Source organism: Uranotaenia lowii, chromosome 2, assembly GCF_029784155.1.
Source record: "Uranotaenia lowii strain MFRU-FL chromosome 2, ASM2978415v1, whole genome shotgun sequence".
Taxonomy (NCBI): Eukaryota; Metazoa; Arthropoda; class Insecta; order Diptera; family Culicidae; genus Uranotaenia; species Uranotaenia lowii.
Genome location: NC_073692.1, coordinates 328852434 through 328924522, shown reverse-complemented (window position 1 = coordinate 328924522; position 72089 = coordinate 328852434). Strand labels below are relative to the sequence as shown.

Sequence of the window (72089 nt, the reverse complement as noted above, 5' to 3'; positions counted from 1 at the left end):
GGCCGAGCCCGAACGTTACATTAAATTTTTTTAAAAACATCAAAAATTCTAAGAATGCAGACACAATGAAAAAAATACGAATATGTAATCTACGTTGCCGAGTCTGAACAACAGTAGAAAAATTTGGTTCTCATTTCTATATTACCATCGCTTTATTGCTAGAAACCCTAAGATCCTAGCCTAGTCCAACCAGCAATTCGAGCACTGATGATAGGGCGAGCGTTTTTCCATCAGAATCCTCGGAGATGTTGATTGGCATGGTCTGCAGTCGCCCTGAAGTTGTGAAGAGAGGAGTTGGTCTCGAAGTTTGCCACGCCAAACTTTTCCATCAGCGGAGCTCTACCTCGACGATGACGACGGTTCCGGATCCGGCGCACCATTTTGATACAGGACACACTCACTTCTGATAGCCGACACAACCGGCAGCGGCTAAGGGGGAACTTTTTAATATGAATATCTTTTTACGAGTTTAGATATTATGAAATTTTCTCCTTTTTTCCTCGAACACTTGTCGGTTTGAAGCAGCTTTGCAGAGTTCCACACGCTAGCGCCATAGCAAATAAGTATGAATGTGGCCAATGCAGTGCGCTTCATTCGTTCTATTTTTATGATGGCCAAGAAAGTGCACTTAGATTTTATTGGTCCGTCCATTTGTGCTAATTGGTTCGTTCGAGGAGAGAGGTGGATGCGACTTTTTTTGGTCTTTCACCAAGCCCCTGGACGCGCTGGCTAGTCCAGGCGAAATTATATTTTTATCGTTGGCAATTTTGACTAAATATTTTAGAGAAATGGATTCATAATTCGCTTTGCTGAATATTTTATGAACCATTTTTAATTTAATAATAATGTCAGTTACGTGCAGTTGGAATCGAAATTTTTTTCAAGGCTGCCTAAAAGTTAACAGAAACAAAAGCAATGCATTGGGAACGTTAACCGATAGCAAATATTTGTTTTCGATGTTAAAGCACCATTTTTAAATGTATAGTAGTTTTAAAAGACCGATTCAAATAAAATGTTAACTACTTCACTCTCAACAAATTTAAAATATTAGAATACAGCTAAGAGAAACTTATAAACGTGAAAAAACTGGAAATAGACCTATTTTTCGAAAAATCGATTTGTTGGTTTCAGAAATTCTTGAGCCATGTGTTTTTCTATTTAAAAATCTGATTTGCAGTTAGGTCAAAGAGTCACCACCGTTATGGATTGATTTTATGAGAAAAAAAATCATAAGTATTATAAATATCGATTGCGCCATACAGGAGGAAATGATATGTGAATATGGATTAAAAAAAAGGAAAAGCGTATATCTTACTGATTATACTAGTCCAGAAAACTTTATATAATTTAAATGATAAAACTCAATAAAAAAAATAATTTCACATGTATTTTATCCTATCTCTTGGATTAAGCATTCTACTTCCTCAATTGTCAATGCAATCCGCAAACAGCGTATCTCTTACAACTTGTTCAAGCCTTCGTTTGGCACCCTACTTATTCATTGAAGCGCACTGAAGCTGAATATTCAAAGTAGCAAGGTACATCGTGTGTGGGCTCTCGAAAGACTGCCCAGATTGCACCCGGGTGCTGCTCGAGATTATTTGCTTCGCTGTTATTCTATTTTTTTTCCTCCTTCTCACAGTTGCGCCTTGCACTCTTCAGGTTCTTTCTCAAGTTTTCATTTATTTATTTTTTTTTGCTGCCTCTTTCCGAACACAGAGATCAGCTAATTTAAATGCAAATGTTCACAGCCTCGACAGGCATTGTATCACTTTTCTTCTGTCATTCGGGAGAAAAATTGTATTCCAACGAAAGGGCGTCACAAGCCAAGCCAATTCGTTGCACATTTTACATTTCCAGGGAGAAAGAACAAGGTCACCAAGAAATTCTCGTTGCAGTTTTTTTTGTCTGTAGCTGTTGTAGCTCAAATCAAACTAAGAAAGAAGTGAGTTGCAATGCTAACTACATTCTGTTTCAGCCTCTTTGGTCAATGAAGTGGTGCTAAATGAAACTGATCCGGAGTCCAGACTCGTGAGATTGCAAATGTGGCGCTGGGAACAGTTTACTCGACTAGGGTTTAACGTACCGTTTTTAAAGTGATTATAGAGTGTTGTTGTTGGTAACACTAATTATTTTTCCTTCAGATATGCAACTTGTTTTTAAGCAGAAAGTTTTCAAACCTCCGGTATTTTAAACCTTCACTGAAACTGTCCAGCATTTCCGTGGGCAGAGGCAGACACAAAAAATGGGCAAAGCAAATTTGTAATTCCGATGGTTTGTTCCGCCAGTAATGGGATTACATCAGGCAGTTGTCGTCAGGGATTTGCAAATGCGCATTTCGTAACCATTACATTGTGCAGCAGTGTCATTTTGTAGCCCCGGAGTAGAAACGGCATGCAAAAAAAACCGCTTAATGAAAAGAATTTAATAACATTCCATTCAAGTGCCGATTATTCAATTTTATCGTTCGCTTTGTGGAGGATTTATTTATTTATTTTTTCCTCGACAGCATCTATACATCGAAAGCATATCAATATGATTCATCGGTAAAATTTTACTCAAAAAAGCGAACTGATGAGAAACATTCAAATAATCCACGAATCCATATTTTACGATTATGGTCTTCCCAGAACCCGCAGAACCGAAAAGCCTTTGGCTCTGCTAATCTTTCATGTTACCAAAGACAGATATTAATCGGTGGCAATAAAATTCGGGAAATTATTTGCCCGAATTCATCCGCCAAAGTCTCTCGGGTCTATGCTTGTTTATGGCCCAACAGGTATTAGTTTTTTTTTACTTTCATCACATGCAATATCACCGCATGGGCAGCAGTCGATTCGAGTCGAAAACCCCAAAGGGGAATTCAAATTTCGGTTATGAGTTTGGTGTTATTAATTGTTATTGCTCGAGTTCAGGCTTTCGGCTGTTTGCTCGCAACTTCTTCTAAGATACCGTGGCTAATTTAGTGATACCGCAATAAATGAGTTGTTGTTTTTTTTTCGCTTATGGGTCTATTCGAAGAATCATGGAGGGTCCGGAAATCCTAACGATGTTAGTCATGCAAAGTTATGTCAATCGATTCTGACAACATGTTGAGTGTCGCATTTAACAGCCCTCGAATCAGGTTTTCTAGCTGGAATCGCTGTGAATTCATGTAAGTACAATTTCAATGATTAATTATACCAACAACCGTGTTTTAACAGCTAATTTCAACAACAAGTTCCATAATTCAATCCTCCAAAATGACCAACACTAGAATATTTTAATTTCTAGCCCTCCAATCCACCCTCAGGGAACATTATTATTCTCCATTAAAATTGAATAAACGAAACTGTCACTCATCGCCCGAGAGCGGGGACTCGCTTCAATGACCGGAATGAATCGATTCAATGAAATACCCCAGCAATCACCGCATCAAAATGCGAAGAGGGATTGCAGGATTGTTTTGCCGCTGATGCTGCTCCCTTTCTCGGCTTTTCCCAACGATGGACAAGGGGAACGTCCAAAAATGATAAATAAGGTTAGTCGACCTTTTCAGGATAGAATATTTTAAATCAAAATGTATTTAGGACAATAGCTGATCCAAAAGAATATTATTTCTATCTTAAAATGATTTAATAAGTTTTTTTTTAAATAAATTAAATCTTTTTGAAATTTTTTAATGTCAATCGGGACTTTCATTCACAATTGTATTACCGAACTGATGATTAAAACATATCCGGTACAACTTTTTCGGTACTCTAGAGCTTAAATATTAAACCGATTTATCATCACAAGGAATCACCAATTTGTTTAAATTTTCATATCAATTGCATGTGTTTACCTACCATATCCCAAAAACAGCGAATTGACGATAAGAACGACCCTTATTTCTTGGCCCTATGTTCAAAAATCACTTACGAATTACGACAATAACGCAAAAACTGTGAATGAGTGATATGGGCAAATGCCTTCAAAAGAAGTCGTTTATGATTTCAAAAACAATTTTTAGCTATTCCTACTCCATATAAGAACTTCCGAGGTTTTTTCTTCTATATATAAAAACACCTAAATTTTGCCCGGTTTTTGGATTTGAAAAATTGAAATCGATGCCCGGATTTTGCCAGGTTTTTTTTTGAAAAAATGCCCTGAATTGCTAGGTCCGGATGGGAGTGGAAAAAATTCTGCCAACCTTATTTTATATGTATAGGGTAACGGACTTATTTTCGACCGGGTACATATTTTGGACCACCTTGCAGCTTTTTTCCAATCTTTCTCTCATAAATCATGTTAATAATAAATTTTGAACAAATATAGTAAAAGCTTCTTCTTATGATTCTAATCATATCTAAGAGTTCATTCAAATAAGCTGGTAAGGGATAGAAAATTCGAAATAAAGTTTTGATTTTTAACAGTTGGGCTAAATCAAGCCCATTTCAGGAGGACGTGCCATTATTGGTGTTAACTTCCAAGAAGTTTTCTGGCTAGCTGTGATGAATTTAACAACTACAAACATGTTCACAGCTATGGAAAAACACTCGAAAACTAGTTTGCAAGCTCGAGGAACAGAAAAAACTTGTTTTAATCGCAATTCGACCCATGTCGAAAATAGGTCCTACTCAATTTCTTAGGGACTTATTTTGGGCCACCCAACATAACTTGAGTATTAAACTTGCTGTAGAAAGTTCATGAAGGTAATAAAACGTTGTACGGCGATATGAAAAGAATTATGCACACTATTTCAATCGATTATTATAAATAAAATTGGGAATTTTGACATTATATTATTTAATTAAATCGCTAAAGCCCAAACCTGCCTCTAGACGGGGTTCACTTCAATCGGTATAAAATCAATTAGCAGGGGCTTCCTTTCGGTTTTTTTAAAAAAAAGGTACAACTTTCTTGCTACTGAGGAATAGCCAATCATTGTTTTAACTTACTTGTTGTGCACTATGCTTTAAACCACGTTAATTTTACAATCCACATTAATGGCAACTGTTTAATAATCAATAGTAATTGATAATAATAACTGGACATGCGACAATTTTATAGGTCATTATTTTTAATGCTTCATGAAAAATTATTGACAGTTTGGTGTAAAAGCTACAACCATACAGGGTTGATTTTCGAGAGAAAAAAATAAATTTGGCTAGGTAGAAGAGACGAGATATAAAACCCGTCTAAAGGAGGGGTTGAAAAAAAAAACAACTACAAATCGACAAATATGTAACTGATTTTAATATTTGAAATAGTTGAAATATCCCAGTGAATAGTAGGGGAGATGAGGGCATAACGAGCACCCAGGGCATAATGAGCACTCCTTTTTTTCTACATAAGTACGTATTTCCTTAAACAAATTTTCATGAGGATTTGTTGCGTACTATCCATAGTATTAATTTTTCACCAAAAAGAAATATCATTTTATTTTATTTACATAGTATTCCGTCTTACGACATAACTTGACGAACATAATTCCTAAAATTCATGGGTCCATGGCAACCGTTCTCCAATTCCCCGGGCACCCCACGTTCGCCAGATCACGCTCCACTTGGTCTAACCACCTCGCTCGTTGCGCCCCCGCTCGTCTTGTTCCTACCGGATTCGTGGCGAACACCTGTTTTGCAGGACAGTCATCCGGCATTCTCGCAACATGTCCCGCCCAGCGTATCCGGCCAGCCTTCACCACCTTCTGGATACTGGGTTCGCCGTAGAGTCGCGCGAGCTCGTGGTTCATCCTTCGCCTCCACATTCCGTTCTCCTGTACGCCGCCAAAGATGGTTCTTAACACTCGTCGCTCGAATACTCCGAGTGTACGCAGGTCCTCCTCGAGCAATATCCATGTCTCGTGCCCGTAGAGAACAACCGGTCTAGTGAGCGTCATATACAGGTTACACTTCGTGCGAGGGCTAAGTCTTCTCGACCGCAGTTGCTTGTGGAGTCCATAGAAGGCACGACTTCCGCTGATAATTCGCCTCCGGATCTCACGGCTGGTGTCATTGTCTGCGGTCACCAGTGAGCCGAGATAGACAAAGTCTTCGACTATCTCCAGCTCGTCGCCGTCGATCGTGACCTTGTTATTACTGGACAAGCGGGTTCGGTCGGTCTCGGATCCGCAGGCCAGCATGTACTTCGTCTTGGACGTATTAATCATCAACCCAATCCTTCCTTCCTTGAAAAAAGAAATATCCTTCTCATCTTTACAGAAATATTAAATAATAACCAGCTAGGTTCTCAAGTGACGAAAATATTATAATTTTTGAGCACCACCAAATAAGCTTTTATGACCTTTAAATCATCTTGATCTGAAATGTACGCACTGCAACATGATCTACACATTGTTTCTCAATTTTCAACATCATAAAATTTTTGATTTTTCACTTTAATCAATTCTAAAACGCGTTTTTACTTTAATTTGTTCACTAGAGGCGAACAGAGCACTTTCAATGAAGGCATATTGAGCATTTTCTGCCGGGGAATCTAGCAGCGAATTCAACTCGATAAAATCAACTGAATAATAGAGCTACAGCTTGGCTTGTTTCGTCTGTCGATTTGTCCTATTGGTAAGGTGTCGGAGAGGTAATCAGTAGATTGGAGTTCGATTCCTGTTCGAGGGGATTTTTTTTGCACATACCATTCATGATTTATTTTATTTATTGTTACATTATACTGCTAATAGCATCAAAGCATCATCCGTCAAACAAAACACCAGAAACATAATGTATGTATGTGTTAATGTGTTAATTCTTTGAATTCTACAAACAGACCTAGATTATTTTGTTATTGCTTTGTTTGATGAATCTACGCCTCACCGTTTAGTGCAATCATGATCATGAATGATAAATGAAAAAAAAATCACCTCGACCAGGAATCGAACTCGAGCCTACTGATTACCTCTCCGACACCTTACCAATAGGCCAAATCGTCAGACGATACAAGTCAAGCTGTAGCTCTACTACTCAGTTGACTTCATCGAGTCGAATTTGCTGCTAGAATTCCCGGCAGAAAACGCTTTTTATGCCTTCATTAATGGTGCTCATACTGCCTCGGGGGGTTTCTCATTATGCCTCTACAGTGACTGGTTTTCAGCTTTCTGCAAAAATTTTTAAAATGCATTTTTAAACGTTTTTATCTACTTTTTCAAGTTTCATCCAATTAGGCAATAGACTATTTGACTGTCTGAACACGAAACAATGATGTAATTCACATATTACAGCTGTTCTCTATGGTTAAATAAGCGTTTTCCTTAAGGTGGCCATTATGCCCCCATCTCCCCTAGAACAATTTGAACAAATAATATATTTAACTACATCTATGAGATAGTCTTAACGTAATTCAAAACTTAGAAAAAACATGAAGGAGATTTGCGTTCTAAAAATTTATCCTAAAAATAAGCTAACTGGCCAGTATTTAATATTGCAGAACAAATTTCGTTGAGCTATTGGAATTATCAAAACATTTGAAACACACTATATAACGGGGGAGTTTTTCTGTTCTTACTCTATTCTTATCGAAATGACTGAAGCAAAAGAAGTTGTAGAAAAAAAACAGATGGTTGTAGTAGCAAATATTCATCAATCATGTGTACCTTAATTAAGGCTGGGGAAGAATTGGAGAAAGTTAGTTCAGAAGAATTAACGTGAACAAACAAAACTTGACTACAAGAACCAGAAAGGAAAAGATTAACTGAATCATTCGCATAATTGCGCATTAATCGCTGTCGTAAATATAGCAAAATTTAGAATAAAAACTAATTTAGTTTAAGGGTGGTCCAAAATAGGTCCAGAGGGTGGTCCAAAATAGAAACCTGGTGGTCCAAAATACCGACCAGAGAAATTATCGAAGAAACGAGTTTTTAGGCTTAAATCTTGTTTTATTGCAACAAACGACGATATGTTTCGATAGAAAAAGCCTTGATCTTCGCGATGAACGAAGAAAGCAGTCCAAAATTGTAACAAGTACTTATTTATTTCAGAAAAGAGCATAGCCACTTCCCAAAGCGGTCCAAAATTGGTCCGTTACCCTATGTACTCTTTTTCGATCTAGAAACGGGCGAACTCTTCATTTTGTGAAATTTTATGTTATGTAAGCTATTTGTTCGGAAAATGAACTTTGAACTTCTTGAAATCAAGTGTTATATCTTGTTTGGTGTGGTAACAATATTTTTTCAAATAATTCAAAAAGTTAAATTCAGCCCCTGACTTTTTCTTTTTTTAATAGGAATTAACTCAGGTTCCCATTTCAATCTTTGAACAATATTTTAAGAGAAAATTGATAATTATCATGTACGTCATACCTAAGCTTTCGAAGAAATTTTCTCAGTCTATTCGGGTCAGGCGAATCCGAGAATTATTACTTAAAAACCTGGTACAATCTGGGCATTGGATTTTTAAATTATCAATTCAAAAACCGAGCAATATCCGGGCAAATCTGACCAAAATCCAGGTGTTTTTTCAAGAGTTCAGAAAAAATCAACACATGAAAATATTTTTTTTTATTAAGTCACTTCAGCGGTGCTCTAATCAAATTTTTAATTTCCAAAAAATGTTTGCGTGGTATCTCGATGAAACAATCTAAAAAATCATACATGATGTAAAAAATTAAGTTTTGGTATAGATTTCGCTTGGGTATTTGGTAAACGGGCATTTTTCTTCGATATTTGCCGATATCTGCAACCAGGCAAGACGGGAATTTTCTTTATTTTTTCTTCGAAAACCGGGTAAGCCCAGATAAAATAAGGCAATCTGAAATGTTTAGTCATATCTACTACTTCTCACAGATTGATAGCATTGTAAGGAATTTAAACAACATCTTTTATTTTTATTTTTATTTATGAAGTTTTCTTTACTCTTTTCCTTTTTTTTCATTGTCCTTTTTTCAGCATTGCGGGATATGGTAACCCTAGTGTGGATATGTGTTTGAAAATTTGAATTCTAATTCTTATTTTCTTTATTTTGAGAGGATTTTTATCATCGCAGTCATTCGTCCTCTGTGATTTTGTTTTACATATTACGGTTTACTTAAAATTTTCGTAGTAAGTTTCAACTATGTAATTAAAAATTTCAACAGTTTTTCTTCGTTCGCTGGATTGAGAGCTGCTCCCGCGTTGTGGTGTTTGAAAATACCGTGGTGACCGAAAACAAATAAGAATAGACGGAGGCCAGTAAAATTGTTTACTGAAGAGGAGCGAATGCCATAGTAGCTCGAAACGTATGGACCAGCCTTGCCAGATCTACGGATTTCTCCGTAGTTCTACGGATTTTTAGCATTTCTACGGAGCTACGGATCGATGCTCGAAATCTACGGATTTTCAGCATTTCCTACGGATTTTCTACGGATAATCGAATAAATTCAAGGGATTCTGCGGATAAATGAAAATTCTACCTGACGACCAAAAAAAAAAAAAAAAGGTCACCAAGTTTTATTTTGCCGACATCAGTACGTTTTTCCATTTTCGTAAAATCTACGGACTTGAGCGGTTTTCAATCTGGCAACGCTGGTATGGACAACTGGTAAAAAAGTTTTAATCATTCGATAACCCGCCGAAAAAAGTCGATTATTCAATTCACAATCTATTGCGGCGATAAACAAAATATATCCGTAAAATACAAAATAGTGAGGCGAGTATGAACGCAACTCCGACAGATGAAATGTGGTGGTGTTTGAAAAATTAATTCCAAACCAATGTTAAACCAAAGTTTCACACCGCTATCGGTAACTGAAGTTTGTTTTTATATATTTTGATAAAAAAAAATCGATCGAACTAGCCAGATGTTATAAATTCTAAATGGATCTTCATAAAAAGTCTCTTTACTGTTTGGGATTTTTTTTGCGTAAGGGTCGATATTTTACCAAAAAAATCTTACGTTACAGCAAATATGAAGATTAGAGTGGCCTACCTGGTATTTACCGACCGGGTATTCCCGGGAATTGATGGGAGAAAATCGGTAATTCTCGGGTTCCGGGAAAAATCCCGGAAATTCCCAAAACCAAAAAAAAGTGCTTAATAACATAAAATTTACAAGATCTTGATCGGAACATTTATTGAATTGAGCAAGAAAATGATAGTTCTACCTTGACCAAAATATTTTTTTCTTTTCTAAAAACTGGTAAATACATTGAAATTGATAGACAATGATTTTTATTCTGCGACGACTTAGTTAAAAATGAAAAACGAGAATTTTTTTTTTTATAAAATCAACAATTTTAATAAAGAAACGCTAAGAAAAGTACCAGTAAAATCCAGCAAAGAAATAGAATATCTAGAACAAAAGGATACTTATCTAAAAATTGACGAAAACTGATGAATAACCAGAAGTCTAGCTAACCAACATCTATCGATAGTGTAAAATCTTTCTCAATAATATTCCAAAATTTATGCAGAAAGTATCAGTCAAGTTTGTCGGTTAGAGTATCTACTTTGTTTTTGGGTCTTGGGTTATATAACTGCTGTTTGAATTTATGAGACATTAGAGCAAGTTCATTGGTGTTGAAGAAAAGTGGTAGTAATTTTGACATTTTGAAAATTTTACCATGCAAAATTGTTTTCAAGATCTTTGGGCATTATATTTTTTTACAGCACTGTTTCTATTTCAGCCGTATGTGAAAGAAATATAGCTATTTTGCATCACAGCATGCGAAAATACAACACGTGTTGTAGAAAAACTTGAAGGCCAAAGATCTTGAAAATGTTTTTGCATGGCAAAATTTTCAAAATGTGCAAAAAGTGACAAAATTTCTACCACTTTTTCCCAACATCAGTAAACTTGTTTTTACAAAGTTTGAAATATTTTGCGATACTACAAAAAACATTTAAAAAAAAAACTAGTTTTATAAGGTTTTGTATACAGCAGATTGTTAAACTCTTCATTTAAAATTTTCCCGTTAATTCTCGGGAAAAGGATCATCAAATTTCCTGATTTCCGGGAAAACTAAAATAACCAGAAAATTGATACTGAAGATCATGCAAATGCGGTTCTTCAAAAATGCTTATATCGCTTGCATCTAAATGCTTGCCGTTTGCTACCATGAACAAAATTCATCAAATTTTGATTGCGCATCACAAATATAACAAAATCCATCATCATTATTTTCTTTTAATCAAATCATGTTATTCAAGAGCTAAAACTATTGTAAATAATAATGAGACAGATACTAACGCTCTCAAAGATCCAAATTGACTGAATGAAAATATTCCAAGTAATCCGATATAAAAATTGTGTTTTGCGAAAAGCCAAAGGTTCCTCATGGAATTTGTATTTCAACTAATCTGTGTAAGAAATAACTATTTTAGTTGATAATACTAAGGTTGCCAGGTTGCCCGGTTTTCAGTGTAAAATCTCGGACTTTGCTCGGATCTATTCACTTTATTTGATAAACCATGCAAAAAAATGTGTTTAAATTTTTTTTCTAAATTCATGAATCCAAAACGAAATTTTTCAAGCAAGTTCAATATAAATAATCATAGAGAATTTTTGGAAGCCTGAAACCTGCTTATATATTTGGTGAAAAAAAAATGTTTTCAAGTTGTTTTTTCTTAATTGGAGAGGGTGGACTGTATCTCGGTGGGTGGCATGAAAAACAACCACTGGCTGCCCGCTCCCCTTGTGGGATTGGGCCTCACTTGACAACCCCTGTGGTTGCCAAACCAGTGGAGGCAGGTCGGTGGACAGGCTGCCTGGAATGCCAAACAAATCGGTGGTTGCCACAGAAACTAAACTCTTTCGGCTCTGAAAAGAGCCCTTTGGGGTGTGGCAACAGAGAACCGGAAGCAAGGAACTGGAGCAGCGAGCACGAAGAAAAACACTTCACTTAGCACTTCATATCGATTTATTTTTCTCTACTTTCATTTATTCACACTCTGGAACTTTCTCGGATGTTCTCTGGATGAGCGAACGTTTCGCTCTCGCGATGCTATCGGCTCCGTCCGAGCACGACGACGATGATGCGAGCAGCTATTTCCTGATGGCTGCTTTTTGCTCTTCGGCTGGTTCTCTCTCGCTGCTCTCTCTTCGCTGCTCTCTCGGGATGTTTTCGGTTTAACGGTTGAAAATTAACTGAACTTGCGCGACCGACGGGACCGCGCTTTTTATAATCTCGGCTACTCGCGCGCTGCTCGCTGATTGGCTGATGTTGTTACTCCCCGCTCTCTTTCTTCTCGTCGCGTCCTTACTTCAGACCGCTCTGCGGACTGAACATTAATTTTCGTTGAGTTATTCAAGGGTTTTTAAAAAAATTTGCCTGAATATTCCAAGGATTTTTGGACGACAATTTCGAAACCAAATGCCAGGTTTGCCAGGTTTTTAGATAAAAAAAAACCGGATTCGTCCGGCCAAGATGTCTGCTGAAGAATTTCTGGCAACATTATAATACTCATACGAAAAAGACTAATTTACATTGTCATTTCTTTCATTAATAATGAAATATGACATTTTCAGCCTCTGAAATTCGATGTTTGCTTCCAAAGCTTGTGAAAGACCTATAAATTTGCATCCGAAGAATTTAACACTTTTTTTTGAAAAATTAATTGTTGGACAAGTGATACTTTTTTTTAAATGAATGAACAATCTATTTCTTAGTTTGCTGTGCATGATGTGAAATTTCAGATGTTTACAATATGTGTGTTCAATGAAAGTTGGTCGAAATAGGTTGGAATAGGTCGAAACAAGTAGGAATGCATTTTGAAAGTTGATAATCTGTCTCTTTCCAATTGACTTCGATCGATTTCAACCAGGTTGTCCGTTGAACATACTTACACCAATACTAATGCGTGTTTTGTGCGTTTTGCACACGAGTTTCTAGACAGACCGAAACAGATCACGGGAAAATTTCGACGAACTGAATGAATTTTCAAGTGATATATTCGAACTGTTGACGAGTAAAGTAGATTAACAAATTTTAATACCATGTTCCTGCTTATTCTTAAATCAAGCCCTTTACTGTGGGTTATTTGGACAAAAATGTTATTTTCAAGTTTTTTTTAATTAGTCTGGTGAATTGACTTTTCCACTTGTGTTGGTAATTTTAAACAGGATAAAACAGTCATTTATTCTTCAATATTTATAATAAAAAACGAAGGCGACAGTTTTAGTATAAATGGCATAGTTTCCCTTCAAAGCGTCAGCTTCCTACAGCTATTCAAACGCTACAAAAATATAAACAGTAAGATTTTTTTTTTTAAAGCACATTTTGGAAGTTTTTTTTTCCATTCAAATAAATCTATAAGGCACCCCGAGGCAGGTGCAAACGTCTTCTACCGCACAGCACCGGAATAATTGCAAGAAGAGTTATCGCCCACCTCACCGGATTTTTGGTCGATTTAAATCAAATGCATGGACTTTGTCAAGTTTTTAAATACGGCCCGGCTTATATATTGAAATTTCTGAACTTTAAAATTCTTTATTTTATCTCAATCTAATTAAGATGACAAAAAGTTTAAAAAAAAAATAGTAAATAAGGTTAACAAATCGAGTTACAAAATGAATACTCTGGTATTTCAAAGGGAGAAACAATATACCGTCAAACGGGGCATCATGCAACAGCGGGGTTGGATGCAACATTTATATAACACCACACTGAATCAATTTTTAATTAAATGTATTGTAATAAAGTTATCTTTTAATGATAGCGAAATGATGATGACATAGTTTCTCGCATCTTAGACTAGATTTTTAAAGTTTTTTATTTTTATATAAAATTTGAAAAATCGAGCAATAAATGTACAAATTTTAACATTTTTCGATGCCGAAAAAAACTTTACCCAGTATGACGGATTGGCTTGATAATATTTCCTACAAACTTTTTACTGGTTTGCTGATGCTATACCAACACTGTTGGTGTAAAAATATTTTTCGAACAATCACTCAATTTTTTTAAATAAATATTTTTATAATTCATAAATATTTTTATAGTTCAGCAACAAAATGCGAATCAAAGAAATACCTTGTAGATCTCATTTCAATGTGCTGGAATATGTACGTTTTGCATCACGCGTTTGTAAACATTAAAATTTCATTCATACAAACATTTATTTTTATGATTTCAGCTTTTAGAATTTTTCGTAGTATTATTTACCCCTAAATGTATGCAGCATCCTTATTTTCAGAAAAAAATGTGAAAATTTGTTTTTACAGAACAAAAAATTACTGCAATTGGTGTTTTCATGCGTAATGGTATTTAAGGCATCGCAAATGTATTAAAAACTATAAATTTTCATACGTGTTCATAAGAATTTTCATTAAAAACAAAGTTTGTTGCAAGTTACCCCATTTTCTAAGGAGGGTGAAAATCGCATGTTTTTAGAAAATTAAAAATAACTAAAGATACCAATAATTTTTCTAACTACGCCAATGTCATGTCCCATCATCCTTAAAACTTTTGATATACTATGGGTAGGATTAACTGTGAACATAAGTTTTTTAGAAGCCATTGAAGTTGAAAATTGTTGCATGTTGCCCCAGTTGACGGTATTGCTTACTGGTTAAATTGTTACTGTCTACCTCAACTCGAAACTGCATCCTGCTTTTTAAAGAAATCATCATGGAAAATGCAATTTTATAAGAGTATTTTTATCAATTTTCTTAAGTGTTGTCAGTTATTTTCACGGGCTAGTTCATGAAAGTATTTTTTGATAACTTTTATACTTCCTTAGAAATTTATACTTTTTTGCCTTAATTTTCGATTGAAAATCTTATCTATCCCCCTGATATTTTTCCTGAGTATTCCTGATTGATTTTTTTTCCTGAGTAGTGAGTTGGATTGAGGAGAACCTGCTTCATAATGTGCCAAATTTTTCTTTTTGAAGGGCCAAAAAAACTGTATGTTTTATCAAAATAAAGGTAAATTTTTTCAAAAAAGATAAATCATTTCTTGAAAATTGAAAAATTTTCAGTTAAGGATGCTGTTCAACAGTAGGTTTTTAAGATCCCAAAAAATTTGTGATTCAGTCATTATACCCGTACAATCGATTTGTGAAAAAAAAAACATATGAAATAAATAAAAACTAGATTGTTCTATATTAACTTCAAAAATTTGTTCTATACTTTTATTTAAATATTCTTATTAATAAAGCTTTAAATCAAAGCCGGGTTTTCTTGATAATTATTGTAAAGTGTACAATTTAACAGAATCTCTAAAATACTTATGAAATATGGGACAGTTTGGCACAATACTAGGACGAAAGTTATGCGGGCTTCAGAACAAATTTCAATACATTTTTTTTTTCGTTGGATTTTGAGTAACATTGTCAAGGAATGACTTTCATTCCCATACTCAAGAGGTCAGTAACCAGTGATTCTACCTTACCCAGCATAATTTTGGCAAACTGACCGAGAAATGCGAACGAAGGGCGATTCCGGTCCCTTTGTTGTTCCGAAAACGCACAAATATGCATTTTAGCAACATTGTTTTCATTCATTTACGTTGGCTAGGGTGCAAAGCGAGCGAGGGGTACAGAGCAAAAGTGATGGCAAGACAAAAAAGAGGCTGATGCTAAATGGATTGTTTGACATAATCCACTCCAAATGGTCGATCGATGCTGGCACAGCAATTCGGTTCTGCGATTATCCGGTAACGAGATGCAGTCCATTTTCAGGAATTTATGGACAAGCTTATGTGGGTAATAATTGCAATTCTTGAGCATAAGCTGGGTTTTTCACTAATACTGTGACTATACATTGAAAAGAATCGTATGAAATCACTGATTCAATAAAATATGACGATACAGTTTTTGGCAATTCTTGTTGATTTTTCTTTCCTGCCAAAAATTTACTATTTCATATAAAAACTTTCTCCCTTGAACTATCAAAAGCTGCTTAATATTAATTAAAATTTGGTTCTAATCAGTTGAACTGCACCGGCCACCGAATTATTCCTTAAAATAACATCATTAACTGGGAATAATCCCACTTGAAACGACTTGTCACTTTCCATTCATCTCACTAATGATCTACTGTGTTGACCGCAAAATGCCAAAGAATCACGTCTGCTTCTGACAATGTGTCTGAATAGAAGTCGTCGTTGTCGTCCCCCAGGCTTCTTCCATTTCATAATTTCAACCGCAAACCATCGCAGGAGTTTGTTTCCAATTTATCATTTTCGTAAATTAAATGGTAAAATAATTATCCCACGGGTAGGAACTAAAGCTCCAACTTCCCGACCCCAACCCACTCAATGTTATATTTTACCACTACAAACGGGGACAATTTATGTAAGCCAGTGAGTTTGATATCAATGGGATGCAGTTGCAAGCTGCATGCGATGCAGGGCATACATATTTCAGTCTCACATTTTGGCCATCATTTCTAACAAAACTCCCTATGATATCTGGACTTTACCCCTTATATACAATCAAAAGTCAAAACATGCAGTTTTCGATGGTGGTTGTGATGCTGCTAGAGAGCTATCACTACAAATGGTAAGATGGAACAACATAAATACCTACCAGCAGCCAACAACCGCAGCCAGCAATTTGCCTTTTAAGAGGACAATCAAAGTTACCAGAATTATGATCCACTATGAAGTAATTTGTGAAGAGCCTTACATAGACTTAGATATTAGAAAACGTAAGTACACTCCCGGATTTTTAAACACCACTATCTTTAAAAATCAAAATAATTGTATGTAAGAGGTTTATCATACAAAATAATGGGAATAGTTATTATTTTACTCAGAAGCAGGGTCTATTAGTTGTCCTCCAACTTTTTTTGAAATTATATTCTAGAATAACTATCGACCAAAATTTTGGAATTTTTTCGAAGCCCCAATACTCAAACATAAACAAGCTCAAATGAAAATGAGAGTGTGTATGTGTTAGTTTTTATTCTCCTCTTTTCTTCAGTATTTTTTGTTTTGTTTATGTTGCCCAGTTTCGCTCAAAATGCCATAGAAATAAGAAGCGTTTCGCTAGTGCGAGGGACAGTTCTACGAACTGCACAAAAATTTCGGCAAAAGTTATACAGTACAAAATTTTAAAAGTGAAAATGTGGCGGCTTCCACTGTTTACCAAATCGTATTTAAAATCCACAACAACTACTCGCAAGCAAGGTAGTGGTAGACCAGCGAAAATTATGAAGAGTACACCGAGGATATGATTTCGACTCTTAAATCCAAATACCGCTGGATGATAAAATATTATTCCGGAAGTGTTTTGTTTTAGACGACGAAAGTTACTTCTCTCTTTCGAAGATGTACATCCCCGGAAACAATCGATACTATTCCATAAATAGTTCTACTACATCTCCGAATATCAAATACAAGTTCAAACATAAGTTTTAACAGAAAGTGATGTTGTACATCGCCATTTCTAAAAGAGGTATTTCTAAGCCGTCTGGTTTGGCTTTAAATCAAGATGTGTACCAGAATGAATGTTTGTAGAAAATTCTGACGCCGTTTTTGCACATACCGAACCACATACCTTCCTGAATGCCGAATCCATCCCATTTGTGCCCAAGAACCACAATCCGACAAATCTGTCTCAGTGTTGCTCAATGGAAGATATTTGTCGGAGTTTTGAGCTTATTGGTGTACAAAAATTAATGGAGAGTCAAACCATTGATTGGTAAAATCAAGAGCAGGGAATCCAAAAATCGTTATCCTCCGATAGAATTTACCAACCAAAACAACCGTGAGAAAGTTTTTGTCCGCAAGAACACTATACTAGCGCTTATCAACTTCAATTTTGCTCTCGATAAGTTGTGTTTTTCGATTCAAATTTATCATCTCTTTTTACGTTAAGGATAAGTTCTCGCTTCCGGACGAAAAAAAAATTCTCACTATTTTGCCTAGAGTTAAGTGCGCGGATAGTCAGAAATGAACGTGAAAAGCTAGAAAAAGCACTCTATGCGCGTTTGCTCTTTCGATCGCTTCCAATTTTGTCGGAGAATATTCTCAGAACTAGACATGACCGAGAGAAAATAATTTCGGACGAGTTATCTTGATCGGCATTGGAAAGAGATCAGAAATCATCGCGTTCTCAAATTTATCGCTAAGTGTTACACAAGCGATAAACCAGTTATCATTATCAGATCTGCTCGATTTGCTTCTCTGATCAAGAGATGTATTCACAAAGTTGACATGAAGGCCTTACAACGCTCCATTTCCGACATCAAATGGAAGCTTCGTCGAACAGCTGATTTTGGACTGTTTTCAACCGTTCACTTTATTTTCAACAATGGACAGTGTACCTTCAATAGATCAAATCTTCAAGTACATTTAACTTTTTTCCACAACTTGATAGAAAAATTCCAAAATTTGTTTCGCTACTCGTTAATCGAGGTCTCCGAGTAAAATTTACCCCTCCAAAAAATTAAAAAATGGTCTTAAACATACCATTTCAAAATTTTAAACAAACTCAAATCTATAAATAATGCGACCACTTCCTGTGGTTGAATTTGGCCTAAGCTTACCAGAAGCTCAACATGATATTCAAAATGATATAGGATGATGAACTTACTCTGGAGTAGATCAAATGTAATCCTAAGGTTAAAGCGACCAAATAAGAACTTGAAGGCTACGTAGAGAAGCAGAAGAAGACGATAGTTAGCAAAGTTTCGAAGGTGATGGAATGTTTTAGAGGAACACGAGATATCGAAGAAAGAAAGAACATTAGCCGTAAATATTATACATTTTACAAATAAGAAACAACAGCTCACCGACAGCTCAGTGAAAGCCGAAGGCTGTAAGCATGCAGGAGACAATGCCCACGAAGCTGGTGTCTTGGACGGCCTGGCATACAAAAAGGCAAAGGCAAGCCAGCTAAATTGGATGTAATCCAGCTAAATCTGAACCATATCGAGATTGCACAGCTTCTGCTTGATCAAAAGGTAGACGAAAATATACGCGATGTAGTGCTATTGGCGGAACCATAAAGAATTCCGTTTGGAAATGGTAACTGGGCAGCAAACAGGTTTGGCTCAGCTGCTGTCTACGTCACGGGACGTTCTCCCATTCAGGAGATAGTTACAGATTCTAGAAACGGATAAGTGATTGAAAAATAACCGACATCTTCTCCGGCAGCTGCTACGCTCCACCAAGATGCACGATCGGGGAGTTTAACACAATGTTGGATGAATTTGCAAATGAATTGACAGGGAAGGCACCTGCAGTGACAGACGGAGACTTCAACATTTTAACGATTAACTGGAGTAGCAGATGCAACGACTCTAGGGGCTACAGTCCACTAGAGTCCTTCGCGAGGCTGGAGGTTGAGTTGTGTAGCATAAGATCTATCAGCACCTTTCGCAAGCATGAAATACCAGACAAAACATCAGTGAATGATATCTCCTTTGCGAGCCCATCATTTAAAACTGACATAAACAGGAGAGAGAGTGTGATGATTGCACGCATAGCGTTTACCAGGCGATATGCTTTAGCGTAGGAGACCGAAATTCGATGGCTGTAAGGCAACTGCCAGTCTATGAGCGGAGATGGAAGAGCAAAGTTTTCGATGAGGAAGTGTGTACCGAAGATATAAACATGCAGGGAATATTGCAGGTCCATAATGCTGAACAGGGTGTGCAATACGACCATGGCCAGAAGGAATACATCCGAGTGGTGGCGACGACCTGAGTTTCATACAAGCTGCCTGAAAGTCAGACGCCGAGCTCAACGGACGAGAAACAAAGCCGATAGAGAAACGAGAGGTGCCATTTATCAAGCAGCCAGGGTAGCACTCTAGCGAGATATTCGGTGGCCAAAGGTCTCCGACCGAAAAGTGTCCGGAAATATTGAAATAGATTCTTGCACATCTTTTCCCGCAGCATGGCCTGAAGCAGAGGCCACAAACCCCGTACGACTTGGTAGTCCAAGACAACGAGCTATTAACGAACGAGGAACTTGTGGCTATCGCTAAAAAACTTATGGTAAATAAGGCCCCTCCTGGTCTGGATGGAATCCCAAATGTCGTGTTGAAGGTGGCGGTACAGACCTTTCCGGATACTTTCTGAGTGGGGCTACAAAAATGTCCCGATGAGGGACTTTCCCCAATCTTTGGAAAACGGCGAAAATGATGCTATTTTTTATTTACATGGTGTTCCTTCTCACGACATAACCTGTTATACAATATTCCTCCAATTCACTCTGATTATGGCATCCTACAAACGCCAGATCACACTCCATTTGGTCTATCCACCTCGCTCGTTTCTCTCTTGCTCGTCTCGTTCCTACCGAGTTCGTAGCAAACACCAGCGTATCCGATCAGTTTTAACCACCTTCTGGATTCTGGGTTCACCGTAGTGTCGCACGAGCTCGTGGTTCATCCTTCGCCTCCACACTCCGTTCTCATGCACACCGTCAAATCAAGGCTGGTGTCATTGTCTGTGGTCACCAGTGAGCCTAGATAGACAAAGTTTTCAACTATCTCCAGCTTGTCACCGACAAGCGGTTTCGGTTGGTCTCGGATCCTAAGTCTTGGACGTGTTAATCATTAACCCAATACATCCTGCTTCACAATTTAGTTTGTGGTAGATCTCCTCCACCGTCACAGATGGTCTGCCGAATATATAAATGTCGTCAGCAAAGCAGATTACTTGACTGGACCTGTGGAAAACCGTGCCTCGCATTTCTCTTACCGCTCGTCGAATAACATCTTCTAGCGCCACGTTGAACATCATGCAGGATAGACCATCGCCTTGTCGAAGGCCCCTCTGCGATTCAAACGAACTCGACAATTTACCAGAAATCCGCATACAGCACTTGATCAGCCTGGTCAGCATCCCGGAAAAGCCGTTCTCGTCCATGATTTTTCATAGCTCGTAACGGTCGTTTGTGTCGTTTGCGGCTTTGAAGTCGATGAATAAAGGGTGCATAGGAACTTGGTGTTCACGGCATTTTTGGAGGTTTTGCCGTAATGTGAAGATCTGGTCCGTCGTTGACTGTGCCTCCATGAAGTCGGCCTGAACACTTTCCAGCAGCAGCACTGAGGTCAGTACGGTGCTCACACTGCTCGGTAGTTCTTCTAGTCCCATTTGCCACCTTCTTAAAAGTGGTGGATATTACCCCCTACATAAACTAATCCGGTAGCTTTTCTGTGTTCCAGAACCGGACCATCAACTGGTGTAGGTTATCATCCAACTTGTCCGGACCCATTTTGGTGAGTTCAGCTGCGATGCCATCCTTCCCCAGCCGATTTGTTGCTACTCAGCTGGCGAATGTCTTCCTTAACTTTACTCATCGTTGGTAGTGGCTCCTCTGCGTCGTTGGCTACGCCAGCGATGTATCTTCCCCCACCGTCTTTGTCGTCAGCATGTGCGTCGATCAGGTGTTCATTGAAATGCTGCTTCCACCTCTTGATCACCTCACGATTTTCCATCAGGATGCCTCCCTCCTTATCCCGGCACATTTCGACTTGCGACACGAAGCGTTTCCGGGATGTGTTGAGCTTCTGATAGAACTTTCATGTTTTCTTGGAACAAGCTTCTCTAGCTCCTCGAGCTCTCCCTCCTCCAGGTGGCGCTTTTTCTCCTGGAAAATTCGACATCGCTGTTTCTTCCGTTGTCAGTGATTTTCCACGTTTCAACGAGGGCTTCTTTGCTCTACTGCCACCCACACGACATTCTATTCTTCCATCACTCTCCCACACCCCTCGTCAAACCATTTGTTCCATCGTGTTAGTTTCACGTGCCTTATGACGTTCTCCACAACGCTGTTGATGGTTGTCATGACGGTATCCCAACAGACGTCGAGAGGGGCTTCGTCAAGCTCGCCCTCTATCAGCAGCGCGGCTTCGAGCGACTTCGCGTAGTCTACTGCGACCTCAAGTTGCTGCAGTCGTGTGATATTAAACCGAGGTGGGCGCTGATTTCGTATGTTGTTCACTACGGAAAGTTCTGGGGGCATCTTCATCATCACCAGATAGTGGTCTGACTCGATGTTGGCACCTCGACAGGATCTGACGTCGATGACGACCGAGAAGTGCCAGCTGTCTATCAAAACGTAGTCTATCTGTGAAGAATGCGTTTGATATGGTGATCTCCAGGTGTACTTGTGTGGGAGACGGTGCTGGAAAAGATACTACGTAGGGCCATTCTTTTTAAGGTGGTGAAATCTATGAATCTTAGGCTGTTTTCGTTTGTCAGCTGGTGTGCTCTGAACCTTCAAATTGTCGGTTTGAATTCCTCCTCCTAGCCGACCTGAACGATAAAATCCCTAATTGACGATTCCACTGCGCCACTGTGACGATCAACGTTAAGAATGCCTTCAGCAATGCCAGCTGAGAAGCAAAATTACCAAAGCGCTTCACAGGATGCGTGTTCCAAATACTCTCTGAAGGATAATAGGAAGCTTCTTCGAAAATCGAGTCCTGACGTAAGAAAACCGAAACTGGGTAACGATCTCCTGCTCTAAAAGCGAGTATTCCAGAAGACTCCATACTCGGACCTGCGCTTTGGAATGTCGTGTATATTGAGATGTTAACGCTGAAACTACCAGCAAGTGCACATATAGTGAGATTTTCTGATGATATCGTGCTCATAATCACCAGCCGAACAATCGAGTTGCTCGAAGACCTTGCAACCAAGTTCAAAAATATTTTAAGGACGTTTACCTTCCAGCCACTTAAAAGGCTGTGTTCTTATTAGACCACCTCCAACAGTTGATGTTGGGTTTTCTCCCACATCTCGTGTCCCCAGCAAACATGAAATTGCATTAAAAATGATGACTCAAGTCATTAAAAACGTTACTGCGAATCGTAATTCCAACTAACGCAAGTAAAAGGTCGTAAAAATCGTTACTCGAAGTCGGATTAAATGGTTTGAATCGTATATGATAAATAGTCTACCATGTTTGCAGATTCTGAAGACGATTTCGTTCCTTTGCTTTCTCCCGCGTGGATCAAGTGAGAAAACAGCTTTGTTGTTTTCTCTGCGACCAGCAGTGCAACCAGATAGCTAAAAATCAGATGGTGTATTTGCAAGAATTGCCCAATGAATGACAGAAGCAGCAAATATTGTCGATGGCAACGGGCCACATGCGTTGAGAAAAAAAACGTGTGCTCTCTTGCATTCTTTCAGTATGTATGAATATGGTGTCGAATATCGTCTTATCACTTTAGCCAGAAATTGAAAATATGTATGTATATTGCCTCCACTTTGGTGGGTAAATGTTTTTCGAGTTTCGTACGATCATTCCATAATGTATATGAGACGTATAACAAAGTTGTTGAGAAATACATGTACCTACAAAAATGTTTGCTGGGTCATCATCATGCATCGTGAGGGGAAAACCTCTAAATCACAAGGAGCTAGAACTGACGCCTAAGTCATGGTCTGAGACATCTTTTCTAGGTAAACTTGTGAACTTACTGCCGGTACTGAACTTTTTTGGTTCACGATACCCATGTTTTTTTTAAACTCGTGAAAGCGAAACATAGCAGCAAATATAAAATGACAATGTAACTCTTGTCTGGCATCAAATGAAGGTGTGACTTCGGCGCTATACGTGAAACATAAAGTTACATGAGTGAATGAGTGACTATGGATAGACGAAAGGACTCAAAACACTTTTTTTTGTGAAACCCTACCGATCCACTTCACAAAGCAATTTAAATCCTCATTTCAATGTGTTTATATAACCCACTTAAACATAGAGCTAAGCTATTGGTAACTCTATCGGCATATAATTTAATTCCAGACGAGTTCCCAGCATGAATCTTCTTCCCGTTAAATAATAGCACAAAATGGAGCAGCTCTCCTCCTTCGGCGTTCGCCTATGTGGCTTGTCTCCCGAACATCATCATCATCATCGCCGGTTTCCAGTAGTTGGCAGTCTAGTGGCAAAGTTTTATCGTAATAAATTTCGTTTAATTTATTGCACCGAAAAATTCAACACACTCATAAATTACACATCGTCCTGCGGTGAAAGATGGAGAAGCCACGCACAGAAGCTAGGTCCAGAACAGGAACATCATATAATTCACCTCTCTGATGGGATGCATGGATCCAATTTGACCGAAGCGCCGCCCTAAGATGAGAGCGGCTATGGAGGGTAGGATTTACTCAGGCACTCAGCAGCAGCCATAGCATCAACATATGATGATTGGACAGTAGTACCTTTACTGTTTTCGTGGTACTAAGTCATGGTTGGACCATTAATGAGCATGGTATAAAATAACAATCCTTTCCCTTAAAGGAAATAAACAAATGAATGGGCTAGAATCCCACCATCTTCTTTGATGAACTATTGGACTCAGAGAAACGTAATATTAAAAGTGTTGCCGTTTAAACCAAAAACTGCGTTGAACCAGGGCACTAACGAGATATATTTTAGAGTTTTCAGATACCTTGGAGTTTAAAATGTCTTAGCGATACAAATTTGTACTTCATTTTCTTTATAAGAGGTACCTGCACTTTCGATAATCCTGACAACACTGTCGGAAAAAATAGTTACAAAACTTTGTTGGTAACAACAATCTGTGGTTTCTGGGGAAAGTGGTAGAAATTCAACCACACCAACTATCTGGCTTTTCACAGAATCCATTGCAAGGCAACCGACCGAGCCGAAACCTACCATGGCCGGCGATGATGATGCTGATGGTGGTACACCATACCAGGATCTGATGACTACGACTCCAAGTGCACGGCTTGAGGACCTTCTCTCGGAAAACCACATTAGAAATAATGTTCCGCTGCGTTTCGTTTGGTTTGCAACTCCGGGTGTCTACAAACTACATCTAGATGCATCCACCGACCGCCACAACTTCATTCATACCAAACCAATGGCGATGGTTGTAGTCCTTCCTTGGCTCGGTGGAGCATAATCATAAAACATGGTCATTGCTGGTAGTTTGAAGCCAACATGCAAAACACCAGGAGCTACCTACTGTTCCTGTCTGACTGGACTGGATTCGTCCGGCAGGTCCTGGCGCCAAATGTTCGACATTCAACAGCCCATAAACACATCATCCATCTTACGCACCCTTTTCTGGTGCCAGTCACGAGCCGGGCAACAAATGTGCATGCAGAATCAGTAATGAATGCTGCCTGTGATTTAGAAGTTCAAAAAATCTACCCCAACTCGTCACCGGGACAGAACGGTCTAGCACCCCCTTCCTATCGCAGCATCCGGTGGTAGACTTTTGCAACGTCATCGGAAGACTGCATTTAAAATTAATGCCACCTCTCTCTCCATTCACAACAACCTGTACTTTTTGCCGAACGAGACGAAGGTCCGATGCAAACTGCAACATGGTGCATCCTGCTGGTGAAAATCTATGTAACTTGTAATATCTCCGGTTACCGGAAGGAGAGCATGATGGATGTCTAAATATCAACCCCTCCGATCCGATCTCTCCCATTTTCTCATTCTGGATAGACCAGTTGGGGCTGGTGTTTGGCATCAGTAGGTACTACGTTCAAATGATGGTCACCATAAATAAGTTAACACTTGGCCATGATTGAAAACCCGGGTGCACCTTTTTGGCTTTGGACAATTACAACTGTAAAATTGATGAGGAAATTGCCGGTATCGATTGTTCAGAAAGAAGTCAAAAGAAAAATGACTACTTGCCTTACGTTGTTGAATACATACTTTAGCTCGACAACGAAAGTTTTTTTTGAATCAAAATTGTAAAGATGATGGATATTTCTAGTAGGTATTCAATTTCATGAAATTGAACTTTGGGTGAATATGCAAAAGATAAACAATTTCATACCGGTTCTAGTTATGTAACTACATTGGCGGCGCAATGCTTGACAAAAATATGATTGTATTTTGTTGGTAGGATTTGTTTTTTTTTTAATAGTGGTACGTTTTTGAAACATTCCAAAAAGTACCAGATTTTTATTGTAACTCTGTATAGGCAAGACCCATGAATTCTGACACAGTACATTGTTTATTTGTCCTTACTGATCCGCTTTAGTTGGTGCCTTAAGCTATATAATTTTTAAAAGCTTTCAGAAGGCTGTATTTGGTGCAGTTTCTGTCGGAGTAGGTGATTGCATGCATTATTCAGATAATTTAGTTCGTCATGCAGCGTACACTAAACCCGAACCCTATGGCTTCGTATGAACTGTAATGAAGTGAATGTATTGCGAGTATTGATGTACGTTTATTTTGGAAGAACGAGTCAATCAGGGGGGCTAGTTTACAACAGGTATTCCGGCATACGTGTATATACCTGGCTCATTGAACATTCTTACTATATAGTCAGTTACAGAGGGAAACACATTGTACCTGTCTGCCACATATAGGATTTGATTGAACTCAAAAGTTTTATTGCCGAAACCGGGAATCAAACCCAGTACGGCTGTATGCCAAAACCAGATCCGCTTGACCAACTTAGCGCTCTGACTCTTCCGGTTGCTGCGGACACTCCGATAAAATAATCCATACGATGAAGAGCACCTCAGCAACCACGAACGAAGCCTTCAAGGACACGGCGGAATATCTCAAAAAACCCCAGCAAAAAATTTGTTCTGAACACTTGTCAAACCGTCTTAGGGCTTGTTCCTCATAGACGGTGTAACGAGTCAGCACTGACAGAAGGCTGGACCTCATTAAAAGGAGAGATCTGAACTTGATCTGAAGGTGAGGTCAGGCTTATCTCGACAGGGGTTCCACAAGAATCGATACTTGGCCCGGTATTGTGGAACATTGTTTACGATGAATTGCTGAGACTGCGTCTCCCCACGGGAGTGAGATTTGTGGAATTTGCCAACGACGTGATTCTCCTGGCATTGAGTCCATCAACCGGAGAGGTCCAGCTATTCACCACATTAGAGATTGAGAAGATGAAAAGTTGGATGCGCTCCAAGTGCTTGCGTATTGCTCACCACAAGACTGAGATGGTGCTGATCTGGCATGCGGAAACATGCCAGAAAGGCCACGATGTCCAGCTGGCAGCACGAGTGGGACAGCTTGAAGCGCGGCTGGTGGATCCATCGCTTGATCCCTAACCTCGAACTTTGGATGGATCGGAGACATGGAGAGGTGGTTTTCTGACACAGTTCTTGACTGGTCACGGATGCCTCAAGCAGTACCACTATCGGTTTGGACACGTGGCTTCGCCATTCTACCCAACCTGCGGTGATACAGTTGAGAGACCAGAGCACGTAGTGTTCAACTGTCCGAGGTTTGAAGGGGTACGCACTAACATGCTTGCCTCTTGCGGACCAGAAACGTCAACAGACAACATCGTGCGGAGAATGTGTGATGATACCAATACTTGTAGCGTGGTTATCGATGGGTTAACCCGGATAATGACTGCCCTGCAGAGGAGTTGGAACCAGCACCAGTCCGCGATCGGTGTACGGTGACTCCTTCATCGGGAAGCATCTGAGTTGTGCGCGTCTGATCTTAGCAGTAAAGTATACAAAGATAGGATTCTATCTTCTGCGTAAGCCGAGCTGTTAGGTAGGTCGCGAACGTTGTGTAGTTTACCTCCACTACCACGAAGTATCTGAATAGAACGCGCTCCTTCGACGGAAGCTGCGGGGATAAGACTATACCTTCTTCGCAGTCGAACTTGTAAGGGGAAGAGTATTTACGGCGCGGAATACTCGAGTAGAGAGACTTTACGTCGTCGGCGGGTATGTCACTCGAGTCAGTGTAGGATGACGTCCTCGCCAGGAATCATCCGAGTAGTTTCGTAATACCCCGGACGTGTGCTGTGACAGGCGTGTGTTCAGGATAAGCTGCTCTCGATTTGGCACACGGACGGACAAAGAGGTGAGGGCCTCGAGCCAAACCAAGCGGAGCTAAGATTCGTTAGAGGAGAGGTCATTGGTCTCTAGCCGTGGTCTCGAACAGAGGCGGAGCCGCACGACAATCATAGATACCAAGCGTTACTCGAGTTACGAGTAAAGGCTCGACCTCGAGTCGTCAGAGGAGAGGTCCTTAGTCTTGAATCGTAACAAGATGCAGGGTATAAATGCTGGAGTAGTACGTACACACGAGTGTTGCCGTTGAGCGCTTTGCACGAGTATGGTCTTCCATCAAGGGTATAGCCTTCGTTGCAGGTCTGGAGGGGAATTATGGCCAGAGGCCCCAGGTGGACTTTATGGCGTAGGGATACATAGTATCTAAAGTCGACCAATTGCACCCACACTATAGTGGTGCAAATTGAAATTCACGAACGGATCTCGCTTCTCGAAAATGGCTTTTTTAACGGACATTTCTTCTAAAAAAAAATTCGGATTGTTTGTGTGTTGGTACACCAATACTAATAAAGCACAAATTCAAATAAGTGCCTAAAAAGCCAAATCTTGACGTTTGCTACTCTTGATGTCCTGTTCTTCTTGATGATTGGGAGGAGAATGCGAGAACGAATTGGTTTCGTTAAACCCGGAAACGGCATTGATAATGAAGTAAGTAGATCGCTCGAAGTAATTTGATCGCCCCCGCCAACCGGAGCAAGTTTCCCCAAAAGGGCCACGAAATCACTGTGATACAGGGTGAAAGAGCTTGAAACTATCATTTTTTGTTGTATTTGTATACAAAATTTTACGTTCCGAGCGGAGGTGACCGTGATATTAGTATAGCGGAACATAAAAACACGGGGTTTAACTTAAACCATTATTATTAAAAACATACTTTTTAGGAACTTGTAAAAACGTGAACATTAGTGTGTCGCGACGGTAACTAAAGTGGATATAAAACAAAACATAAACATGAACATCTCTTTCTCTCACTCATGCTGTCTCCACTGACGAGAGCTGTCAGCTGCCGTCAGTGAGCCCAGTGCTCGTGTAGGTTTGTTCATGGCCCCAACATCTCCCCTCTTAATATATCTGGTACGGATCGAACCACTGCGGCGCTCTTCGAACTCGCGAAGACCGGCGTGGTTGCTGCACAGCTGGTAATGTTTCTATTGCCGTCCGGAAACCGGACGAGTTCCTCGTAGTGGTAGTAGAGGACGGAGACGACGACGATGGCACTGATGCTGACAACGAAGAAGCATCATTACTCGGCGATGATGCCTTATTTTCAGGATGCAAAGCTTGTACAGGCGTAGAATGATGAGAAGGTGCACCAGGATTCGAAACGTTCGGCGAACTATGTCTTTGGGACGATACATTTGTTTTTGATGGAGCAGAAGGTAGTTGCAAGTTGTGCTCCCTCAAAAGTATGTCCAACGGTAGCATTTGGTCATTGGAATCGACTGGTACATCTGGAGTGAGCGTGTCGCTGGATGATCGGCTTCTCATCTGGTTCACATGAATTCGACACATTCGGGAGTCTTCGATCCAAACGTTGTACATGACTCGACCAACACGTTCAAGCACGATACCGGCTGCCCATCTCCAGGTGTTTTTGGAATGAAGTTGAGCATAAACTGAATCATGTTGCTTGAAGCAGCGCACTTTACCTTCGAGTTGCCTCTCCGGAACGTTGGGTGTCGGTGGTGGTCGAAGTAACTCCAAACAAGTACGGATTGGTCGCCCAAATATTAAATCCGCAGGTGATTGGCCAGTAACAGGATTAGGAGTTGTTCTGTAGGTTAGCAAAAATGTATCCAGAGCTTCTTGAATCGTCGCCTTCCCTTCTCGGATTTTTCGCAAGGAGCGTTTGAAAGTGTCGACAAAACGCTCGACTTGCCCGTTTGATTGTGGGTGATAGGGGGCTGTTGTAACGTGATGAATGGCGTTTTCGACACAAAAGGTTGCAAACTCGGCACTGGTGAATTGCGAGCCATTATCGCTGACCAAAGTTATCGGCATTCCAAAGCGTGCAAATATGCCCCGTAAGATACCGATGGTAGCTGCTGATGTGGTGCAATTGGTCTTGACTATCTCCACCCATTTAGAAAAAGAATCGACCAGCAACAAGAAATAGTCTCCTTCTATGGGCCCCGCATAATCTACGTGTAAACGCTGCCACGGTTTCTCCGGCTTGGGCCACGGCTGAGGCGATGATAACGGAGGGCTTTTGGCAACCATGGCGCAAGGTTTACAAGAGCTCAAAAACTTGACAATATCTGCATCCAAAGATGGCCAGTACACGAAACTTCGTGCGATAGACTTCATGCGCTGTATTCCGGGATGACCTTTGTGCATCTGTTGAAGACATTGGCTCCGGAATTTCGACGGTATAGCAATACGCTCGGCAAACATCACGCATCCTTGGACGATAGACAAAGAGTCTTGGCGGTCGAAGAAGCGTTGGACCTCGTGATCGGGAATCAATTTTCGGGACTTAGGCCAGCCATTCAGGGTAAAACGGAAGACTTCACCAAGGACCGGATCTGACTGAGTAGCATCCTGAATCGCCTTGAAATTCAGAGGGATTTGTCTAGCGGAATTGGCTACTACGGATCCCAAATCTTCTTTTAAGTTGACACTGGCAATAATATAATCTTCGTCGGGCTTGATGTGGTTGTTGATCAATCGGGATAATACATCGGCGTTTCCAAACTTGTCTGTGCTGATGTATTCGATGTGGAAGTTGTACAGCAGTAGTTGCAACGCCCATCGTTGCAAGCGGTTGGCAGTGTAGGTGGGTATGCCTTTCTTGGATCCGAAGATGCGTAACAGAGGAGCATGGTCTGTTTGAAGGGTGAAACTTCTACCGTACAACATTTTGTGAAACTTGGTGCAGGCGAAAACAAGCGCCAAACCTTCACGGTCAGCTTGCCCGTATGCTTGTTCGGCTGCAGTGAGAGCCCTGGATGCATGCTGGATGACCTTCACTGAACCGTCCGGAAACTTATGGCTGATTGTAGCGCCGACACCTACCGATGAAGCGTCTGCTGAAACGACGAACGGCAATTCTGGACTGTAGTGTGTCAACAGAAGATCGGAGGCCAGAATAGTTTTGAACTGATCGAACGCTTTTTGGCAATCGGCTGACCAGTTGAACTGTTTATTGCCTTTGAGCAGCTCATCCAGTGGATAACGCAGTGTTCGCATCGCAGGAACAAAACGGCCATAATAATTGATGGCTCCTAGGAAGGATCGAACACCCGTCACATCTGTCGGCGGCGGAAGGTTGCGGATGACGTCGATTTTTGCCGGATCCGGGCGCAAACCATGTTTGTCGATAAGGTGCCCCAGATACTTTATCTGCTGCGAACCGAAGGAACACTTTTCAGCCTTGATGGTGAAACCGTACTCTTGAAAGCGTTGAAGAGCTGCCTTCAAATTGCGGTTATGCTCCTCCTCATCCGCTCCGCCGATCAAAACGTCGTCCAAATACCCCAAGGTGTTTCTGAGGTCGGCCAGCATGGTGTCGACCAGTTGCTGGAATGCTCCAGGTGCTGCTTTCACTCGCGGTGATAGTCGATTGTAGCGATATAGCCCCCGATGAGTGTTGATGGTTAATAACTCTCGGGGAGACTCATCTACCTCGACTTGCAGGAATGCGTCGGATAAATCCAGCTTGCTGAAGATGGTGCAGTTTGAAAGCTTGGCAAATATGTCCTAGGGAAGTGGCAAGGGGTACTGATTTGCTTCAAGCGCGTTGTTCAAACCCGTAGAGTAATCTCCACAGATTCTGATGGCACCGCTTGCTTTACGGACCACCACGATCGGTGCGGCCCATGCTGAATACTCGACTGGCGTGATGATGTTGGCGTGTTCCAGTCGATCGAGCTCCTTGTCCACTGTACTGTACATGGCGTAAGCTACAGGGCGTTTCGGACGGAATACAGCTGACTGGCCATCCCTGAGAGTGAGCTTAATCTTCGCCTTTGTACACAGCCCAGGAACGTCCGAGAAAACTTCCGGAAATGCGGCCTTGATGGCATTCCCAAGATCACGGGACGATGTCAGTTGATTGCAAAACTGGTTCATGGGAATTGACCACAGGTCGAACAGATTGATGAGATCAATTCCCAGAAGATGCAATGGCTGCTTGACGATGAAGAACTTGGCACTGCGACGCACCCCGTTGACTTCAATATCGCAAGTGCATTCAGCTTGGAGTTTGAGAGGCTGTCCTGATGCTGTGGATGCTCTCACTAACGCCGGTGAAGTCGTCGGCTTCCCGATTTTTGCCCAAGTTTTCTCCGAAATCACGCTGATATCCGATGCCGTATCCAACTGCAGTTTCACTGGTGTTCCCAAAATCTGCACTGTGACGTATTTCCGTTGCTGTTTGACACTTTTCACTTGCACTGATTTTGTGGCCGCCGATGGCAGCTTCCTTTTATCACTGTTTGTCTTTTTAGCACTTGCACAGTAGCCGTCCTTGTGTCCGTAACCACCGCATGCTTTGCACCGATGGTTGCGGTATGTGCAATCCCTTGCATAGTGCATGGCACCACAACACCAGCAAGGAGAGAATGGCCCACTTTTATTGTTTTTATTTTGATGTCTATTATAATTTTTGCTCATTTCCCCTTCTGGGTTGTTTTTCTTCTGCCTTTCCGGCCACTTGTTGGAAGTTTGTTTGCGATTCACCACTTTTGTCGACACTGATTGGGTGGCGATCATCGCAGTGTCGTGTTTGATCGTCATCAGTTTTTGGCACTCATCGGAAATCTGCTCCAACTTCACGAGACTGTTGTCCCCGATTCGGCTCAAAAGACGGGTGCGGATTTCCCCATCACTATCCGACTTCAATCCACACACAAATATCAAACACTTGAACTCGTCTTCGCTCAGTTTTCCCAGCTCGAATTCAATGCAAAGACGGTTCACGCGACAAGCATAGGCCCTATAATCTTCAGAGGGCTGCTTTGAAACTTGTAAACACCGGTAACGGCGGCAGATTAACGATTCCACCGTTCCGAACAAACTTTTCAACTTCCCCACAGTATCACTAAACTTGATTTCTCTCGGTAAGGCTGGCAAAATAAAACTCAAATATCTTTCGTGCTCAGCCGGACCGAGTTTCCGCAATAACAACCGCACTTTAGCTTCGTCATTCAGGCGAGCTGCATCTTCGGTAAACAAACCGTCGTAACGAGAGTACCAAGCACCAAAAGTGATCCCACTTTCCGGATCGTAACGAAATTCGTTGATGTTGGTACTCAACGACTCCAAAATTTGTTCCGGGTTTGGTGCCAACGGAGGTCTGTAATCCTGGGACAGGTTGGAGTGACGTTGCGATACTTCCTGCTGATGCATGATGAACTGTTGCATCTGTTGCAGAATCTGCAAAAGCATCGGATCCGTCTGGTACTGCGGGAATGGTTGTTGTTGTTGTTGCTGCTGCTGCTGCTGTTGGAAGTGAGGTTGTGTTCCCGGGACGATTGATGGAAGCAAAGGTGGACGAATGATTGGATTTCCGTGCTGCTGCTGTTGCACGGGATGCTGCCTGGGTGCATAATTAAAATTATTGCCGATTTGGCCATTGGCATTTGCGGGAATCGACGGATTTCTCCCTCCGGATGGTGATCCCATGTGTTCGTCCTCCATCCTTCGCCTTTTTCTGCTAGGGCCGGGAATTTTTTTTTTCACTTCGCGCACAACCGATTATCTCGTCGCCACTTTTACGTTCCGAGCGGAGGTGACCGTGATATTAGTATAGCGGAACATAAAAACACGGGGTTCAACTTAAACCATTATTATTAAAAACATACTTTTTAGGAACTTGTAAAAACGTGAACATTAGTGTGTCGCGGCGGTAACTAAAGTGGATATAAAACAAAACATAAACATTAACATCTCTTTCTCTCACTCATGCTGTCTCCACTGACGAGAGCTGTCAGCTGCCGTCAGTGAGCCCAGTGCTCGTGTAGGTTTGTTCATGGCCCCAACACAAAATTCGTTCAAAAATACCCCTAAGGCGGCGGTGAGTGAAGAGATTTGAAAACCATTGCAATGGCCTGTGTCGGCAAGCGCCTGCACATAACGACCGCTTGGAGCCGCCACTAGTTCCCTCTCATTGGAGAGAGGGAATCAGTTGAAAGAGAGAAAATTTTATCCGTTTTGTTATGATCTTGATTTTCCAATTTGATTTTACACGCTAAACTTGGAAACTTGAGGAAGGTAAAACATTAAAATCTAACTACAAAATATAAATTTTAACGCATTTTCTTATCTGTATTAAAAAGAAAGTTTATTTTTTAGGGAATTCAAAAAAACAACTTTTCAACATTCGTTTTTGCAAATGTGGTAAAAATCGAATAAATTCTGTCGCTGTTAATACGATCTACATCGTGTATTCACGCATTTTCTTATCTGTATTAAAAAGAAAGTTTAATTTTTTAGGGAATTCAAAAAAACAACTTTTCAACATTCGTTTTTGCAAATGTGGTAAAAATCGAATAAATTCTGTCGCTGTTAATACGATTTACATCGTGTATGGCACTGTTTGAATGATCGCGCAAACGGTTTGAGTACATAAAAAAATCTGAATCCTTAATAGCACTGAAGTTGAAAACCCCTAATATTACATGACACAGAACACGATTTACTTTTCCTTTGAACAATAATTTCCACATGGCACAGTTATCCGCCTTCTGAGGCTGCCGTGAGGATCGTGTTCGATGAAAGGCCAGTAGGTACGTAAATAAGGGTGACATTTTTTTCCTCATCCAGCACGGGTCTAATATGCATCGTCCCGGGCGACGATTTTGTTTGTTTATGAAGTTTGCCACGATCTTATCGATACATTTCGCAATTTTGGATTGCTTGGATAAATCGAGGATGAACAATTAAAACAAAATCTTAAAACCCGATTATTACACGAAACAAAATTTAACTCAACATTGAAGTTATGTTTAGGCAGCGATATAAATAGTAAACAGTTTTGTATTGTTTAAAAACTTTTTAAAGGAAATATCAGCTGTTTGGTCTGAAATCGATTCTTATTATCCAATATTTACATGGCAATTGTATTTGGATTCCATTTTATATTTTCATCACACAGAGGGGATCCATGTCATGTAATATTCATAAAATTTCTATTTTAACAATGTTAAGAGTTTTTATTCCTGTAAAGATGTAGATTTACATAAAAAATACGCATTCTGTTTCGGGTAATATTGTTGTCTTCTATTTTAAGTGCTGTTGAGGATTCTGCAGTCATTTTGCTGTGTTGAATATACTGTTGAAGCACTTCTACTTGAAACAATCCTATGAAATGTCCAAATATGGAAACTATAGTGTTTTGAATGTGAGGAACCGAATGTCTAGTAGCTTCTTGTGTATGTTTGACCGGAAGCTGCAAACTTATGCACTTACACGTCTACGATACTATTCATTGACAGCAGTATCCATTTTAAGGAGACTTTTTCTTACTGAAAAAGGACTGAACAATACTCCATTTTCACGATATATTTTTGTGGTCAAAAAACCACGTCGAATAGATTTACTTTAGCATTTTTAAGTATTTATACCGCATTGTGCCTCCGATTCTGACATAATAAAATCATTGATGTTATTGTTAGCTGATTTAAACAAAATAATATGATTGATAATTACTAGACACCAAAATCAGGATCGGGAGCGTGTATAGTGAAATGTTTGTGTGGGGGTTATAATGTTTATTTATAACGCACAAATTTCAAAGCGTGAATAAAATGAGGAATAAAGAAGCAAAACGAAAAACGTGTGTGAAGCATGGAATTACTGTTTGAGCTGCCGAGCATAGACGTGACTTTTTACTGAACAAGATACAGTTTTGAAATAAGTGCTTCAAAAGTTACTTTGTGATAAAAGTTTTATTACCTTTTTGATTATTGGGTACTCGAAATGAGTGTCACAACCGGTGCCCCACCGGGGGCACCTATGGACGGCATTTTAGAAGGTTGTGAAAAAACGTTAGATCCTGCGAAAAAAGATGGCGGGAAAAGAGTTTTCGAAAAATACTTGTACGCTAACAGTGACACTGGCCCGTATAAAGTTATTATTGAAAAAGAAGAAGAAAAGGACAAACCAATTGGAATCAATAAGATCTCTGTCGGAATAGTTCTAAAGCAAAACGGTTTCACGAAATCTATAATGGACATCCGAAAAATAGGACGCTCGAAAGTATTGGTTTATTTTCAAGATTTTGCTGCAGCAAACAGGCTCGTGAGTTGTAAAAATTTGTCTTTGAGGAAATATGCAGCTTATATTCCGAAAGGTTTCGTGTCTGTAAAGGGCGTTATAAGTGGCATCCCTGAAGACATCGACGTCAAGGAGCTACAAAGTGAAATCGATTCAAACAAGGAGATCTTGGAGATTTTCCGGATGCATCGATTCGTCAGTAAGGACAATAAGGTTCCATTAAAAAAGGTATGTGTTGTATTCCGTTCCAATAAGCTTCCGGATTCAGTAAGAATATATGCGGTTAATATGAGAGTGGAGGCATATGTAAACAGAGCGGTCATGTGCAACGCCTGTTTAAGGTATGGTCATAAAGCCGATAACTGCAAAGGTAGGAAACGATGTGATAACTGTGGAAACGCGGAAGATGAAAATCACGATATCAAAAATTGCGTCAACCTGACGAAATGTGTGCACTGCAAGGAAAGCCACAAAGCGTCAGACCCCAAATGTCCGGAAAGAGCTAAGCAGGCAGCCATTAAGAAATTGATGGCTTGCCAAAATTTAACCTTCCAAGAAGCTAAAGAAGAGTTCAGGGTGGAAACTCGTAATGGATTCGATATTCTCTCCAACATGAGAGAATTTCCGAGCATTTACGAAAGTTTTGCGACAGTGACTGCGAAAAGCGTTAAGCCTCCAACAAAACCACAAAATCAACCTAGAAAACCAGTTGCTTCTACTAGCGCAAGTGGTGGAAATAGTGGGCAAACTAGGGTAAACATTCAACACATTCAGAAAACGAAACAAAGCGTAAACAACGCTGATGACGATAGTTGCAGTTCGGTACAACCAAAAAAACGAAAAACACATACATCTTCAGATCCAAATGATGATACGGAAAATCAACAAATGATGCCCGTACAACAATACTTGGAACTTCGAAAACGGTGGGATGACCAAATGCAAATATTGGCAAACCAGAGAGAGAGTTATAAGTCTGCTATGAAGAAGTCATACGCTATGCTTTCACGATATGCTCAGTCTCCAGACGAAGATGACAGGCACCTAGTAATGATAGAGGTTATGGACGAGTTAAGCGAAATATTGGGTCCCATTGACCAAGTCCCATATCAGTCTCAAAATAATTCCCATCCGATTTATACAACTCAACCAAATGCAAAACGAAATTGAAATAAAATTATTTAATCAAAAGTAAACTAATAAAAGTAAACAAGTTAAGTGAGTGACGATGAATCGTAAATTCAACGTTACAAACAGCCGTCAAACGACAAAAATAAGAGAGATGGCGATATGAGGCTCCGTTCCTCAGGCCAAAAAACCTAAAACCCAACAACAACAACAACAGTTCGGCGTAGTGGTTTTAGCGACCTTTTGCGTTTTTCCAGAAGGTGCTTCGGAAAGTGTATGAAAGTTGGAAAATTCAGTCAGAGATCTTAATCAATAATGTTCTAGCTATCTTGGTACAATAAAGGGCTTCAGTATGTTAAGGTAAGTTTATTGAATGTTGATTTATTCTGGGAAAAAATATGGGATTTATATTTTTTTTTACAAAGGCAGCCAAAATAACTAGCTATTTGGATAACTCCCCTTGAACGATCATCGGAGTTACATCAGCAAGCAGCCAGCAATGTTTTGTCGACTCGAACATTGCCGATGGACAGTCTTAAGTAGCACCGATTCCGATAATCACTTGGGTACCAGCTCCGGTCGTCATCTTTGTACTTCCAGGTAATATTTCTGCTTTCTTTTAAGTTAAATTTAAGTTTTCCACTAATTTCGATGGAAATAACAAAAATTGAGAAAAATCTAATCAAGTTAAAATGTTTTTTACATAACGACGTATGCGCCAAGTAGCTAATGCAAAACGTCGCAAGAACATCTTCACGGATATAACTAAACTAATGGTCACAACGAATACACTAGCAACTTCTTCATAGATTTCTACATCGCATACCAAATTTCCAGACAAATCTTAGAGTTATTTGAAATACTAGAATTAAAAACGTGTTTCAAAATTTCAACAGCCATTTTCTCGAAACACGCAAGGTGGTTCATACGACCTAATCAAGACAAACTCTAGAAATGATCTATTTTATCCGACCAGATTCTATGTGAAACAGACTTTAGTGAAACGACTATAATCGAAACAATAAAAAACAAGCACGATCAACGCCTAGAAGGTATACTCTGCCGCTCATTTGGTTTACATGTCGAAGTGTTGAGGCTGATTTAAAAAAAAGTTCATAAACGTACAACCTCTTCAACTTTTTAATGTCATAAAATGGCTTTTCAATGCATTCATGCGAGTCAACTTTATACTGAAAAGTTTCATTTCAATTCTTAACTTTGCGGTTTTAAAATTATTTTTGAGAATATAATACCTTTGTTTCGTAAAAGTTTTAAAAATAGAATTCTCTCTAAAGTTACCATTGCCACCCAACTTCATCAGCCAGCTGTGACAACTGAAGCAACAAGCAAATATTTTTATTCCGACCTTTACCGCATTTTCATGTTATGCACCATGGTGTGCGTTAAATTTTTCCATAGCTCAAAACAAAATGCAAACGAATTGAAAACACACTTTCCATACGGCAGCAATTTTATGCTACGTTCTTACAAAAACATGTATCACTTTTTTTCTCTGTTTAAAATCTACATAGTATGTATATTCCAACAACATGTAGTCCAGTTCAGCAGTGCTCACGAAAATTTCTGTCACATGTCAAGTACAACATCATCGGAGTCCTCTTCCGGGATGGATGGTTCCCTTTTGCCCATCCCGGAACTCCGATCTCCCAGTCCGGAACACAACGATGGATGGCTGGATGGATGCATTGCATAATGCAATCACTGCCATAATATTATTTTCTCATCATCCGCACTAACCAAACATCAACATTTGCAAAATTGCATAACCAAACACAGCTGCAGATGGATGAATGGATGGGGAAGGGAGCTGGCTGGGTGTATCATCACCGGACTTGGTATTTATTTTTGCCTGGTTGGGTCCATACGTTGTTCCTAGGACGACATAGATCCTTCTGATTGCTGCACAGGATTCGTTCGCACTTCGTTTGCAAGTTCTGGCTGCCATCAGGAAAGGAGGATAGTTTCATTCAACACCAGAGCTGAATGTGATTTTATCGTGCAGCTTGATACGCACCAATGTGGTAAATAACTTGTTTTAGGATTTTTTAATCGAGAATCCGATAACGTGGTGAGCAACTGCTGTGATCATGAGACTACTAAAACAGTTATCTTTATTCAGATTTGATTTTGATCGATTTGATAATCACAAGATAATAGAAGAGATTATTTATTTGTAATTTGATATCGTTTGTACTGCACATTATGAAGAGAGAAGTAACATAATGTGGCAAATTGCAAAACCAATTAGGCTGGAACAAATATCAATTTCTTCTTGTGTCACCTCCCCCTTCAAAATTTCCAAAAACCCGAAGGGGGAAATAAATAAAGTTTGAAGTATTTTATGTAAATTTCGTAAAAAAAAATCAAGATTCAGAAAGATTACAAGACCAAAAACTAAATTTTGAAAGATAAGAGTTACTTCATGGTTTGTATTTTTGATTTTATTGAATTTTTTGATAAAAAATTACTTCATTTGTAGGTTTTGTGCAATGATATATGTAGTTTTTAATTTTGTTGCATAATAGATTTCATGCAATTTATTCAAGTTTATTTGTTTTACGCATTATTTTTTATTGTCCCCCCCCCCTTGCGATGTTCCAACTCCGAGTGACAAAAGAAGGATTTGAAATTTGTTCCGGCCTTATTTGTTTTATTTAATTTTTATTTTTTCTACTTTTTAACATTATCCAACAGTGTGAAAATCTAATCTTGATTTTCTCTGGACATTATATCCCTGTTTATAATTTTGAAATGTAGTTATTGTTCCTGTGAATGTTGTAAATTTTTTTGATTTCCTATTTTTTTTTAAGAAAAAAACGTTGGATGTGATTTTATGAAAACCTGATGTGGATTACAATTATTCATACATTTTTTTCAAGGAACTTAAAGCAAAGTCAGTTTATAAAATGCACTTTTTATTTATGACTGTTTGATTCATGCATTATATACTGACAAAGTCCTTCAATAATCATTAAATCATCCATTCATTGTCATTTAAATTCAACTATAAGAAAAGGCGACGTACACTGTACGGAGAATACGCGCTTTCCTTATATGTTTTTTTCTTTAAAGAAATACTTAAAAAGATTTCTCATAGAAGAAATATTTCTGATGTTTGATGCATTTTGAATGTACAAGTTTCATGCCTGAGAAATTATATACCATCCCGCTTCCTTTCTATCTTGAATACGCGTTAAACAACTGCTCAGATTTAATTTCTCCAAGTGTATCGTTTGTAAGACCTATGATTAAAAAGAACTACTATAGTTGATCCTTTGAATCCTTCCACCCTATAAACTTGCATACAAATCGTGCATAATGCTCAGCGGAAGGTATTAAGCATTCGAATGCAGTTTTTGTCAAGTTCATTGGCAATAAATTTTATTAAAACGATGATTTTTTTAAATCTATCCTCCTACTTGTATTTTTTTAATCTCCCCGGATACTTTCAAAATCGCGATTTTGAAAGATTTGGATCTATGTATGTTCTTCTCCCCATCCTTACATATAAATAATAATTTAGACTTTCCAAAAGATAATTCGTGACAAAGCTTTGCCACATGTTTGTGGCTCGCAGAACATACATATGCATATAAGGTAGTTCCAATGAAGATTCGGCAGAATGCGGAAATTAATCACTTAAAAATGCATAAAAACATGCACCTCCACACCCTACTCGATACATTGAGAAATGTTGCGTTTTAAAAAAGGGTGATTCGTTATAAAGCACGCAAAACAAACGCCCTTGGAGTAAATTGGTAACTAATCTAGCCACATTTACCCTTTTCCCCTTGTTCGATCAAAACGTTCTGGAACATCGAAATTTTTAAAAAAAATCAGGAGAAAATAACAGTTGATTTCATTGATATCGCCTGTTTTGTGACTATGCAAATGAGATACGGATGATCGCTAGAGGTACCTACAAAACCAAACCGGGAATATTTTAATTGTGTGTAGAAGTTAATACCTTACTTTCCTCCGGGGTTAACGAGGGAAGCTGAACAGCTGTTCCGGAAAGGCATGAATGATTTTCTGAAAGGCATGAACTAGGATTGTTTATTTTAAAAAATCAAGAGAGAGGGGAATGTCAGTGACCTAAAATTTTCAAACATGCTTGAATTGAAAAGGAAGGATGCTGTTGTCACTGTAAAACTGAACTGTTAAATAATAATATTTTTCAAGTAATTTATTTTGCCAAATATTGTAGACTACAGATAAAATGAAAACAAGAGAAGGAATCTTGAAGATCTCATTTTTTTTTAATTGTTAAGTTTCCCGGCGCTTGTAACTACGAAAAACAATGTTCTGATAATTTTTTGGACTAATTTTCCATAATCTTCGCGAGTAGAGTGTTTAAAGAACAGATATCTTTTTTTTCGAAGACGACGCAAATAAACTATTTGATCAAATGTTTAAAAAAAAAATAGAATATTAGAATTATAGTAGATTATAGTTTGGTTATCGATTCTGAGACTATTCGACGTTTTTAAACCAAGGAGAATAAACTATTGTTGTACGAATTAAATGCAGGGGTGAAATTATGAATCCTTTTCGATTCGAGACACGGTATTACGTATCTCGTTCGAGTTCTAAATTTGAACATATACTGGATTTCGAGTAAACCAGGTAGTAGATCATCTCGAAACGTTCCATTCGAATCGAGCTCGTTCAAGATTGGTAATGCCAAAGTTGGTCGAATCAAACGAAACTCGATTGTTTCGAGTTCCATAATCCCGCCCCAGTTTTATGGAAAACTTGCTTACCCGGTAAACTTCGTTTTGCCTTCAAGTTAATACATTGTTGTCAAAATTCATCTTTATCTACACATCCTTTGCTTCTTCGTGCTCATGAATCGATTATTTTGGAAATCGTATAAAATTGTTCGACTTGTATACCATCTTATGTTTATTTTGTATGCAGGCCACCCTTCCATAAAAAGTGAGAATCTTTAAATTTTATACAAATCTCTGACCCGGTAATTCCTCGGATACAAAATTTCACTTACCTCCGACCGTCCCACAGAAGGGTTAAACATGAAAAAGGCAATCAAAACTATGCGTTTAAGACCTATATTGTCGTGGAGACAAATGAACAACATTACAAGGGCTATAAAATTAGTTTTTTGATAAATTGATTAATCCACCTAGCAGTGAGTTAGAAGAACTCACTTTTCAATATCCATTTTAGCGCTATACTATCCGAGAAAAGTTTTTAGCTTGTACAAATTCTAGCAACTTAATCAAAAAAGTCATTAGTATTTCAATAATCGTTTCAAAGTTATGGGGCTTGTGATATAGCTCAGTTGGCAAGTCTGTTGTCTCCTGAGTAGATGTCCGCGAGTTCGAGTCCAAGAGTAAACATCGAACACAGTTGTACCGGATAAGTTTTTTTGATAACGATCCGCCAACTGCAACGTTGATAAAGTCGCGAATGCCATAAATGATGATAAAACGACTATGTGTAATCAAAACAAAAAAAAAGTTCCAAAATAATGACAATTTAAAAAAAATATCTTAAATTTTTAGTTCTTCTACACATATTTTTTGGGCGTGATTTTTCATATAAATTATGTTCTAGAGAATTTTGAAGGCAATAAAGTTGCACACTTTACTGAAAATACTGTATAAAAATTTCGAAGTTTAACACTAGAAGGACCGGCAAATTTAATATACCTATTTGAACCGTGACCAGTCAAAACGACTGGTAAAGAGAAAATTTTTAATTACATATTAATTTTAACTTTTTTCTTTTGATATTATTTTGTTACTTGTTCTATAATATTTTTGCTATAAAATGAAAATACTTCTTCACCATTGGTGCCCGGAATCACCTCATTTTGGCGTAGTTGACGAATGCGTGTATGTCATAAAATGAATATTTCAACTAATTATCAAAAAATTAGAACACATTATCGATCTAATTATAAAATCTTGTTAGATGGCTATGGATATTAACCATGAGTGCACGGTTTCACTTCAATTTTGTTTTATAGATATTTTCTGGCATCCAGCGCTCTGAAATTTTCAAAACGTTACCTATACAGGGTGACAAAAAAGTCCAGTCTCACAGGAAAATCTCAATATTTCAAAGAATAAGAAGAAAATTTAAATCTGACTTTCATAGCATAGCGGCGCGCACCTGCTCCATCGGCATCGGCGAGAAACGTTCAGCTTGTCCGCAGGAGCTTGCTGGAGGCTCACACTCCAAACTCGATCATTTTGTCGATTTACTGTTTGCTCCAAAACGATCACCATCTCGTCCGAAAAAAATATCTTGTCATCTGCGCGCCAAGCCGAGCAGCGATAACAGCTGCCCTTAACTCTGTGTTGCCTCACAACACAATGTAAACAAACTGCACAGAAACAAAACTCTGCCACTTTGAGCAGCAGAGTTAGCCCTTTCATTTGACATATAGAAGGCACCAGAGAGATGCGACGTGTAGGCTACAGGCGACCCCAAAAAAGTGTGACCGGACTTTTTTGTCACCCTATAAATTATATCTGATACTGTAAGTTTTGAAGCATATTTTTTGTTATAGTAGAGAATATTACCATGGGTGAACGGATTCACCGCCATTCATCCAAAATCAACTTTTTTGCATGCTTAAGGTAAAGAATAAAGACATTTATAGATTCAAAAGAAAATTTGTGTTATATACATGGTTTTTCACTATAGGTGCACGGATTCACCGCGTTTTAATCAAATATTGAAATTTTGCAAATTTTTTAAAAGCATTTTTACAAATCTGAACTAAACCAAAGTCGAAACCACCATGTCATAATGAGACATAACGATTTTTATGTTAAGTTCCGTTTTTTTTTTTTCATTCCTGAAAAAGAAATATTTCAATTATATCTTGAAATGTTAAATTTAATTATTTATTATTAAAACAGGTTTTTGCAATCTATGTTTATTTGATAAGATCAACCTCCAAGAAATTGGAGAACGGTTACCATGGACCGAGTGATTTTAGGAATTATGTGCATTAAGGTATGTCGTTCGACGGAATACAGTGAAATTAAAAATAATGAATCAACATTGTTAAATGAACACGTTGATTTGTTTTTCCATACAAGTTTTTCGATTGACCAATATTGAATTTGAAATAACTTTCATATCAAACTCAAAAATATTTTGTAATCTGAAGCAAGTTGAAAACTATTTCTTTCTATATCATTTACAACGTCTAATTTCCAGCTATTCCGTGCACCCCCTGTTGGAATATCTTAGCGCCGATGTAGTCTTGCTTATAAGCATACTGGGTTCGATTATCGGTATCAGCAAGAAAACTTTTAAGTTCAAACCCTATAAGTTTCCGACAGGTAAGATGTGTTTCCTCTTATAATAAGAATGTTCAATAAGCATGTTTAAACTTAGGCAGAAACTGCGGTGAATCCGTGCACCCATGCTGGATTATTTAAATTAGAATTTAAATTATTCAGTTTTATAGCTGATAACTTCAAATTTGAATAAATGAGTACTCAATTCATAATTATTTAACTAAAACTATTTTGGTATAAAACATATTTATCACCTAAAACTACTCGATTACTCGAATGGACATGTATTAAATCTAACATGACTTTTACAAATCTTGATGAAATTTCGCCAAATTTTGACAGAAAGTTTGATGTTTGATAGTTGAGCAAAAAAACAGAACAAAAAATTTGGAAGTCAAGTGCTTGAAGCGCCACACAGCGGTCAATCCGAGAACTTTTTTGACAAATCTTCATGACTTCGCATCGAAAATCAATAACTTCATAGCGAATGACACACTTCTGCCCACCATAAATCAACTATTGCTCATTGTCTTGAATGTAGATATCAACTGAAACCAAATGCAAGCGAAAAAAATTTATCTTATTTGAGTTGTAGGGTTGTGAATTTCACCAGTCATTTTGACTGGTTACGGTCCGAGTGTCCATGGCGAAATTTTTCTCGCTTATTAAAAGAGCTAGTGAAATAAAAAATACACAGTTTTGTAGAGATTAAATATTCATGAAAGTCGTATTTTTTTGCGAATTTATAAAGCGAAGTATTTAAAGGATATTCAACAAACAAAGTGTCCAATCAGTCATTTTGACTGGTGCGGTCTTTCTAGTGTTAAACGAGATGTCTTAAAAATACTTAACAAAAATAGTCATTTTTAGCTGGTTGTATCTCCTGAGTTCCGACGAGTTCGTTTACATATTTTACAATTTTTATTAAATTTGTTCAGCTAACGAAAATGAGCCATTAGCATCATGGCGACCCTGCGCGAATAAACGGCTACCCAAAATCATCGGCTCTCACTAGGAAACGAAGAGGGTTTTCCGAAGCGTCCCGCCAAACTCGGTCCAAGGCTTGGCCTCTTTTCTCACCCAACCATCATTGAATTAAGTAACAGTGAACAGTCCACTGAATGGATGTAATGTTTCGAGAATAAGTGCGCTCTAATTTAGCATTAATGAAAGACATGATGCTATCGATCCATACCATCAGGGGCGATCATGAACAAGATGAATAACAGTGGATCTAGTTTGCCGCCTTTAGGCAAGAAAGGTGCAACGAAGTAGTGCAAAATGTCCACCTTAAAGATGACGTTTATTGAACCATATAAATCAGCTACATATCTAATGTGAGTTGCATCACTGTTTCGTGTTCTGGCTGAAGCTATGTATATAAAAAATTAAAATTAACCTCCCCCTTGTAGCAATTATATTTAAATTAGAGGGTTACATCTTGACAAGATTCAAGTAAAGAGTAGGCATATCGGTAAAATTTCGGAGAGGTAACTCAGAGGACTCGAATTCAAATCTCGGTCAATGTGATTTTTTCACCACTCATGATGGATTACATAGCATTTTGCACTTAACGGCGAATTGTATCCATCATGTATTTAAAAAAATGCAAAATTAATGTGTGGTAAGTCGCAGCATCTGCCGAACAAACATTGTTTGTAAAATAAATTAAAGTCACACACTCATTTATTATTTTTCTGATACTTTGTTCTACGGATGATGTGACTTGCCGTATAATGCAAAATGAAAAACAATTAATCATGAATGGGAAATGAAAAAAAATTGAATCGACCGAGAAAAGAACTTGAGTCCTTTGCGTCAAATCTCCGTAACTTTACCATAAGGCTGACTCGTAAGATAAAATGAGTCAAGCTATAATTGCGTAGACTTCACTGAGATGAAATTTCTGCTAGATAGTATGGCCCTGTGCACCCCGAATCCACAATAAAAAGCTTAAAACTCCTTTCAAAATTGATTAAAGAGTACTGCCATTCAAAAATTTTCCCATGTGACTTTTGGGTCATTTTCACTTTTTTGCTAGAAACGGTATATTTTAGTGTTATCTTTGGAATTAAAATACAAACAAGTATTCTTTGTTCTAAACTTATACAAAAATTTCATCATGGGGTTGTCTCTATGTGGATATTTCTACCCAAGACTCAAAAATCACTCAAGATGAGTTTAAACTGTTTAAAATAATGTTATTCATCGAGAAGAACACTAAAACGAAGGTGAGGGAGGAGCGAAGAACGGTGAATGATTATTCAGACAAATTTTCACCAACACTTTTTGTTAGGCACTACTTACAGGATCGTTATCCAACTATATATTTTCATAATCAAAGTGGAGCGTATTCCCAAATTGCGGTTTAACTTGATTTTTTGAGAAAAATAGAAACTTTACGAGCTTTTAAAATGATAGGAAAAGTGTAGCCGTGTTCTGATTCTACGCAAAAGTGTCACAAGAAGCATTTTTGGCTCTAATTTTCCGTTTGTTGTAGGAAATGTATTTTTTTGGCAGAAAACATTGTAAAATGATTAACAACTTGAACTGTTCACTTCTAAAAAACTGTCGGTGAATTTTTAGTTTATGAGAAAATTTAGAATATAGCTAAAATTACTATCGCGTTTTTCTCGTTTGTACGTTTTTTCACAGGGGTCAATTGTGCTTGGAACGGCAGAGTACCGCTGCAATAAAATACTTTTTGTTCCCATATGTTTTTTCGATATCTTTTCAGTCACCAAACATATGTGTGAAATTTGAGATGATTTGGTTGATTCCTAAATTGGCGCATCACGATTCAATTTTGTGTGGAAATTTGTATGAAGGAAGAAATTTTGGCGTATTAAATCATCCAGAACAGCCGAAAACGAAGTTTGTCTTTAATTATTGGTTTTGCCTATTATTAAGCTTAATTTTTAGGTATCATGAGAAGAAGGTATTTAGAAATGCAGGTTTTGCTGGCTAGAGCTTTCACAAACTTCAAGAATTGTTTTTGTCAATGTTAATTAAATCAAGAAAAATCATTAGCCATTCAATGCAGTTGCTTGTGATTTTGTATTTACAACCTACGTTTAACAACATGAAATCATAGCAGTCGAAAAGTCTAGTTTAATAATTTTTTTTGCCTAAAATCATATAAATTTTTTGGGGAAAAAATAAGGTTTGAGGATCCTTTACATGAAATATACTGTAAGAATCAAGAAATATTTGAAATCCAAAGATATATTTTTCAAAACATTCAGCGCATCTCTGAAGATTTTCAAATGATAAATTTTGCTATCCCCTGTAAATTTCCATACAAAATTTAAACTCGTTGAGCTTATTCGGGACTGAATCAATCGCTTCAAAAATTTGTATTGCTATTTGTGACAACGAAAGCAACCGAAAAAAATTAAAGGGAGGTGTAGAAATGTATAAATTTGAAGTTTTCATGGAAAGCTTTCAGCGGTCTGATGTTCATTATGTAGTAGTGTGTTTATCAAAGGTCAAGATGATTAACCGATCCGTTGAGCTTATTTTCACGTTCCGTAAAACGGGGTAAGATTGATCGTTTTTTTTTCCATATTTCTCGATTATTTTTTTTTTGTTTAGAGGAATGTGGCATGAGTTTTCAAAACCAGTACTTGACTTCGATGAACATAAAACCTGATTGCAGATAATAATATGAATACTTTAAATTTGATGCAAAAATCGATTTCGTCTCTGTTTGGAATTTGAAGCTTTGGGATAACATTGATCAGTCTCTATTTTGACGGACATAACGAGTTTTCTTGATCATAAAGGGTACAAATCATCTTTATAATATTTATAAATGCTAGTTTATCAATTGCTAAGGCAATTCAGGAAAAAACTCAAATGCTATAAAATTTATCATGAAACTCTACAAACACAGCACTTTCGGTGGCCCAAAGATACTAAATTTATAGCTTTTGGTTTAGTTACTTCATAGATTTACAAAGCTGAATTTCGGTTTTACTTGGTTTAGATTTATTCGTGGCCCAAAAAAAACATCATCGCGATCCTTAATGTGTTAAGGCCGAACAACATTTGAAATGGAAAGATGGACAATGATGCTGCATAAATTAAGGGACTAAAAATTTTTAACATTACTTATAAAATTTTAACTACGAAGAAAAATAAAATTTTGTCCTCAATCAATTCTATAGGCCCTCACACTATTCCTCTTTATTTTTTTCCTTTAAACTTTACCATTTGATAGGGTTTCTAGACTTTTGTTCTAGTCTAGCTCACTCTTGGAAAATGTCCCTTTTTTAAATATCAAAAATTTACCTCAAAATACAAAAACTACACAAAAATTATAAATTTACTAAGGAAAAAATCTGAACTGTATCATAAATTAACCTGCTGCTTCTTAACGCTTTGATTTCATCAGAAAGGGTGTTTGTTTGCGAGCCAGATGTTCTAAGATTTTAAAATAACATTTTTACTTACATTTGCAATGTTCCAAAACAAACCAAGTTTTTCGCAATTGGAAAATCAACATGTAGGTTTTTAAAAGTAGAAAAAAGTTATGGGATTTATTAACTTTAGACTTAGTTATGTTACCCCGTTAACGGTATTTGAAGGTTATCATTTCACTTGAGAGCCTTGTTTTTCAATTTTCTGTAAAGATGAAAAGGAAATCTTTTCTTTGTTGTAAAATTAATGCTATAGCAACTACAAAACTGTTCTTCATTAAAATTTATTTGAGTTTGAAAATATGTCTGTATTTCTGTAGAAAACAAGGGTACCCAATTCGCTTCGAGCGCTCATTATGCCCTTATCTCCCCTACAAAAGAAGAAATTGATATTTGTTCCAGGCTTATAATGCGAAAAAACACTTCATAAGTTTTAATTATATAACAAAGCACTGAGAAATCATTTCGTCATCAATCTTGAAAAATGTACAAAATTCTCATTTTAAAAAATGTTGACGACTTTTTGAAAATAAAGTTTAACTGGAATTCAATTATTCTTTAAAAAAATTAACCATTAAGCTATTGCAACTTGTTTCTGTGAGGTAAATGTTTTGGTGGTGGTTTCAATATGAGGTTGTTTTTTTTCAAATGCCATGAACAGAGTAACTTAGATACCTAAACAAATCGATAAGCTAGAAGAATGATGATAACAGAATTTTTTTTCTAAAAATTTTTCTATCTAGGTATTAACTTTTACTTGTTCTTTTTTTTCTATACTTAATGGGAATAACATTTAAATTAAACACACATCAATAACGAAACACGTTTTACGAAGAAACAACTAATTAACTAATTGATTAATGAGCTTAACACATTATTCAATTAAAAAGGATTTATATGCGTTGTTCATTTTATTTGTTTCATAAATGCAAACTGTACTTTTTAAATTTTTTTTTTCAAAACCTATTAACGCATATGTAAACCATTCAACAACGGAAAAAAACCATCGATTCATACAGTGGAAGATTTAAATCCTCTTAACCAGCAGCGATGATTTGTGGCAACAATTATGCCATGGAAAACCCATCTGTGAAGTACTAGGAGTATTGAACGATGTAATTATAATCGGGATTTAAAACACCGACCAGTAGTGAATCGTGAATAATTAGATGGTGTTTGATTAATCGAATGAAAGCACTCACTGGTTAATGTACTGCATAACTCAAGCTCAAAACAAATGGCTGTTCGTTATATTTAATCTTGGAACGGGAATCGTAAATTTGCCCCAGCAGTGATAAACTATTCCATCGAGCAATTCGAAATTCAATAATTTGTGACCATTTGCTAATGGGTCCATTAGACTCCGAACCCCGATTCCAGATCGTCCCAGTTCGATTAGCCACACAGACTGGCCACAAGCTTGTAACGAATCCGTTCTAGTCGGCAGATGGAAGCTGTAGCAAATAATAATCCAACACGGAGTTCCTTGATTCCGAAAAGCTTTAACGTTTTACCCTCACTCTCCAGGACATTGCTATAATAAATTCAAATCCTCACCGGGGTCAGCCAATATGGAGAGTCCCCGAAATGAATAATCTGATGCGGGCTTTTGTTACCCATTCAGCTACGGGCAACGGCAAATCTGATCCCGCCAACCGGATCCAAAGAGAGAAAGGACCGTTTAATACAGTTTGTTTCCAAGTGCTCCTTCAACTCCTACTAAACAGAGTCTGGAACCTGAAAAACCTGCCCCGATAAATCTGATCCGAATGGAACCGTTTCGGGACATTTTCCGGGATCCAAGGGTGCTCGAGATTATCGATAATCTCTACTAAATGACCGTCAACAGTTGTTCGGGTTGTCCGTGATTTTGAAGTACGGTTCCTGCTCCGGGTCCAGGACTATTAGGCACAGAGCAAGCATCTCGATACCGAAAACCGGGAACAAAACAGAAGAAAAACTTCTCATCCCCGAAGCCCGATGTATTTAGATGTACTCGGATAAAGCACATTTCTCCATAATTTATAGCCATCGGATTTGTTGAGGGAACACCACAATTGGATGACGTGTCCTCTTTCATTCGGCAAAGTTGCCACATTGCATGCAGTCATACATCTGGTGGAAGGACATTGCTTGGGAAAAGGATCAGTATTATTCAAATCCTGGCTGCCGGGCCGAACCAAAGCTGAACCTATTCCGTTTTATCGGTAGATGGTCATCTCGGTGATTTGAGAAGTAGGTCTATGGTTACTACATTCAATGAGAAAATCGTTTGTTTGGCAATTTTCTCCATCGAGAGCGAATACAAATGGATTTGGTAGATTATGCTCAAATTTGCTTGGTATAAATATGTCAACTGATACCGAGCCGAAGAACTTTTGATATAAACGGGCATTGCTTGGATACCTTATGAGATTTTCTCTTAAAGTTGAACAAAATAGAACACAAACATATCATCGCTTATCAACTTGATAATAACTGATAGACAGTGCTTGATTAAGACCTCGGGGGCCCAAGGCAATTTTTCTCAGAACGCTCGTTGATTCTTTTTTTTTTTCAAATGCCATCCCAGAGAATACAAAACATTTTAATCGTGTAAAAAGTAATCATGCCTTTAAAAATTCCCTTTCTTCTACTTAGCGTTTCATCTCGCCGCACGTTAAACATACTTAAATTAAAAAAAAAATAAGTAAAGATTAAAGGAACTGGAGATAAATTCAGTATACTGTCTTCAAATGGCCCGTTTGTCTGCGGAGAAGGTAGTTTCTGATCAAGCACGTGCAAACATTGCATTATATTAAGATGCAAAATATAATTCTCATTTTTAAATAACTTTATCAAAAATTCATATTTTCTGGTTTAGAAACATTAACCTAACACATGGTTATTAATGTTTTTCAATTCACCATTGAATGTCTGGCATGTGATCCATCGAAAAATATTCACCTCATGAAAATTGAGGAGTATCATGAAGATTTCAAACAGTAATTTATTTTAATTTTGGCAAAGATAAGAGAAAAATTACTTCAGCCCCGAAAGAAAAACGATACATTTTTTAAATGTGGAGAAAATATATCATAATCAAAACCTTAAGTTTGATTCACTAGAACCTCTTTTATTATGTTCTTCAGCTCTATCTGAGTTGGGAGTTTGTTACACGATTTAAATCAGCCTGACTAACGTATTTCAAAAAAAAAAATTTAAAAAAATGAGGTATTTTTCATCATACTCTTAATTTTTTTCTTTTTAGAATAATCACATAATTCGGCTCACATAAGATTAGTCCAGATTTTGTGTTGAAAATGTTGAAATCAAATACTAAGAATAAGAACAAAAAAAAAATTCTGTTTTTCAGTTATTTTTAATTGGATTCCATATCTTTTTTCATACAAATATATTTTCTCACTGCATTTTGTTCATACTTTTAAGAAAAAATACGGACAAAATAATTTTTCACGGTTTCAAAGGAATGCTTGATTTTTCCTGAAACACGGCGCACATTTCCACATAAGGCGGCGCACACTTTCTTCGTTTCACCCTTTAAGTTATCTTATTCCACCCGGTCTTCATCTAATTGATGTCTTTGACAATCATTCTCTTTGCCTTGAGTCACCTCTTCATGATTGCCTAAGCATTCCTCAATAACATGGAAACAGGGGGGGGGGGGGGGAGGTGGAGCATAACGGTAAAGGTTTTATTTTTCGGAACAAACTGGACCCCTTTCTCTGCATGCCACTCTTGAACGTTTTTGCTGTAATGACAGCTTGCCAAATCTGGCCAGAACATCACGTGATGGTCGTGGGATCGAATGGTTAAATTAATTTTCAAAGACACTCTTTTTGGTATAGTTCCGTCGTCATTGGCTTATTGGTAACAATTTTTTTTTGCCTTAGCTGCAAATGCTCTGCCAAATCATAAATTTTTGTGCAAATTTGTCGGAAAAAAACAAATTTTAATTTAGCAGAAACATCCCTCCGAGCCGCTAGCGAACGGTAGACAATGTGCAACTCGAGACCCCATACACCCAACCTTCGGATAGTGGTCATCTCACCTCTTGTCTGCAACTCCGATTCTCTTCCTCCCCGTGGTGCTAGCTGGGGTGCGAACAACCTTAGCGGAGATAGGGTACTCAACCCCTGTGGATGCTTTGGTAGCATACAAACTGAGTTAGGGGGCTTCGTACGCGTCTGTTCTCCATGTCAGGGGCGGCGTACGGAGTGCAACAACGTCCTGGTGGTGTTTGGGACCCAAAACAGCAACATCACGACGGTCCTCCTGCGAGATAGTGAGGTTAGCTGCGGGCCTTGCGAGCCTGTGACTACAAAAAAACATAAGCAACGAACAACGAACAACAAATTTCGGATGGAAATCGGCAAAGACCCACGCGACGAAAAGGGACTAGCGATTGGAAACTTGGAACATGGAACTGCCGATCTCTAAATTTTGTGGGCAGTACCCACGTGCTCTCCAACGAATTGAAGAGCCGCAAATTCGACATCGTAGCGCTGCAGGAGGTATGCTGGAAGGGCTCCACGGTACGAACGTATCCCGATGGTCGTGCCATCTACCAGAGCTGCGGCAACACACACGAGCTTGGAACAGCTTTTATAGTGATGGGAAAGATGCAAAAGCGCGTGATCGGGTGGTGGCCGATCAACTCACGAATGTGCCGGTTGATAATCAAGGGCCGGTTCTTCAACATCAGCATCATCAACGTGCACAGCCCTCACCTCGGAAGTACCGGTGACGACAAAGACGAATTCTACGCGCAGCTGGAGCGTGAATACGACCGTTGCCCAAAACATGATATCAAGATCGTCATCGGGGATTTCAATGCTCAGGTCGGCCAGGAGGAGGAATTTAAACCGACAATTGGAAGGTTCAGCGCGCACCAGCTGACCAACGAAAACGGCCTCAGACTTATTGATTCCGCCGCCTCCAAACGAATGGCCGTACATAGTACCTTTTTTCAGCACCGCCTCCCACACAAGTACACCTGGAGATCACCGTACCAAACGCAATCACAGATCGACCACGTTTTGATCGACAGCCGGCACTTTTCGGACATCATCGACGTCAGATCCTGTCGGGGCGCCAACATCGAGTCGGACCATTATCTGGTGATGGTGAAGATGCGCCCAAAACTCTCCGTAGTGAACAACAAGCGAAACCGGCGCCCGCCTCGGTTAAACATCGCGCGACTGAAGCAACCTGAGGTCGCGGCAGACTACGCGCAATCGGTCGAAGCAGCGCTGCCGGCAGAGGGCGAGCTTGACGAAGCCCCTCTCGAGGACTGTTGGGATACCATCAAAACAGCCATCAACAGTGCTGCGGAGAACGTCATCGGTTATGTGGAGCGATCTCGACGGAACGACTGGTTCGACGAGGAGTGTAGGAGGGTGATGGACGAAGAAAATGCCGCGCGGGCGGCAGTAGTGCAAAGAGGCACCCGTCGAAATGTGGAAAATCACCGACAGCGGAAGAGGCAGCGAGTCCGACTTTTCCAGGAGAAAAAGCGCCGCCTGGAGGAGGAGGAGCTCGAGGAGCTGGAGCAGCTGCATCGTTCCCAAGAAACACGAAAGTTCTATCAGAAACTCAACGCATCCCGCAAAGGCTTCGTGCCGCAAGCCGAAATGTGCCGGGATAAGGACGGGGGTATCCTGACGGACAATCGTGAGGTGATCAAAAGGTGGAAGCAGCACTTCGATGAACACCTGAACGGCGCACATGCAGGAGATCAAGACGGTGGGGGAAGGTACATCGCCGGCGTAGCCAACGACGAAGAGGAGCCACTCCCAACGATGAGTGAAGTCAAGGAAGCCATTCGCCAGCTGAATAGAAACAAGTCGGCTGGGAAGGATGGCATCGCAGCTGAACTCATCAAAATGGGCCCGGACAGGTTGGCCGATTGCCTACATCGGTTGATAATCCGGATCTGGGACATAGAACAGCTACCGGAGGAGTGGAAGGAGGGGGTAATATGCCCCATCTACAAGAAGGGCGACAAATTGGACTGTGAGAACTACCGAGCGATCACTGTCCTCAATGCCGCCTACAAAGTGTTGTCCCGAATCCTACTCCGCCGCCTAACGCCACAAGCAACAGATTCGTGGGAAGTCATCAGGCCGGCTTCATGGAGGGACGGTCTACGACGGACCAGATATTCACATTGCGGCAAATCCTCCAAAAATGCCGTGAACACCAAGTCCCTACGCATCATCTATTCATCGACCTCAAAGCCGCATACGACACGATCGACCGTAACGAGCTATGGAAAATCATGGACGAGAACGGCTTTTCCGGGAAGCTGATCAGACTGATCAAGGCGACGATGGATGGAACGCAGTGCTGTGTGCGGATTTCGGGTGAATTGTCGAGTTCATTCGAATCACGCAGGGGGCTTCGACAAGGTGATGGTCTATCCTGCATGATGTTCAACGTGGCGCTAGAAGGTGTTATTCGACGAGCGGTGGGCGAAATGCGGGGCACGATTTTCAACAGATCCAGTCAACTTATCTGCTTTGCCGATGACATTGATATAGTCGGCAGATCATCTGCGGCGGTGGAGGAGATCTACCGTAAACTGAAACGCGAAGCAGGAAGGATTGGGTTGATGATTAATACGTCCAAGACGAAGTACATGCTGGCCTGCGGATCCGAGACCGACCGAACCCGCTTGTCCAGTAATAACAAGGTCACGATCGATGGCGACGAGCTGGAGATAGTCGAAGACTTTGTCTATCTCGGCTCACTGGTGACCGCAGACAATGACACCAGCCGTGAGATCCGGAGGCGAATTATCAGCGGAAATCGTGCCTACTATGGACTCCACAAGCAACTGCGGTCGAGAAGACTTAGCCCTCGCACGAAGTGTAACCTGTATATGACGCTCATTAGACCGGTTGTTCTCTACGGGCACGAGACATGGATATTGCTCGAGGAGGACCTGCGTACACTCGGAGTATTCGAGCGACGGGTGTTAAGAACCATCTTTGGCGGCGTACAGGAGAACGGAGTATGGAGGCGAAGGATGAACCACGAGCTCGCGCGCCTCTACGGCGAACCCAGTATCCAGAAGGTGGTGAAGGCTGGCCGGATACGCTGGGCGGGACATGTTGCGAGAATGCCGGACGACTGTCCTGCAAAACAGGTGTTCGCTACGAATCCGGTTGGAACAAGACGAGCGGGGGCGCAACGAGCGAGGTGGTTAGACCAAGTGGAGCGTGATCTGGCGAACGTGGGGTGCCCGAGAAATTGGAGAACGGTTGCTATGAACCGAGTGAATTTTAGGAATTATGTTCGTCAAGTTATGTCGTGAGACGGAATACTATGTAAATAAATAATAAAGAAATTTGTTACTTGGGTGATCATTCTTATGCGAAATATGTTAGAAATGTGGGAAAGAAGACCAAAAGCAAGTTATATGTATGGAACCAATGCCTTAAGTGCAATTGAGATTGAAGCTGAATTAATAAAAGGCCGCTGGAAGCTGAATAGAAAATCATTAAGACTTCTTTTAGAACTTGAAGTGGGTGAATTTAAGCGTTTTTGAAAAGAGATAAGTGTCTCTGATTTCTATGATGAATTTTTTTTTATTTTAAAGGGTGGCGTGCGGAATCCTTGGATAGCCATAATTATTGTCTGAATGAATTATTTTGGAAGATCGAAATGAAATTCTGCTAGCTTTGCCTGAAAATATATAAAAAGGACTAAGATTTCTGTTTTTCTACATATAAAAACAAAGGATAATCTGTCCATAAAGCAAATTTCGAGAAACACACTGTCAAAGTCTAAGTTGAGCAAATTTCAGGATATTTTTCGAAAAAGTATATTTTTTAGCTCATCAAATGTGTTAAGATTAAAATATTGAAATTTGAAATTAGCTGAAAAAAAATTTTGATACTTATTTCTTTGAACTGTTTTTCAAAATCGAAATAAGAGATAACGACTGTTAAATTTCCTTTAAAACTAAATAATTCACTTTATTTAGATGTAGACTATCAAATGGATATTCTGTATGGTTTTCTTATAAGAAAAATACCCAAAAAATTGCTTTAGAGAAGAATAGTTTGAACTTTGAACTGAAAAAAATACTTTTTTCCACGTAAATTTTTAGTTTCGCCAAATACACGGTTTCGCCAGATTCACGGTAAAAATTTTTTTTTGACCGTGTTAAAAGCGAAAAACTACTGTATTTTTAATAGTTTCACTTTTGATATAAGTTAAGGGGCCTCCTAGCATAATAATTGCGGAATGCTGTGGGGAACCACATTTTAATTGGTTGGGCAAAACAGTACAACTATTTTCAAAACCTAGCAAAATCTGGGCATTTGGTTTTGATGTTTATACTCAAAATTCAAAAAAATCAAACAGCATCCAGTGATTAAACGAAAAAAAATCTATAACAAAATGACCAACTCAAAAACCACAAAATATTATTTTTTATCGTAACTTGTAAAATTGTCATTCGAATCGTGTTTGAAACAACTTAAAAAATAACAAATAAAATAGCTAAAGAAAATTTAGACCTATTTGAGATTTCTGTTTGAGCCAGCTCACAGTTTTGTTTACATAATCAGTACTCTTTTCTTTGAAATCCTATTTATTTATGTCCGAATAAGTCCGGAAAATCTAGGATGCCCACAATGCATAATACATCACTTTCTCTTACTTATTCAATTAAGAAAATATATTGGAAGTAACAAGCGAATCAATTTACCACGTTTAGAAAAACGTTACGATTTTTTATGACAGTTATAATAATAATATTAAAACCGAACAATCTGGAATGCTCACTTTATAAGCATGCTTAAGTACTAGTTAAAATAAGGCAAAATTATTGTTGTCTTTTCGATCCTTATTGAAATTTGCGAAGGTTTAATCACTCTACACTCTTTTTTCCATATTTAATTATTTTGATAAATCAAACAACTTCAGCCTGTGATTTGAGATTCAAAATGAAACTTTTCCTATTGATATCTCCTAAGTTTTATACTTTTGATTCTGATGCACTTTTATTTAAAAATTATCCTCAACTCAAGCAAATAATTGAAAATCAGCATATTATTTTCTAGTTGACCAATCTCAAATAATTTTGAATAAAAAACAAACTCATAGTTGAATTGCGATTTTCATTGTTAGTGATTCCCAAAACATTAATATGATTTTAATCTTATCTTCTCACAGATTTATGATTCGGTACTCTGAACATTCTGTCATATTGAGAAGAAATATTTGACAACAGTTTCTGTTATCAAAAATTTGGCCTGATGAGAATCTTTTTCTTTTTGCAAAATAAAAAACATCCGGCAATATTTATTAAATTCCAAACACATTTCTTTATTTTTTAAGGATATGAAATTGAAATAAATTATTTGGATTTTAATTATTCATTTTTCAATTCCTGCTTTGGCTGTGATTGGAATTAAGTTTTTCTATTTTGAACGAGAAATTCGTATTTTATCTGTTTCTGCAATCTCAATTTGAAATTTTTTTTTTTAATTTGAAACACTGAATAGTGGTTCTGAATGAAATCCGGTTTTAAGTTTTCGAATTTTACTCTTGAGCTCTTATATCTCTCTCAATTCTATGGAATTTGAATTTATATTTATTTTTCAAAACTCTTATTTTAAATTCTAAGTCTAAATATGATTTTAATGTTGTTTCCCAATTGTCATTATAGAAATATATATTCTGCTTTCGATCTTTCTAATCAGCTTTTGATGATTTGCAATTAATCAAGAAATGAGAAATATTTTGATATCAATCTTCGATGTTTTCTAAATCAGAGAATTTTAGGAGATGTTTTTTTAATAAATTGTAATTAATTTAAGCTATAATCAAGGTATGGTATGTGATGATAATGTTTGTTATAAATTCTACCCGATCATTTTCACTATTTTTCATTTCTTCTTACTTTCTATCCGTCTTTAAATTTTATAATCTTAGGATGTTCTTATTATAATGGACAACACTTTTCACCGTTAAGGCCGATAAAGAAGTAACGAATGATAATTCTGAATCTGAATTTTGAACCTGAATTCAAAATTTGAATTTTGATTTTATTTGCAAATTACAATACAATTTCTGAAGTGTGCACAAAAATTGATATCTGTTTAAAAATGGCAGATTAAAAAATCATGAAAAACATGATCCAAGAAGTGAAATTCGTTTTATGACCCTCATCATCTTTAATTCAAATTCTTTTGTGTTTGATTTAAATTTGAATTCATTGTTTTAACTTTTTAATTCATACCTGACTTATAAATCAATATAAAAAAAAAATATTTTGAATGATCAATCTGATTCTGAATTTTTAAACCTTTAATGCATAGTGTTGTTTTAAAACAACACTTATTAAAATCCAAATATCTCGAAAACGCGTGGATATTTTTGAATGATGTATTCGCTAGAAATATTTTTGAGATTGATAGAAATAAGCCCATGGTATTTTTATCACGATATTTCAATGTATGTGTGAGATATCGATTAAAGTATGCGGAAAAATTGCGAAAATCAAATTCATGATTTTTTTTAAAAAGCAGTTTTTCAAAAGTTCAGACATCAGACTTGCAAATTCTAACAAATTTTTCAATCTCAATCAATCGCAAACACCTTGCTGCACCCAATAATCAAGCTTTTGAAGAAATCAACCATACCGTTTTGAATGAAAAAAGGATTTCTGAAATTATTTTTTCATCTTTGATCGGCTATAACTATTATAATACTCAAAATTACGACTTAAAATCGGTTGAGTTTCGTTATTTGAATTAAAGTGTTATTATTCCACTTAATCAATAACTGCAGTTCTCATTTTACAAAAGTCATGCATTTAAGGGTTAAATTTTGGAACGTAAGTAAAAAGCTCTAATGAGTTGATAAGTCTCATTAAATAAAATTTAAGAATTTCGTATCTGAATGGTGAACATAGAGTCAGGATGGGTTCTAATCTTCTTTGGTTCATATTCGGAAAACTATGATCTTAATATTGAAAATGCATTTGTGTTTCGAAAATAATAATCAAATTTGAACTAAATGCAAAATCATATTTAAACCAGGATTGCAGAACAGTATTCATTTTTTTTCTTCTTATGAAGATTCACACTGGAAATTAAGAATCCGAAAAATCAAAACACTGAAAATTTGAAAATCATAAAAAAAATCTCAGAGATTCATACGCGATTGTTTGCTTTTAGAAATATTTTGATTTATTGAGGATTAAAAATGGTATGTTAAAAATTTTAAGAATAACTGTAATCAGAAACTTTGAAAATTTTTATAAAACTTCCTTCTGGTGAATTTTTTCCACGTTATGCGTTAGATAGTGTAAAATCTCCTTTATAATGTACACATATTCGGAGATGGATTTTTTTTTAATTTTTATGTTTAGAAAAATAGACTGCTACTTAAGGACTAAGAATTTTCAAAATGGCCGTTTTGAATACGTAAAATATTCTTTATAATCCCTGATAAAAAAATAACTGAATCAAATTTTAAGAGGTCCGAAAATTACTGGCCAAAATTACTCATTAATTAATTAAGTAGATATTCATAATATTTACCAAATAACCTTGTCGTTCAATGCAAGTCAACAAAAGAAATTAAAAAATATTTAAACATTAGTTACTAACATGCTTATGAACGTTTCACTAGATGGAAAATAAATGAATGAAGTGATCTGTTTTGTCTCCTTATCAGGAAAACATGTCTGTGTGTTTTTTGTAAATTCAGATAAATCCTTTGTTTCATCTGCTGAGCACTTTCAAAGAATTCCAAATAATTTTTTTTAAAATTATTTTCATCGCTTGATATTGATCGACGATTAATTTTTATGATAAAATTGACATTTCAGGTTTTCATCCTCCCATACGCATTTTTTTAGATTTATGTCGATCTTTGCTTTAAATTTTGACTCATGATTTCAACACTTAATAAAATATATTGAATTTATTTAATTAACATTACGAAATAGAATTGATCAAAAAAATCTTGTCCCCCGTTACAAAACTCATTGTTGGGGACAGAATCTTAAAGACAGCAGAACATACCTTAGCAACATTTCTCCCCAGATTCATCCCCATGTAAGCGTATCATTTTGTGGCATGAATGGATTACGTGATGCAGCACCACAACATTTTGGAGCATCTGCTAGTGATGGTGATGATGATGTAGATCATCACCATGCATTCGCCATCACCCTCAGCATCATCATCATCATCATCATCAACCTTACGCATGGAAGCTGCTCTAGTCTTGGTATAGGCCCAAGAATTGTGCTTTTCTGGATGTCCAATTTGGAAAGGATGTTGGCCGTTTGGCAGAAACCCTTCATAATATGTCTGTCTATAAATCTATCAAATCTGTAGGCTCCAGCTAGTTTCGTCGTGGGTGGTTTTGAAACAAACTGCATTTTGTAATGGCTTTAATGGGTTTCGAGTTTGATTTGTGATATTCCGGGCAACATTAGTTTTAACCGAACATTATTCTCAATGAAATATGAGGTCATTTCGATGACACTCGTTCAGCGCATTACGAATTATGGCATCCTTCAAGCAAAGGTTCAATTATTCGTCGATTAACATAATTTAGGGGCAAATGGAAAACATTCCCCCATCGAACGAACAACCTGCAAAAGTTCTCACATTTCTTACAATCGAATTATACAGAGGAAGAAAAACACAACGACCATAACCCCTCAGGTGTCAATTCTAATTTGCGTAGGACACAATCTTCGATACAATTTGAAATGCCATGCACGCCTTAGGCGCTATCGTTGATTTATCTGTATTCTATCCTATGTTTATACAATATTTGAAACTTTCCTCTCATGTCGGGCCACCAGTTCTAAGCCCTCAGCAACACCCTTCTGATATTTTTTTTAAACTTGCAGCTCGACCAGTTCCTTTGATAATTTTTGACAAGAAAAATGTTATTTGCTGCAGTGTTTCCCATTTTTTTACCATTTTCTAGAAGCATAACCTGAAAAGCAACGATTTTGAATATTTTTCCACTTTCAATCCAAATTGAGAATCGCAGAGTGGCAATTTGAAAAATCTAAGGGAATATATCTTGCCTTTGATCTCAATCCCTAAGCACCACAAATTTGTAAAACCTGCCCCTAAATGCTATGTTTTATAAAAGCAAAACGCATGCCGAATGGCTATTTTTTATCAACGATAGGGCGAAAAAAACGGAAATCCTCAAACACGAGCACTTTCTGCCGAAACAAAATTGCCACGTTAAACGCATGCTTATGGTTTTTTTTACAACTCTGCTGCTGTCGAATAAAATTGGAAAATAAAAAAAATAGAAAGACAAAAAAATTCCAATTCCGCATAAGCGTAATGTATCAAAAAAGTGAGGGGTGCATTTGGCAAATCAAATTCCTCAAACACATTTGCACCCCGGGTGGTATCTTCTTTATCTTCCTTTTAGTGTAAAACCTACAATTCAAATCCGGACGGTAGAAGTTTCAAACATTGGAATACATTACAAATTGTACACCATATATCTGGGAAGGCAACTCTAGACGCTGTCACCCTAATAAACAACCATAAGGATAAGTTTGTGCAAAGATATTTTCCTATTTTGATTTTATTTTGCTCTTCGGGAAGAAAAACCCCGGAAGGGGTGAAGTGTGATGAATCGTAAACGGATATTTGCCAAAACAAGGGTGCGTAGCAGACAGACAGACAGCACACTGCATCAGCCTTTTTGCAGCCCTTCGCGCCCTTGCTTTTAGAAAAAAAAGGGGTGAAACTATCGTCGAAGGGTGGGAAACCTTATATTTTGCATCAAGTTTGATGTTTTCAACATACTTGCGTCTTTAAATTTGCAAAAGAAGTTGTAGTTTGGCTTTGTGAAGAAAAAAAACTCTGAATTTAATTCATGTAAGAGCATTTTGGAATAATAAACATTTAAATCATAACTGAATCCTATTTTTTTTATTATATCCTAAATCTTCATTTTAAAACTGCTAAAAACTGACATTTTCAACGTTCTGCTCGAACTAATCTCTTAATCAGGGTCTTATGGAGGGTGAAAGCTTTTGTTCCTCGTCATATTTTACTTAAATTTTATTTTGCTTTTGTACACTCCCGTTTATATTATTTAATAGCTGTATGGGGCAGATCGTCGTTATCCCTTGTTTCTCGTCTACAAACCCTTCAAAACCGTTGTCTGAAAACCATATTCAATTTTCCCTTTCTCTATCCAACCAATTTAATTTATTCTAACCGCTCTCATAATATATTACCTCTCTCAATACTTTGTGATCTTCAAACTATAACCTATGTTTTTGATAATTTAAACTCTTCAAACAATAATCAAAACTTAAGATTCAATGCGGGTTTGCGATATCACAATACTCGTCAATCTCACCATTTGATGCGCAGTACAAGTTCAACAAGCTTTGGCCAACGTCGAATTTCCTTCATTGGTCCAACCAAATTCAACAGCCTTCCTGAAGAAATTAAAAACAGTTCCAACAGAAATATTTTTAAGACCAAACTTATACAGTACTTCAAAGATAACCTAAACCGATGATCAACCAACCACTTATTTCAGTCCTTTCTTTAATTTTTTTTAATTTTCTTAGCGATAAATTTAATTTAAATTATGTAGTTTTAGTTGTATTCTTAGTTGCTTTTTATATTAATAATTCTTTTAAATCTTAGTTTTTTTTCATTAGATAAATAATGGATCTCTTAAAAGGAATATTCTTCCACTGAGATTCATTTAAACAAATATTGTTATATTCCTTAATTACATTTCCTCGCATTAAATAATCATTTTGAAAGTTCTCAGCATTATTAAAACTTTGCTCGCGTTAAAAAAAAAAAATCAGCTGAAGCTGGATTTAAATTATAACCATAAAGATGGTAATTTCTTCAATTGAATAAAACCGATTTCTTTTGAATAAATAGAGTGAAGCATTTCCATTGCTGTTCAACTAACCTCCCCACATATGACGGTCCATCAAAAGCAAGCGATACTACTTAGGTATACAAATTTGAAATGCTTTTTCAAATTTTGATGATACAGTTAGGTTATTCGAGAGTAACAATCTTGACTCAGAACTAATGCCAAACCTCGAAAATTAATCCCATTTTCGCAATCCAGCCACAACAATTTTTCAAAATTTTCTCATTTTATTTATTTTTTTATTTGTTTATTTCGCCAAACATCGTAGGCTACATATAAATATTCTTAAACTTAGGAGTTAAAATCTTAATATCAACTTACATACTACAATGTTAGGTTCTCCAGTTGCTGTAGCACTTTTTAGCTGCTGTTTAGACATAATAAATCTATGTTCTGGTAGTTTTTATTGTAATTCTGCATTATACAATTGATTGGATTTATTGATAGTAATTTATTTCTGAATATTGAATTTCAACTAAGATTCAACTCATTGGAATCGAACGAAATTGTATTTGTGTTTCCATATTTCAGATTGTGCATTCAATTAAGATTGATTGTTTTTTGGTTCGAATTTTCAATGATATTTTTTTCCGAATATGAAAAAAACAAGAAACCATCGTGAGTTTTTGTTTCACATTCAGATACGCTACACTTGAACTTTCTTTTGCAAAATTTAGACAAAACAAAGCTTCCAAAAGGCGATACATATTCAACATTCGAATTTTTTCTATTGATATTTACAAGTCGGATTATAAACATATAATTGAAACGAAGAATGAACATTGAAACCCGAAACATCAGAAATAAAACCAGGGATCCATGGTTGAGAGCCAAAAACAAACATATTGAAATTTTTAAACAGATTCAAAATTAAAATTTTAAATTCAGGTTCAGAATTTGATTTTAAAATAAATCTCGCGTGAGCTTTTATTACGTCGTATGTAACATCTTAATAATTCACTGAAAAAAGCTGTAAAAATTTTTAAACCAACTCACGCGAGAAATATTCAGAATTCAAATTCAGATTCAGCTCGTAAATGAGTTCCATAATCAAAATAAAGAAATCAAGATGACTCTTTCGGTAAGAAAATGAAATTTCAAGAGATCGTAGGCTCATAATTCTGATTCTTAGTTCGATTTTAAAATTCAAACCTTTAAGGAAAGTCTGCTCGTTTTCACAACTCTGTTTTAAAAGATAAAAATTAAGTACAGTTTCAGTTTATTTTGCATGTTTTGTTATATGAAAAACTTTGGTTTTTACTTAGAAGAAAAGTATCTACGAAAATTGATTCTGAATCACATTTTCATATGTGATGAAAGAAATTAGAGAAACATGAACTATCAAAGAACGAAAGAACATAAGCCGTAAATATCATGAAAATTTCGAAAAAGATACAACGGCTCACCGACAGGACTTGAACCTGCAATCTCCGCTTCGGTACAACGGCGCGTTAGCCAATTCCACCACGGTGAACGTGATGGAACCGGCGAACACGAGCAATCGAGCTCTGCCGATCAACTGCTGGACCTTCTATCGAAACACCATGTATATCCCGCATGTGATCTTTCCCTCTATTGATCTCTCTTGTTTCTCTAACCCCACCCATCGACTCGGGATTTTAGCCGAACGAGCACATGGTCGATTGCTTCGGGTTTGCCGCAACTTACGGTCAGATGAAGAAGCAATCAGTGCCGCTCAAGGTTCCGAGCAGACCAGTTACACAGGGAGGTGTTGCTCTGTTGAAATCAATACTGATGTTATGAAATCGCTTGGTACATCTTTGTACCTGAAAATGATCACATTTTCATATGTGATGAAAGAAATTAGAGAAACATGAACTATCAAAGAACGAAAGAACATAAGCCGTAAATATCATGAAAATTTCGAAAAAGATACAACGGCTCACCGACAGGACTTGAACCTGCAATCTCCGCTTCGGTACAACGGCGCGTTAGCCAATTCCACCACGGTGAACGTGATGGAACCGGCGAACACGAGCAATCGAGCTCTGCCGATCAACTGCTGGACCTTCTATCGAAACACCATGTATATCCCGCATGTGATCTTTCCCTCTATTGATCTCTCTTGTTTCTCTAACCCCACCCATCGACTCGGGATTTTAGCCGAACGAGCACATGGTCGATTGCTTCGGGTTTGCCGCAACTTACGGTCAGATGAAGAAGCAATCAGTGCCGCTCAAGGTTCCGAGCAGACCAGTTACACAGGGAGGTGTTGCTCTGTTGAAATCAATACTGATGTTATGAAATCGCTTGGTACATCTTTGTACCTGAAAATGATCACATTTTCATATGTGATGAAAGAAATTAGAGAAACATGAACTATCAAAGAACGAAAGAACATAAGCCGTAAATATCATGAAAATTTCGAAAAAGATACAACGGCTCACCGACAGGACTTGAACCTGCAATCTCCGCTTCGGTACAACGGCGCGTTAGCCAATTCCACCACGGTGAACGTGATGGAACCGGCGAACACGAGCAATCGAGCTCTGCCGATCAACTGCTGGACCTTCTATCGAAACACCATGTATATCCCGCATGTGATCTTTCCCTCTATTGATCTCTCTTGTTTCTCTAACCCCACCCATCGACTCGGGATTTTAGCCGAACGAGCACATGGTCGATTGCTTCGGGTTTGCCGCAACTTACGGTCAGATGAAGAAGCAATCAGTGCCGCTCAAGGTTCCGAGCAGACCAGTTACACAGGGAGGTGTTGCTCTGTTGAAATCAATACTGATGTTATGAAATCGCTTGGTACATCTTTGTACCTGAAAATGATCACATTTTCATATGTGATGAAAGAAATTAGAGAAACATGAACTATCAAAGAACGAAAGAACATAAGCCGTAAATATCATGAAAATTTCGAAAAAGACCATGTGCTCGTTCGGCTAAAATCCCGAGTCGATGGGTGGGGTTAGAGAAACAAGAGAGATCAATAGAGGGAAAGATCACATGCGGGATATACATGGTGTTTCGATAGAAGGTCCAGCAGTTGATCGGCAGAGCTCGATTGCTCGTGTTCGCCGGTTCCATCACGTTCACCGTGGTGGAATTGGCTAACGCGCCGTTGTACCGAAGCGGAGATTGCAGGTTCAAGTCCTGTCGGTGAGCCGTTGTATCTTTTTCGAAATTTTCATGATATTTACGGCTTATGTTCTTTCGTTCTTTGATAGTTCATGTTTCTCTAATTTCTTTCATCACATATGAAAATGTGATCATTTTCAGGTACAAAGATGTACCAAGCGATTTCATAACATCAGTATTGATTTCAACAGAGCAACACCTCCCTGTGTAACTGGTCTGCTCGGAACCTTGAGCGGCACTGATTGCTTCTTCATCTGACCGTAAGTTGCGGCAAACCCGAAGCAATCGACCATGTGCTCGTTCGGCTAAAATCCCGAGTCGATGGGTGGGGTTAGAGAAACAAGAGAGATCAATAGAGGGAAAGATCACATGCGGGATATACATGGTGTTTCGATAGAAGGTCCAGCAGTTGATCGGCAGAGCTCGATTGCTCGTGTTCGCCGGTTCCATCACGTTCACCGTGGTGGAATTGGCTAACGCGCCGTTGTACCGAAGCGGAGATTGCAGGTTCAAGTCCTGTCGGTGAGCCGTTGTATCTTTTTCGAAATTTTCATGATATTTACGGCTTATGTTCTTTCGTTCTTTGATAGTTCATGTTTCTCTAATTTCTTTCATCACATATGAAAATGTGATCATTTTCAGGTACAAAGATGTACCAAGCGATTTCATAACATCAGTATTGATTTCAACAGAGCAACACCTCCCTGTGTAACTGGTCTGCTCGGAACCTTGAGCGGCACTGATTGCTTCTTCATCTGACCGTAAGTTGCGGCAAACCCGAAGCAATCGACCATGTGCTCGTTCGGCTAAAATCCCGAGTCGATGGGTGGGGTTAGAGAAACAAGAGAGATCAATAGAGGGAAAGATCACATGCGGGATATACATGGTGTTTCGATAGAAGGTCCAGCAGTTGATCGGCAGAGCTCGATTGCTCGTGTTCGCCGGTTCCATCACGTTCACCGTGGTGGAATTGGCTAACGCGCCGTTGTACCGAAGCGGAGATTGCAGGTTCAAGTCCTGTCGGTGAGCCGTTGTATCTTTTTCGAAATTTTCATGATATTTACGGCTTATGTTCTTTCGTTCTTTGATAGTTCATGTTTCTCTAATTTCTTTCATCACATATGAAAATGTGATCATTTTCAGGTACAAAGATGTACCAAGCGATTTCATAACATCAGTATTGATTTGATTCTGAATGAAAAGTGTATGATGATAAAGAAACGAGTAGGTATCTTATCTTAAATAAATTGCAGAGAATTCCATATGGTATTGGCGTATTGTAACACATTTGATTTTGCATTTTTTTAAGTGTCAAATTTCAAATTCAATTCTTTAATTATACAGCAATTTTTTTGCTGGAACCAGCAAAATTTTGCTGCTTTTTGTCTAGCTGACTTTCCAGCAAAATTTCCAGGTATTTAAATTGCTGGAAAAAACAGCGATTGCTAATGCTGGTTTCCAAATTGCTGGAAAATCAGCAATCCAGATTGCTGGAAACCAGCGATTTCTTTCATAACATTCGGCTGTATTTGGTATAAAATTTATATTTCAATTCGAAATGTTATGTTAATGTACAAACACCGGGGTGTTAATCATCCGCCACCGAAATAGAGTTTTGAAAAGTATTTTTCATGAAATATCTACCTATTTTTTAAATACTAACCCTTGGCTTGATGTCTGGTTGCTAGAATATAGAAGAAAATAAGAATATTTGTATTAATTTTATCAAAGTTCGTGAATTTAAGTCTCACCTTGCTTCAGCGTACGAAAACAAACAGACTCCAATTTGACAATTTGATTGATTTTCCAGCAAACTAGATCAATTGCTGGAAAGACCAGCAATTTGATAACCGATTGCTGCTTTTTCAGTAAAAATGACAAGAATTCAACCGAATGCTGAAAAATTCAGCAATTTGGAAACCGATTGCTGGTTTCCAGCAAAAATTTGGTTTGCTGAACATTTCCAGTAAATTTTTTTTGCTGGAAATCGAGGCAAAAATCAACTGTGTAGTAAATATCGAGTTTGTATGAATTCGATTGGAATTAAAAAATAAAAAATTTCAATAACTTTTACTTTTGAAAATTGAATTTATTTTTATCTATGATTCAAATCTTTGACTTTGCTCGAGCAATAGATAAAATAAACTTATTTTATTTGATCATGGAATAATTTTATTTGAGAAATGGAAGGCTTTTTTACAAAACTCATTTTAAGTTCAAATCAACTATGTAAAGTTTAGCTTGCAAAAAAATAGGTTATAATCGGATTTGCTCGGAATTTCGATGAAATAATTTTGGTTTCGCCCGGGTTCGTTCACAATTTCTGCAAAATAATATTAAATTTTTAATAATTTTAATTCTTTCGTCGAAAATTAAATTTTTCGAGCTGGACTTACCAAAATAAACATAAACGATTTTATATAAGCCTGAAATATGACTTAAAATCTCGTTACGTTTTTCGATGAAAAAATAATGATTGTAATGTTCGTCTTCTTGATTTTTGTTGAATAATTCCTGGATTTCAGTCTAGATTTTGGTTTGATTATTTGGAAAAGAAGTGCCCGGATTTCGCCAGGTTTCTAATAAAATAGCTCAGATTTGCCCTGCCTGGATATCTACGGGGAACTGCTGGCAACCTAAAGATAAATTCACCAGATTTTGATGCAAGATTTTAAATTTCAACCATCCATGAAAGTAAAGGAAAGGGTTGAAAATGCTTCTCAAAAGTACACCTGCAGTACCATTCATAATAAGATAGAAATGGGATGCATGCGCATTGAGCTTTCATAAAATTTTACTCTGATTGATACTCTGAACTGAACTGAAATATCGCGATGCCCCTTGTTAAAATTGTATCAATATCACTCAGACAGAGCAAAACCGTTTGCCAATATAGAAACAATCCCAGTTGTGGAAATTGTGTGGAAAATCTTGAGCTTCACGCTAAAATTCAATAATTTGTTGAAAATTGAAAATTTGAAATATGTTCTTTTCTTGAGTACAATATCACTCACTTTAAAACGAAAGCAAATTATTGGTTTTCCATTTATGTTCAATCTAAATATAATCATGAAAAAAAAAAAACATTAACGGATAATCGAGTCAAAATATACGAATAATCGAATAACGGATAATCGAGGCACCGGAAAATCGAATCGAAAAAAGGCTATCTTGTGATGAAATTTGAGAGCATTGTTGACTATTTTTTGTGCCATTCATTTTTAGTTGTTAGATTCCATATCAATCTTATCGGTTGGAGTCATTCTAATATTGAACAAAAATTAAGAATAAGGGCCGAGAGATAACCCAAACACCAAAAGTTCGAATACCACTTAAGGAACGAACTTATAAGTTCATATATAGCTGTACAAAAGTTCTGTGGAACTTTTTTGCTGTTCAAAATGGTTTTTCGAGGTCCATGGAACTTCATTCTTTATCAAGTTCAGCCAATACTCAAAAAAAGCTTTATAGTACTGTTTCGGTTTCTGTTTCTACTTTTTGGGAACTTTAAAGTTTGTATGAAGAAAAACAATCTACTTGTTACGTACTTTTCATTTTTTTTCAAATCAAGTAGCTATCGAAGGGTTGCAAGTTTTTTTGTACAGCTCAATAGTTCGTAAAAAGTCTCTGTTGTACTATCTTGTAAACTTGAAAGTTTTTAATTAGTTCCAACGGGCGTTCAAAAGCAACTTCGCATTATAGAAACTTTGAAGTAAATTTAAAGGCCTAAATCTACTGTTTTCGAACTTAAACACGTGTTTAAATAAACACAATGTGAAGTACACATTTAGTTCCGGAAGAACTTTTTAACAACTTGAAAGTGGGAATTAAGTAGAAATTAAGAACCTGAAAGTCATTTTAAAGAAAATCATCACATTGAGTAAAATCGTTGCCTACTCATGATGTTCATACAGGGCAACAAGTATGGATCTCGACTTTAAAGCGGTGAGCTCGGGTTCGATTCTTGGTAAGAACATGTTTTTGAAATGTAATGTGATTTAGTAACAAATATGGTTAATTAATATGAATCAAATTAGCGGACTCGAAAAGGCAAGGCAATTGAAGGAGCGAAGAGTATTTTTTTCGATTTTTTTATGCTGCTTATAAAGTGGAATTTGAAGCTGGTAAGAAATTGTTTGGCGATTTATGCGAACTTTTTGTAAACTTTAAAGTTCGTTTAACTACTTAAAAATTGAGTTGAAAAGAAGTTGTATTAGCATACTCGATTAAGCTGATTAAACCTGATGGAGGAATGTTATCCGAACTTTTGGTTGCTTGGGAAACTGTTGCTTGGAACAAAATATTACTTCCATCCAATGCATTCATTGCAATGAAGTCTATAAGATTCTCTCGAGTGATGTCCTATTTAAATTTTTTTTAAAGGCAGTAAAACATATTTTGTATTTTGGTGAACAATTTTGAAAGGATTCCACTTTTTTAATATTTATAGAAATTGGCAAACAAGACACAATCAAAATTTACATGAAATGTGAAGCTCACATTTTTTTCTGTGTTATGTTTTTGCCGCGGTCTCTAACCAAAAACACGTTTAAGGTCTAGCGTTTGGCCGGGGGTTTGAACATTGAGGTTTGAGAATTGCTTACAATACCAAAAAATAAGAAAATTGATTTCAAAAACCATTTTCTTACTCAGGTAAAACCATCATACATGGTATAAAACAATTGAAAAAAAATAGCGAAGTGCGAGCTTTGTCGTCTGAAATTTTAAGCTCTGAATACTTTGTCGCCGTCTACTGGAATACTGGCCTTATATTATTGGGTCCTGGAAAAATCAAAATGTAGAAACTATGTTTTTTTTTTCAAAAAAATGGATTTATAGGCATTTAAGAAGATTATATTTTCAGAACACAAATTTGACTTAGAAAATCGGTATAAAAAAAACGATTCTATAAAACTCGGTTAAAAATTTAAACGAAATATGAAAATGAAAAAGAAAATCTTAGTATTTATAAATCTAGTTCAAAGAATTTAATGAAATACTCAAGAAAACTGAATTTTGGTGCCAATGATTTCAAAACTTAAGTATTTTTAAGCGTTCAAATTAGAATCTTTTGTCAGATTTTATCTGTTACCTCCAGCTTAGAAGTTGAGTTGAGTTTTGAGTGAAATCAATCATTGAAAACTGATGAACTAACAAAATATAATGAAAAACATCTTGATGAAATAAATGAAAAATGATATAAAAAAGGTAAACACCAAAGTTAAAAAAAAATTACTGAAGAATGGTAGAAAAAAAAAGATTTTGTTTCATTCAACAAATTTAATCAATCCTGCAATTGGATTTGATGTTAACTTCAAAAGAAATCTTAAATTAATATTTTTTCAAGCTTTTGAAAAATCGTTCAA

At 37.8% G+C, this 72089-nt stretch overlaps 1 protein-coding gene across 1 annotated transcript; it reads right to left on the bottom strand.

Moving 5' to 3' along the window:
- Positions 1-28688: 28688 nt before the first annotated feature.
- On the bottom strand, positions 28689-33266 carry LOC129742957 (uncharacterized protein K02A2.6-like). The gene is made up of 2 exons (XM_055734901.1): positions 31348-33266; positions 28689-31287 (listed from the first exon to the last, which is right to left on the bottom strand). The coding sequence occupies exons 1-2, from the start codon at positions 33264-33266 to the stop codon at positions 28689-28691; spliced, it is 4518 nt and encodes a 1505-aa protein (XP_055590876.1).
- Positions 33267-72089: the final 38823 nt, after the last annotated feature.

What these genes read in the sequence shown, in the direction of transcription:
- LOC129742957 (XM_055734901.1), bottom strand. Translation starts at nt 33,266, where the DNA reads ATGGAGGACGAACACATGGGATCACCATCCGGAGGGAGAAATCCGTCG. An exon ending in AACGCGCTTGAAGCAAATCA is followed by an intron (nt 31,288 to 31,347) that starts GTACCCCTTGCC and finishes CACCATCTTCAG; the next exon opens with CAAGCTGGATTTATCCGACG.